At 32.9% G+C, this 72,089-nt stretch overlaps 3 protein-coding genes across 3 annotated transcripts; 1 reads left to right on the forward strand and 2 right to left on the reverse strand.

Moving 5' to 3' along the window:
* Nucleotides 1–774: 774 nt before the first annotated feature.
* On the reverse strand, nucleotides 775–1,143 carry LOC131175827 (auxin-responsive protein SAUR68-like). The gene has a single exon (XM_058140501.1). It carries the CDS (start codon nucleotides 1,141–1,143, stop codon nucleotides 775–777), a length of 369 nt encoding a protein of 122 aa, XP_057996484.1.
* A 34,976-nt stretch (nucleotides 1,144–36,119) lies between these two features.
* Nucleotides 36,120–39,514, forward strand: LOC110655174 (disease resistance protein RPM1). Its single transcript, XM_021811376.2, has one exon. The coding sequence runs from the start codon at nucleotides 36,647–36,649 to the stop codon at nucleotides 39,482–39,484; it is 2,838 nt and encodes a 945-aa protein (XP_021667068.2). The 5' UTR covers nucleotides 36,120–36,646; the 3' UTR covers nucleotides 39,485–39,514.
* A 3,019-nt stretch (nucleotides 39,515–42,533) lies between these two features.
* LOC110655177 (uncharacterized) lies at nucleotides 42,534–57,987 on the reverse strand. The gene is made up of 3 exons (XM_058140502.1): nucleotides 57,853–57,987; nucleotides 44,241–44,759; nucleotides 42,534–43,052 (listed from the first exon to the last, which is right to left on the reverse strand). Exons 1-3 carry the CDS (start codon nucleotides 57,985–57,987, stop codon nucleotides 42,993–42,995), a joined length of 714 nt encoding a protein of 237 aa, XP_057996485.1. The 3' UTR covers nucleotides 42,534–42,992.
* Nucleotides 57,988–72,089: the final 14,102 nt, after the last annotated feature.

Here is a 72,089-nt window from a genome sequence, read left to right on the forward strand (position 1 = left end):
AATGTGTAGAAAGAATTGAGTATGAAGGGATGTTCATTATATTCTTATTACGTTGAAAGTTGATTTAGTGTGTTGAAGTAGATATCTTAATGCAGGATTTTCTAGAGATTTTAGGGAATTAAAAACATTGTGTCTAATTCATTGTTAGCACTAATTAGTGTAGTTTCAATACATATATACTTACATTCATAGCATTAACATTTTTAACCACAGAGGCACTAATTAATATAGTTTCATTACAAATATACTTGCATTCATAGCATTAACATTTTTAACCATAGAGACATTATGTATACACTAGTCGAGTAATGATTATTGAATAAACCTTTCTCTAACTCCTTACCTAAACCTTTCACGATGAGTGATACTATATACTTCAATGAGACAGAGTCACATGACTGTTTCATTGACTCAATATCATCTAGTTAACCATGATTATTGCCTCAAGGGTGGCATCAGAGTTGCTCTTTTCTGCCTAGCACACACAATGGCCTCTACAAGCACACATCTGAAACGTTGCATCAGTGTAAAGATTAAAGCGCAAAAGTATAGAAAGACTTAATAATATGCTTCCAAAGAATTAATGAGACAGAGCATTCAATTGTCCCATACAAGATTTTCTGGCACATTGTTAAAGAATTATCAAATACACATTAAATTGCCAAATGAATAAAACGTGAAATAAAGGTAAAAATTAATGGCCACAGATGAGTAATTGTTGACTATTTGAGTGTTCTAGACGAAAAGAAAAATATGAAAAGCAACAACTGATCCCTAAAGAGTTAAGCAAATCTTCTCTAGCTCCTTTGCTAGAGCTGCCTTGATGATTGAGACTATATATTCCATTATGATTGAATCACATGGCATTGTGATTGGACCTTCACTTTGTAGTCCATACTCTTCTTCTGACATTTTGAAAAGCCCTTGGAAAATATCACTATAAAGATATGTTGAGGGTATTGCAAAATGTTTCTGATCACTAGAGTAGACAACAAAATGGCCTTTACTTGGCACAGATGATGCCTTGGAACTGGATACACTCCCATCACCATTGATTCTTGGAAATGAAAGTCTTTTCCTCCCTTTGGTAGCTATGCTTTGCCACCTCCTTGCCACTTCGATGAATCTTTTGGTGTTGATCATGATTATTATGTTTAATCTACAGCAAGAAAAGGATTTTAGAGAAATGGCTAGTCGAGTACTGTAAAGTAATGGAAATAGGTTACTCTTATATATATATATATATATATATATATATATATACATATGCACATGTGTTGGATTTTTCTATGTAAAAGCAAGAGATTAGCTATTTGCTAAATATGCTTTAATAGCTCTTATCAATTTTGTTAGTAGGGTATAGATCCCAAATTTTTCTATGTAAAAGCAAGAGATTAGCTATTTGCTAAATATGCTTTAATAGCTCTTATCAATTTTGTTAGTAGGGTATAGATCCCAAAGTCACTATGCAGTGTCAATAACAAATTGGCATACAATTAGGTACAGGTATAGAGTTTATTGGTGTAATTATATATTGCAATAGATCTCATTTGAATAAAAAGATGCTATAGAAGAGACAGTTACAAAACAAACAGTATCACATTTTCCATGTCATTTATGAGGACAATGCTTTCGATGAAAACTACGTGGGAAAATTACCAAAGGGGTGATATTGAAAAATTAAATTACAAAAAGGAGGTGGGATATAAACTGTTTATCTAAAGGGGGTGAAAACTAATGAGTTGGCAGAGAGAGAGAGGGAAACTCAAGTATGACTAGTGTCTGAGGGTCAAAATAAAATAAAATTAATTTATGTGGACTGAAATGAAAACAATAATGTTGAAAATAGGAAAAAAAATAAATAAATGCATGTGGCAGTAAGGTGTTACCATAAGTAGCAACCAACTTGACATCTGATACATTCACTTTATCATCTGGCGTGAAGCTGATAAAGTAAAAATCAAAAAAAAAATTACTCGTCTAGCTTGAGCTGATAAAGTGAAAATAGAAAAAAATAATAATTAAAAAAGTTACATGGCAACTAGGCGCTACTATAGGTAGCGACCAAGCTCTTGACAACCTTGTCTCATGTAAAATTTCATGAATCAAAACAGGAAAAATAAAAAATAAAAAGCCTACACCAAGGCACTAGTAATGGTAGCGACCAAGGCTGACAGACAAACCTCGTCTGTCAGACAAACCTCGTCTGTCAGCCTTGGTCCTTACCATTAGTAGCGCCTTGCTGCAGGTTTTAAGTTTTTTTTTTTTTTCCACTCATGAAATTTAATGCAAAATGAGGCTATCAGGTGCTTGGTCGCTACCTATAGCAGCGCCTAGCTGCCAGGTAACTTTTTTAATTATTTTTTTTTTCTGTTTTCACCTTATTAGGTCATGCCAGATGAGTATTTTTTTTTTTTTTTACTTTATCAGCTTCACGCCAGACTATAAAGTGGAATGTGTCATATGTCAAGTCGATCGCTACTTATGGTAGCACCTTGCTGCCACTTTTATTTTTTTTCTTGTTTTCAATATTATTTTTTTCATTTTAGTCCACATAAATTAATTTCATTTCATTTTGACCCCCTATACGCTAGTCATAATTGAGTCTCTCTCTCTCTCTCTCTCTCTCTGCTAGCTCATTAATTTTCACCCTCTTTTGGTAAATAGTTTATATCTCACCCCCTTTAGATAATTTAATTTTTCAATGTCACCCCCTTGGTAATTTGCCCAAACTACATAAACAAAGCAACTACTAAAATAATAATAGTAAATTTGGAATCTAGCTAACTCAATGAAATGATTGTTGAAATAGTGCAGAAACTAATAAGAGCACATTGTAATGATAAGCATTACGAAATTTGCCCACTTTTCCCACAAATAGAGTTCACTATATCTGCATATTCACCATCATTTCTTGCCTGGATCCTGGAATTACACTGTTACATTCCCCTTTTCATGACACTCATTTGCAAATTTCTTATGTTCTTTTATCATTACCTACCATACGAAGAGGGTATGCAGTATATTTAGTTTCAAAGTGCGTCATGAAGCTTTCATTGTGTTGTTATTTTCAATGTAGAAGGATGTGAGTGTTAGTTTAGAGGAATTACTTAGGTTGTTGGCATAGTTATTTACTTTACTTGGCAGCTTCTATGCCGCTAAACCAATAAAGTGGCATTGCTATATCATTTTGAAAGACGAAGCTTTTGATGAAAACTAATTTGGCCAAAACAGAATGCATGAGATCTTTAAATATTTATATGTTCTAAGAAAAATAATATTAGAATTAGTGTTTATTATGTATACAATAAGTTTCCACGTCATTTCTTTGCTTGCTTGGCTCGATATTGGAATTAAACAATCTCATGCAACCCTTAACCCCATATTGTCAGTGTTAAGTTAAGTTGAAAAATTTAGGATATCGAAAAATTTTTAAATAAAATCGATGTATGTATAAACAATATTATGATATTTGACTACGGTAAATCTTATGTGAGCGGGTCTCATTATAATGAATGATCATATCGTATATCTGTTATACATATAATAATTACACCAAATAAATTATTATTAGGAAAAGATTAATAGTCAAAATGTCACTCACACACATAGGGGTGACCACGGTCCGGTTTTAAATCAGAACCGAACCGGAACAGGTTTGGTCAAAACCGATCAAAACCGAAACCAGTTTCGAACCGGACCGAAATCGTCATTCTGCGGTTTGGTTCAGGTTCATATTTTTTAAAAACCGTGAACCGGCGGTTCCGAACCAGATTGAACCGACGATTTCAAACCGGATTAAATCGGCAATTTAAATATAAAAAAATTCAATAAATATATTACCTCACTCTTAATTCATTTATATTTAATTCTCTGCACAATTATTCTCTGTATTTTCTTCAATTCTTAATACTTTTTTGAATTTTTCTCAAATTCTCTAAATAATTATTTTCTACACTCATTTTAATTTCCAATACTCTCTCAATTTTCCTACTTTATTATTTTATATACTTACTGAAATTTTCAATACTATCTCAATTACTTTGTTAATACTTTAAATCCTCAATAAAATTTCCAATACCCCCTATTTTAATTTTTTTTCTCTTTTTTACTTTTAATTATCAATTATTATATAATTTTTTTAAAAAGGCAAGTAATAGAACTAGAAATTTTTTTTCCTTTAAATCCTAAAGGGATATTTAGGCAAAATTAAGTTCATACACTTTTTGCTAATTTCTTTAAAAAAGTTTAATTTCATCTCCAATTTTTTAATTAGGTTCAAATCTTTATTTATTAAATTTTTCTTAAAGATAAATTATTTTCTTTCTTTTTTTTTATTTTATTTTGATTGAAAGATTTCTAAGAAAAATTAAAATTTTTTACAAATATAACTTAAATTTTGAATCAATAAAATTTTTCTCTAATTTTTTTTGTCTAAGCTACCCTTAAACCATCCCTAAACCACTTCCAAACCGTCCTCCAAATTATCTTGAACCATTCTTTTTCGAACCGCCCTTCAAACCATTTTAAATCGGGACTCAAACCGGAACCGACGATTTAGGAATCGTCTTCCAAACCGTCCCCTGGCTATTTAGTTCAGGTTCATGATTTCATTCAACCTAAACCGGCGGTTCAGGAACCGTAACCAGCGGTTCCTGAACCGTGGCCACCCCCACACACATATATATATTCCATTAATAAATGTCATTTTAGCAACAATCATAACAAATCTCATATATAAATATGGTGGATCATGAGTTACTTCGTGTATAAATTTTATGAATAATTTAATTTTAAATAATAGATTTTTTGTATTTTTATTTAAAATAAATAACTTTATTCAATTTAAATAGTTTTAAAATGTGTATAAAAAATAATAACTTTTAATTTTGCATTGTATATTTCCAATATAATATTTAAAAATCAATATATAATTTATCATACAAATAATATTAAGAAAATGAAGATTAATAAGTATATTTTTTTATTTTTTAAAAATAAATATTTTAATTCTTTAAATAAAATTAAGAATGATTTTATTTCTCATTTGACTGATTATGGTTCTTGAATTTTGTATGGAGTCATTTAATAAATTAGTCAAATTCAAATGCAAATTAAAACCCATTTAATAAAAAACTCGGTGAGCTTAAACAAATTAAAGTACAACTCAACTCAGCTTATTTGTAGTGCTAAGCATATTCAATCATTTTAATTTTTGCTATTTTTGAAAATGAATCGATCATTGAATTAATTAATTTGTTGCTTAGTTTATTAATTAGATTGATCTAATTATTTTGATTAATAAAAAAAAATTTAATAATTTTTATGCTAAAAATTTTTAAAATTTAAAATAAAGTAAACTGAATTGAATCAATTTTTGGTTCCATCATAAATTTAATTAATTAGATTAATAAATTCAGTTTTGTCTAGTTTTATGCAATAAATCCAGTGACTAAAAGAAATTTAATTTTACTAGGCCTTTTTTTAATCAAAATTTTTTAATTTAATCAATTTGATTCTCTGTGAAAATATATAAATTCACTAACACTCCTCTAACCTTCCATGTCTACCACTTCTACCTCCGACAGTCTTTCTTTGATAACCGACTTGAGTTCCAATCCTCCACCTCCCCGGCCTCAATCAACCAAAACGCACCCCATGACCACCAGATCCCAAAATGGGAACCTCAAACCTAAGCTGTACAATGCTGCCCACTCCTCTAACCTCGTCCTGACTTGCTATAAAGAGTCCACAATGGCGAGCAGAGACAGAACAAGAGTTCAGTGCTCTCATGGCCACTAGAGCATGGGAACCTGTTCCACCTCAAGTAGCACAAAATACCATTAGCTGCAAGTGGGTATCTCGTGTGAAATACAGTCAAGACGGGTCTGTTGAACGATACAAAGCCCAACTTATGGCAAATGGCTACCACCAATGTAACACCCCTCACCCGACTACAGTGTAGCCGAGCAAGGCGTGCTACACGGCGTGCCGGAGCACCTGATCTTTTCTGATTTCATTACAGTTCTTAATTTACTTGTTCGAAAACTTTATTTAAGGTTTAGGCTATTTTTACTTTTATCAAAATCTAACTAATTTGGAAATTTCAAAAATTTTAACGATAATCCCAAGAACGCGTCGACTGTAATTTGGACTAACAGTTCTTCTGAACCTGCCAAAAACAATTTCAATATGTACTCAATTTCTCAAACTTAATAGTCTCAAAAATTTTCGAACATAATGTATCTCAATACAGTATCCAGATTTCTCAGAAATCTCATCAGATTTTCAACATCTCAATATTCACAAGTACAATCTCATTGTAACTCAAATTCAATTCACATATTAAAATACTTACTTTGAGTAGCTTCCATAATTCATAGGTTAATTACATGAGTTTATTTTGTACAAGATATACAAATAATTTACAATGTGCTAGGAATGAACAATATACATAACATGCATAAAATGAGCCCTATCTACATGCATTGCTGAGGAGGTGACAATCTTGAACTCTTCTGACACTTCTGCAGATCTGGACTCCAAAAATCTCAGTTGACAGTCTACTGGTTTTACCTTCAGTACCTGCGCGAGGAAGCAATTCCATCGCGTTAAGCATTTCTGCTTAGTGGTGCAATAGTATAACAAGAAATAATATATATACAAATAAAGAAAGAAATAAATCATAATTCGGATACTTGAGAATCAATTTAATTTGGTATGTTATTTCTAGTATCAACGATCTTATATACTAGTTTGTTCCTCTTTGGAAGTGCTTAGTTTATAACTTTTCAGTAATACTACCAGTATACAAATTATTCTAACTGTATTGTATTTCAAGTCTCTACGATTCTGCAATTTATATTTTTGTTATGTTGCTTTTGCTAATTTCTTTTACTCATTCATTCAATACTTAATTTAATTGTACTGAAATTTCATTATACTTAACTTAACTTAGCTTCCTGAATTGAATAATGTTTTAAATGATTGCCCATATAGCATATACACCGACTGATCGATAAACGGATATACTAGCACTGGGTATCTAATACCTCGGGCCGTCACACCATCGGTCACAAAGTATCTCCCGCTGTGCAAACAGTGTGGCTAAAAAGCCATATAATCAATCAGGCATTAAGCCGAGTATAATAATACAAACTGTATAGCCATAGGCTATTAAAATCATAGTATGGCATAATAAGCCATAAAACACAGTATGACGTAAAGTCATTTACAGAACAGCTGTTAGAATCCTATTGGCATGCCAACCTATCCAAACTAGTCAACTAGGCAAATTAGGGCATAGTACAAGATTAAATATTTATTTTTAGGGTTTACTGGTCATTATACAATTCACTGGTCAATGAAAATGTTGACCTTTTCATGCATCATGCATAAGTTGATTCTAGTATCAACATGTCACAATCCGTATTTCAATATGCTGCCAGTATAGTGCAATTTACCATTTTTACAAGTTGGCATTCATTGCCAAATTGCTTCAAGCATCATTGTATGTAATGTCAAATTCTCAATTTTAGTGTGCTAGATTGGTCTAGCTTAAAGTCCTATTTCTCTTGGTTTTTAGCTGCTGATCAAAGAAGCAAAATTGTAGCTCTATGTTTTATTGCACGCGGGGCAAAATTTTAAGTCATTATGAGTTGTATAGACCAAGATATGATCAATTTACTAAAGCTGGACATATTGCACCTTTGGTGCAAAATTTGGTCAATTTCTCAATTTTTGTGTGCTAGATTTGTCTAGCTTAAAGTCCTATTTCCCTTGGTACTGTTCCCTTCAATTCATTTCATTAGTCAACCTATAAAGTTGACCCTTGATGCACTCTACGTGAGTCAATTCTAATGTTACCAATATGTCACATTTTATAACCCTTTAGTGTTGGTATATGTTACCAATTTCATTTCCAAGTGTATTGCATTTTATTGCAATTTACTGGATTTCAGTGTACTATTTTGACCTAGCCGGACGACCTACTTCCCTCAGTTTTTGGATTTTGGTCCAAACTACAAACTTGTAGGTCTATGTCTTATTGCATGCGAGGCAAAATTTCAGGTCATTCTGAGTTGTGTAGACCAAGATATGGTCAATTTACTAAAGCTGGACAGAATGTATCAAAATTGGTCACTATAGGTCATTTTAGGTCATTTTAGGTTCGGCCAGTTTTTGGACCCGAACTTGTGCAAGCTTTTTGACTTGATTATGGTCTTTTCTTGGCTTGGGTGTCTTCATAAGACTTGTAGATATAGGTCTTAACTATTCATGGTCAAAATTTCAGGTCAATTGGACCTGTTTGGAGTGAGTTATGGCCTAAACACTAACTGCTGCCCAAATGGTCAGTTTTCAGGCCTTAAATGCACTAATCCGAATTTGGTCACTTTTTAAGGTCAGTTTCTAGGCAGAATTTTGGTAACATTTCTACATGAAAGTTGGCCTATTTGGTGTCTAGTTTCACCCCATATTGGCCTCATACCAATTGGGTTTATAGTTTGGCATTTATGGCCTCATTTAGGTGCTGCCTTCAATACACAACCTGCACAAAGCACGTACACTCCCAATTTGATGTTCCTTCTCCTCCTCATTACTACAATATTCAATCAGCAACACTTCCCTACATATATTGTACACCATTCCAGCAACAATTCTGGGCAGAATATTCGAGTGCTCAATGAACACAATTCATCATTAAGTTCAACATTCACTCCCACCAAAATTCAACATACTTCAATGTCGATATTACACATACACTTCAACATAATCATACTTCAATGTCACTTACACTTGCTGCCCACAATTTAACATTAGCATATATTATTAATAACTACATGTTCACACACAAATTCAAGCTATTAGGGGCTGTCAAATATGGCAGTTTGCTCAAGGCATCAAAGTTCCATTTCACACCCTTAATTCAAACACTACATGCATATACTTAGATACAAACTTACTACAACTTTCATTTGAATTAATCAACCTTTATTTCCATTCATTAGAAGTAAAAACAACTCAAGCTCAACAAAGGTTCATGGCTGCCCAAAAATGAAGCAACAACACAAATCTCCAATAATTGTTTCAAACCATAATTTAAATTTCTCAATTTCAAATAATTCAAGTCCTATCACTTCCCATACATATACCCATATCAAACATCATCTTTAAACTCATCTACATCATTTAAAAACATCAAAATCCCATGAATTTCTTGGCTGCCGAAATGAACTGCTCACAAAATATACATTAATTTATTCAATTTCTTCACAAATCAACTCACCCAAAGCTCAAAACAAGATCTAATGAAAGAAAATGGGGAGATTAAGCACTAACCTTAATTCAAGAACTTCCCAAGCTTGTGAAACTTCAAAAGTTTCCTTTCTTTTTGCTACCTATAGTTTTCCCATGATGTGAGGACCAATTTTAATGAAGGGAGTCTTGAGTTTTAAGTTGAAAATGATAAGTTTGGTGAGCTTGCATGGAACTCATCCATGGAGGAAAGGAAGAGCTCCATTTCGGCATTTTAGAGAATTGGAGAAGATGAAGTGAGTTAGTGGATTGTTCCTTGTCATCTTATGTGTTTTATATGCCCACTAACTTAGGTTTATTATTATTATAATTCAAAGTTTCAATCTTTGCAAATTCATCCCCCACTTTTCCTTTAATTGCATTTCATATTTAATTTCATTTTTCATTAAATTTTCAAAATATAATACCACTTATTTTTCATGGACATTTAAGTCAAAAGTCAACTCTAGGTGTCAATTGACCAAAATGCCCCTCTTCGGGTCAACTTCGGACTTTTTCGGTAACACCGATTTACTCCTTATACCGTCGATTTCTTTAATTTTTATTTTTCGTTTATACTAACTTTCTAATTTTTCTTTGACATTTTCAATGTCAATCACACCTCAGTAAACCTTTAATTATGTCCCGAAAATATTTCTCGGGGTTCCCTGCGTCCAGGGTTAGTCAACTATCCTCGCCGTAACTTCCCGGTGCGGTCACCCATCGCTACAGGTTTGGCTTGTTTAACTTAGTCACATTTTCTCTCTTTCATTTTTGTTTGATTTTTCTTGTATTTTTTTTTATTTATTTCATCATTATATGTCTGTTCACTATCACCGAAGTGTAGTTCCAGACATCCTGACTTGCCTAGACTGTTATTTGACTACTGGAGCAATTGAACGCACAGAACACGTATAGGGAGGATGTTACAACCAACGCCCTGGGAATGATATTATTGAAACATTCTCTGCAGTTGTGAAACCCGCCACCATTCGACTCATTCTCTCCATTGCATTGTTTACAGGGTGGCACATTAAGCAATTTGACGTTTCAAATGCTTTTGTACATGGTGATATTGACAATCCTGTTCACATGATGCAGCCCCAAGCTTCGTTGATCCGGAAAAATCAACATTTGTGCACAAGCTTCATCGTTCTTTGTATGGCTTATGCCAAGCACAATGACAGTGGTACAAGTGCCTTGCTTTAGCTCTCATTAAGAATGGTTTCAAACCTTCAAGTGCCGATTCTTCCCTATTCTCCTTCAACAATGGAACTTGTCAAGCTTTTTGCTTAGTTTACATAGATGATATTCTACTCATAGGTAGCTCATCTACTTATTTACATCTCATCTCATGCTTAAAGATCTTGGGAACTTGGATTATTTTCTTGGGATAGAGACCATCCATACACCATTGGGCTTACTCTTGACATAATCTATATGGGTGATTTTTTACAAAAAGCTAATATGGCCAACTGTACTGGTATTTCTTCACCAGCATCACCCTCAGAAAAACTAAATTTACATGTTGAATAGCCAGCTAAAGACCCATCCTTGTATAGAACTGTTGTTGGAGGTATGCAATACTTGGCATTTACCCGACCAGATATTTTGCAGTTTACAAAGTATCTTAATTTGTTCATCAACCTACTAAAGTTCACTGGTCCACTATCAAAAAAATTTATGCTATTTAAAGGCCACTCAAATGCATGGGTTACTACTTAAGTTAGTATTGTAAGCCTTACATTTTTATCTTGATGCTGATTGGGTGTCTAGTGTAGATGATCGAAAATCCACTACTGTTTTTGCAATTTATTTGGGTTCAAATCTAGTTTCTTGATCCTGCAAAAAGCAAACTACAAATGCTGGGTCTTCTACTGAGGCCGAATATGGGGCCTTAGGTGCTGCAACAATGGAAGTTACCTAGATCCAGTCTCTTTTACGTGACATCTCCTATCCTGTGTCCACAATTCCTACAATTTGGTGCGACAACATTGGAGCTGCCTACTTATCTGCCAATTCAGTCTTCCATGCTCGTATTTGAAGTCGATTACCATTTTGTTAGGGATAAAGTTGCTAAACAAAAAATTCAAGTAAAATTCATTTCATCGAAAGGCCAAGTTACTGGCATTCTAACCAAGCCACTGCACTGAGATAGGTATGCACTTCTTTGTGACAAACTCACAATTCAACCATCTCTTGGCTAGCATTTCGGGGGCATGATAAGGATTATCCATCCTTCCTTGTATTTATCCTTTTATGTATATCTACTCTTTGTATTGTATATCTACTGTAACCATCTTATATGATCATTATCTATACAACACTATATATTTTAGTAATGATAATCTCTCAAGTATGTTAGCTTGGTTTATCACAATCAATAACTATCAAGAGAACTTACACTATTTAAGGGTCACTCAAATGCATGAGTTACTACTTAAGAAGTCAGTATCGTTAGCCTTACATGTTTATGTTGATGCTGATTGGGCGTCTAATGTAGATGATCGAAAATCCACTACTGGTTTTGCAATTTATTTGGGTTCAAATCTAGTGTCTTGGTCCTCGAAGAAGCATATTATAGTTGCTTGGTCTTCTACTGAGGCCGAATATAGGGCCTTAGGTGCTGCAACAATGGAACTTACCAAGATCCAATCTCTATCACGTGACATCTCCGACCCCATATCCACAATTCCTACAATTTGGTGCGACAACATTGGAGATACCTACTTATCTGCCAATTTGGTCTTCCATGCTCGTATTTGAAGTGGACTACCATTTTGTTTGGGATAAAGTTGCTAAACGACAAATTCAAGTAAAATTGATTTCATCGAAAGATCAAGTTGCTGACATCCTAACCAAGTCACTAAACCGAGATAGACATGCACTTCTTCGTGACAAACAATTCAACCATCTCCTGGCTAGAGTTCCGGGGGCGTGATAAGGATTAAGTATTCTTCCTTGTCTTTATCTTTTTGTGTATACCTACTCTTTGTATTGTATATCTAGTGTAACCATCTTATATTATCATTATCTGTACAACACTATACATTTTAGTAATGATAATCTCTCAAGAATGTTAGCTTGGTTTATCACAATCAATAAAGTTAATTGATTTACGAAATAAAACTATTTTCTCTTATGCTATATATGATCTTATTATTAGAATCTTAATTAATTATTACATGAAAAATAAATTTATTTGTTAATAAAATTATTAATTTTAAATTAATGAAGAAGATAAAAATAAAGATTATTATATCTCTAATATGTCGATGATAGAATATTTACATTGCGGTATAAATAGTAGAAATTTTAAATGTTTTATTTATTTACATTTATTTTTTAATTATATATATATATATATATAGACCCACACACACCACTTTTTTGATGTCCTTACTGACTGGACATTCAATTGATATTTTAGCTTTATCAAATATGATAGTATAAATTATATTATCTCCGGCAACGATATTATAATTAAGCATGTACCTGTATTGAAAAATTAAATTTAAAATACATTAAATAAAATTATTAAGATAAAAAAAAATTAATAAATGAGTATAATAGCATATAATATAAGCTAATTTAATAACTAAAAAGGGGGAAAAACCAATGATTTTATTTTCTTTAGCATAATTGTTTATATCACCAAAAGTCTTGAAATTGTATCTTAATATTTTCTTGAGGTATTTGTACAATATACTATTTAACAACACTAAATTAAGTGAAAGACAATTCAAACTTTTCATGAATGTTGAAATAAGTAGGATTAATAGTTGCTTGTCAATTACAGCAAAACGGCACACCAGAAATAACAATTAAGAATAATGGGAGAACTAATAAAAGGTAAAATGTGCGGCTAAAATAACCATGCAAGTATGCAACTTATCAAAAGCAATTAAGTCATAACGTTCAATAAAGCTACGTAAAAGTGAATTATAATATAACTAATGAAGAATTATATCATATGAATGAATGGAAAATGGAAAAAAAAAACTAAAAAAATTTCATGCAAAACTTAGAATACATGCTAACAAGGTCATAGAGATGTTAGGATGCATAATTTGATTAGAGAAGAAACAAGACCTAATGATAAAAATGAGAGGATTTGGGACATTGGCCACCACTATTGCCAAATTTAAAGTAATGTTAAAAATTGCAATGTGAATATTTCTACATAAATAGTCATGTGATAACCATCGACTATGAGAAACCACAAACTCCAAGCTTGAAATTACAATATATGTATATATATAAAAAAGAGGAAAAAGGATTCACCTTTTCACAAATACTCTTTATGCTAGTTTAATTTCACTACGTAACATACTTATATAAGATACCTATCTCATTATCCCATGTCAATTTTATTTTATCTAAAAAAAATCCCAAATAATTGATATAATAATTTAAATAAAATAAAATTAATTTCAAGTAATTTAAATTTTTTATTTCACTAAATCTAATCCGTATACATATGAATATTATGTGAAATAAAAATCAAGATCATATAAGACTATGAAAAATTACTATTACATAAATTATTATTAATTCATAATTTCAATTGTTGGTCGAAATTTTGAGTTAGACGATTTTTTAGCCCATATAAGACTTGAAAAATTACTATTAAGTGAAACAAAAATTAAGTCTATATATCAAAGTTTAATATTAATATTTTAAATAAGCAATATATAAATTAAAAAAATATATATTTATGATGCCATGTCAATAAAATTGACAGGATTAAAACTTCGAACTAAATAATAAATGGATTAATATATATATATATATATACTTATAAAATTGAATTAGAAATTTAGTAAAAAAAAGAATTCTTTTTTCTTGTTTCTAGGATTTTATAGCTTTTTTTTTTGACATCATAAATAAATACTATAAAGAGAATCCTATCCATTTTAGAATTAATTTTAATTTTTAATAGTCAATTAAATTTAGTCCTTTATTGATATAACACTAAATTACTATAGGTATTCTTAGAAATCCAAATGTCTCCCTCTTTCATGTGTGTGTATGTGTGCGTATACATACACTATTGATTAATTGACGTATTACTTTGAATAGAAAAGCATCTACATATTAATTAATTGATCTCTCTTGTAATTATATTTTTTATATTTAATTTATTAAATAAAATTTCACCCAATTTAGGATTTGTACGTTGTCTAATCCAGTTATATACCTTTTTTTTTTGTAACTTTCATTTTAGCGGAGCTATTTTTTTGTTAATTGTTAGTCCAATCTAATCATATTTAGATTATAATTTATTAATATATAATTTTATTATGTATAATATAAAATTAATTATGTGGTTTTTAGTGTTTTAGTTAACTCTAAATTGAATTAATAATTAAGTCTAAATTAAAATAGAATTCTAAAATAGTGTTCTCCTAGAATACTTAGTAGACTTTATTTTGAATTTTTAAACTAAATATTAGTATAGATATCTTGTATGAATAAAAAATCGTGAATGTAGCTAAAATGTAGATCACTATTGTTGTGCAATTTCCAAAATTTATATGGTATTTTTAATAATTAATATTATGTGTACGTATTTTTGAAATAGGATGCATAATAAATTTTAATTTATATCAATTAATATTTTGTTATGAATAATATAAAGGTATTTTAATTGGATTATAAGTTTGCTCCTCATTCATACTTTTATATACATTATAGATATAGATAGATCATAGATAAATAGATTGTAAATTATTATAGATGTAGATTATATACTAGTTGTATTTTTTTATTTTTTTTCTTATTAATTTTTTATTTTAGTTATTTACTTTTTATAAAATTTTATATTTAATTGAAATTAAGTATAAGTAATACTAAGCATTTCAAATTTCTATAAACTCTAAAATTAAAAATTTTTATTCCATACAAACAATAAAACTAATTTAAATAATAAAAATATAATTATAATTAATTTGAAAAATGAAAGGCATATTTGGCAAAACTAATATAGCCTGCCCACCCTTCCCACATTTATATATAGTATGAAGAGTTTCTACTTGTCTTCTTTTAGAGAATTTTGAGTTTTTTTTTTATGAATTTTTAGAGATTATTATGAATAATTTATATTAAAATTTTTTTGATATAATAATATTACAATATATATTTAAGTGCAAGAAATGAATTGCAATACAACATGGAAGAGGAGAAGGGACACGATTTTAGTTTATATCAAAGCAGGTGTATTACAAGAATAAAAAAAAATAATAATAATAAAATAGAATATGAAACTTAAAATATGCGATAAAAATACAAAATAAGAAGAATGTATTTTTTGAACATTTCAAAATAAAGAGAAGACATAGTAAAATATCTTATAAATGTATTATATTTTTAATTTAACAAAATTGTCCATATCTTTTATGTCTAATATAAGTATATGATCAATTATAATAATATATAATTATTAAAATACAAGATAAATTTAATTTTATATTAAAATAAATTAATTTATAAGTATATATTCAATTATAATAATATATAATTATTAAAATATAAGATAAATTTAATTTTATATTAAAATAAATTAATTTATAAGTATATATTCAATTATAATAATATATAATTATTAAAATATAAGATAAATTTATTTTTATATTAAAATAAATTAATTTATAAGTATATATTCAATTATAATAATATATAATTATTAAAATATAAGATAAATTTAATTTTATATTAAAATAAATTAATTTTATATTAAAATATAAACTAAATAATTTAACAATTGTAATTATTCGGGTGTAACGCGGAATTCGACTGGTTATATATACACACCAGTGGGGTAATAATTATTGAGTACAACTTTCTCTAACTCCTTACCTAAAACTTTCAGGATGAGTGATACTGTCTAGTAAAACAGAATCAAATGACTGTTTCAACTTCAGGGACAAATTTTCTACGAAAACTATAAGCATCAAATAATAATATAACCAAATCAAAATGTATGAGATTTGGAAAACATTTTGCATCCTATTCAGAGTAAGTTTCCTGTAATGTCTTACCTCTTCTTGCCTTTGAAATGGAATTGAAATAGTCTCAGTCTCATACTAAATTTTGAGGATGTTGTCCCCACAACTCATCAGCTTATGTAATCTGCATATCTATTTCACTAAAATGACTCAATATCATCTAGATCTAGTTAACCACGACCATTGCCTCAAGGGTAGCATCAGAGTTACTCTTTTCTGCCTAGCACACACTATGGCCTCTACTAGCATACATCTGAAACGTTGCATCGGTGCAAAGATTGAAGTGCAAAGTATAGAAAGACTTAATATGCTTCCAAAGAAATGACGAGACAGAGCATTCAATGTCCAATACAAGATTTTCTGGCACATTGTTAAAGAATTATCAAATACACATTATATTGCCAAATGAATAATTTATGAAATAAAGATAAAAATTAATGGCCACAGATGAGTAATTGTTGACTATTTGAGTGTCCTTGATGAAAAGAAAAATATGATGAGCGCCAACTGATCACTAAAGAGTTAAGCAAAGCTTTCTCTAGCTCTTTTGCTAGACCTATCTTGATGATTGAGACTATATATTCCATTATGATTGAATCGCATGGCATTGTGATAGGATCTTCACTTTGTAGTCCAAAATATCACTGTAAAGATATGTTAAAGTTATTGCAAAACGCTTCTGATCGCTAGAGTAGACAACAAAATGGCCTTTACTGGATACAATTCTATCACCATTGGTTCTTGGAAAGTCTTTTCCTCCCTTGGCAGCTATGCTTTGCCACCTCCTTGCCATTTTGATGAATCTTTTGGCGCTGATCATGATTATTAGGTTTAATCTACAACAAGAAAAGGATTTCAGAGAAGTGGTTAGTTAAGTACTGCAAAGTAACACTTATATATCCACATGTGCTGGAATTTTCTATGTAAGATCAAGAGATTAGCTATTTGATAAAGATGCTTTTATAGTTCTTATCAATATTGTTAGCAGGGCATAGATCCCAAAGTCACTATGAATGTCAATAACAAACTAGCATACAGTTAGGCTAACGTATAAAGTTTGTTGGTGTAATTATATATATTGCAATAGATCTTCACTTGAATAAAAAGATGCCGTGGAAGAAACAATTACATAACCAACAGTATCACATTTCCATGTCATTTATGAGGATAATGCTTTCGATGAAAACTATGTAAACAAAGCAACTACAATGCTTTCAATGAAAATGACTGCTGAAATAGTACAGAAACTAATAAGAGCACATTGTAATGATGAGCATTGCGAAATTTGCCCACTTTTCCCACAAATAGAGTTCACTATATCTGCATGTTCACTATCATTTCTTGCTTGGATCCTGGAGTTACACTGTTACATTCCCCTTTTCATGACACTCATGCGCAAATTTCTTATGTTCTTTTATCATTACCTACTATATGAAGAGGATATCCAGCATATTTAGTTTCAGAGTGTGTCATGTAGCTTTCCTTGTGTTGTTATTTTCAATATAGAAGGATGTGAGTGTTAGTTTAGAGGAGTTACTTAGGTTGTTCGCATAGTTATTTATGTTATTTGGCAGTTTCTGTGTTGCTAAACCAACAAAATGGCATTGCTATATCATTTTGGAAGACAAAGCTTTTGATGAAAGCTAGTATGGCCAAAACAAAATGCATGAGATCTTGAAATATGTATGTTCTATGAAGAATAATATTAGAATAAGTGTTCATTATGTATACAATAAGTTTCCACGTCATTTCTTTGCTTTGCTTGGCTTGATATTGGAATTAGGAAAATTCTTGCCTAGACCAGATCTATCATAGACCCAAGATGCAAACATGTGAGACCCATTTATTTAATAGATGAATCTCACTATACATCTTGTATCCTGGGTCTATGGTAGACCGAGTCTAGGTAAAAAAAAAATCCATTGAAAGGAAAAATTCTTACTAGACCAGGTCCATCATGGACCAAGACACAAACATGTGGGACTCATTTATTTAATAGGTGGGTCTCACCATACATCTTATGTCTTGAGTTCATGATGGACCAAATATAGGTAACAAAAATCCATTGGAAGGAAAATTCTTGCCTAGACTGGGTCCATGGTGGACCCAAGACACAAACTTGTGGGATCCACTCATTTAATAAGTGAGTCCTACCATACATCTTGTGTCTTGAGTTCATGATGGACCAAACCTAAGTAAGAGAAATACATTAGAAGGAAAATTATTGCTTATACCAGGTCTATCATGGACTCAAGACACACACATGTAAGACCCACTTATTTAATAAATTGATCCCACTATACATCTTGCGCCTTGGGTTCATATTGGACCAGATCTAGGTAAGAAAAATTCATCCTTAAGAAAATTTCACCCTTAACCACATATTGTCAGTGTTATATTAAGTTGAAAAATTTAGGATGTGGAAAAATTTTAAAAAACAATATTGTATGTATAAAGATTGCATTATGATCAATATTATGACCATTGATTATGGTAAATCTTATGTGAGTGAGTCCCATTATAATCAATGATCATATAGTATATCCGTTATACATACACTTTAGGAAGGGATTATTAGTCAAAATGTCACTTAGTATATATACACTCGTTCCATCAATAAATGTCATTTTAGCCAAAATCACAGCAAATCCCATGTATAAATATGGTGAATCGTGAATTACTTTGTGTATAAATTTTATAAATAATTTAATTTTGAATAATAGATTTTTTTAATATTTATTTAAAATCAATAACATTATCCAATTAAAATAGTTTTAAAATGTGTATAAAAATAATAACTATTAATTTTGCAATGTATACTTATAATATAATATCTAAAAATAACATATATAATATATCATACAAATAATATTAAGAAAATGAAGATTAATAAGTATATTTTTTATTTTTGAAAATTAATATTTTAATTCTTTAAATAAAAATAAGAATGATTTTATATCTAATTTAAATTTAGTAAGAATTTTGTATGGAGTCATTTAATAAATTAGTCAAACTCAAATGTAAATTAAAACTCACTTAATCTAAAAACTCTGTGAGCTTAAGCAAATTAAAGTACAACTCAACTCAGCTTATTTGTAGGGCTAAACATATTCAATAATTTTAATTTTTACTATTTTTGAAATTGAATCAATCATTGATTTGATTAATTTCTTGCTTAGTTTATTAATTAGATTGCTCTAATTATTTTTATTAATAAAAAATTTAAATAATTTTTATGCTAAAAATTTTTAAAATTTAAAATAAACTGAACCAAAATTGAATCAGTTGTTTCCATCCTAATTTTAATTAGTTAGATTAATAAATCAGTTCTGTCTAATTTAATGTAATAAATTTAGTGATTAAAAGAAATTAAATTTTATTATGCCTTTTTATTTTAATCTAAATTTTTTAATTTCATTAATTTGATTTTCTGTGAAAATATATAAAATCACTAACATGATGTGCGAATTATAATAAAAATTTATATTTTGTCAATGCATTTCATATTTATTGTTAAAAAATATTTTTATAAATTAAAAAAACTTTGTTTAACCAAAGAAATTTTAGTTAAAAATAACCTAATTATTAAAACCAAAATTAATATTAAAATTTAAAATTAAATTAATAAATTAAAAATGCATCACACCTAAACTTACCAATTAGACCGGCAATAAAACTTGAAATATGTATCCTAAAGGCAAAAAGATCCTTAAACTATGAGCCAATAGTTATATAATTTTTTAAAATGATTTAAGGTTTAAATAAGCTCTTCAATTTTTAAAAAAGAATAAATAAGTCTTTAAAATTTTAAAAATAGATCAAATAAGTTATTTTACTATTTTGGTGATAAATAAACCCTCTAACTTTTAAAAATATATAAAAAAATATTGAATTATAAATTATCTCTAATATAAATTCAGCCAAGACCGTGTACAAAAATTTTCTATTGAATGAGATCCTCATTAGCAATCCTGATTATAATCTAACTTGCAACATCCCAGTAAATATCTATTGCATCCTAAAGTAAATTAATAAGTTATTTTTTACTTAATGATTCAACAAGATTCTTCATGGATTCATCATTTTCATCATAGTTTTTGTATAGAAGTTTGTTGAACCATTCAGTAAAGAATAATTTATTAATCTGTTTTAGGATGAAGTAGATATCCACTGAAATGTTGTAAATTAGATACGTAGAATTACTAAGAAGGATATTAAGATCTTTGTACAAAGTTTTAGCTGAATTTATATTAGAAACAAATTATATTTTAATCTTTTTTTCATTTATTTTTAAAATTAAAGGGTTTAATTATCTCTAAAGGTTTATTTAATCTATTTTAATAATTTAAAAGATCTTATTTGATTTTTTTTTAAAAGTGAAGGGTTTAATTGGACCCCAAAACACTTCAAGGATTTATGTAACTATTTGGTATAACTTAAAGAGTCTACATAGATCTTTTGCCTATCCTAAAACGGAATTATTTAATAAATTAGTCAAATTGAAATGTAAATTAAAATTCATTTAATAAAAGCTTGGTGAGCTTAAACAAATTAAAGTACAACTCAGATTATTTGTAGTACTAAACATATTCAATAGTTTTAATTTACTATTTTTGAAAATGAATCGATCATTGAATTAATTAATTTGTTGCTTAGTTTATTAATTAGATTGGTCTAATTATTTTGATTAATAAAAAAATTTTAATAATTTTTATGCTAAAAATTTTTTAAATTAAAAAAAAAAAACAAATTGAATCTGTTGGTTCCATCCTAAATTTTAATTAGATTAATAAATTCAGTTTTGTCTAGTTTTATGTTATAAATCTAGTGATTAAAAGAAATTAAATTTCACTAGGCCGTTTTATTTTTAATTAAAATTTTTTTAACTGATGTGCGAATTATAATAAAAATTTATATTTTATCGATGCACTTCATATTTATTTTTTAAAAAATATTTTTATAAATTAAAAAACTTTTTTAACCGAAACAATTTTAGTTGAAAATAACCTAATTATTAAAACCAAAATTAATATTAAAATTTAAAATTAAATTAATAAACTAAAAATGCATCGCACCTAAACTTACCAATTAGACTGACACTAAAATTTGAAATATATATCCTAAAGTCAAGAGGCTTGTTTTTGTCTTTAAAGTATGGGATAATAGTTATACAAGCCTTTAAAGTGATTTAGGGTCTAAACAAGCTCTTCAATATTTAAGAAAATATTAAATAATTCCTTCAAATTTTAAAAATAAATCAAATAAGCCCTTTTACTATTTTGGAGATAAATAAACATTTTAACTTTTAAAATATATAAAAAAAATACTGAATTATACTTTGCCTCTAATATAAATTTAGTCAAGGCTGTGCACGAAGATCTTCTAGTTAATAGGGTGCTCACCAGCAATCATGCATATGATCTAATTTGTAACATCCTAGTAAATATCTGCTGCATTCTGAAACAAATTAATAAATTATTTTTTGTCAAATAATTAAAGAAAGTTCTTTATGGGTTCATCATCTCCATCATATAGTTTCTGTATAAAAGTTTCTTAAACCATCCGGTGAAAAATAACTTCTCAATATATTCTATGATACAGCAGATATCCATTAGAATGTTACAAATAAAATACATAGAATTGTTAATAAAAGTCTCATACACTAGAAGATTTCTATGTATAGCCTTGGTTAGATTTATATTAAAGGTAAATTATATTTCAGTCTTTTTTCATCTAATTTAAAAAGTTAAAAGGTTTATTTATCTCTAAGAACTTATTTGATCTATTTTGAAAATTTTAAAATTTTAAAATTTGAAAGGCTTTATTTGATTTTTTTTTTTTTTAAATTGAAGGGCTTAATTGGATTCTAAAACACTTCAAGGACTTATGTCACTGTTTGACATAACTTAAAAGGCCTAAATAGGTCTTTTGCCTATCCTAAAAGAGAGTTAAACTGATCAATCTCAATATTTTATTTCATGCAAATCCTTCTTGCCTCTACTTTCATTACAAAATTAAGTTAACATTATCTAGATTAGGGTTGTGCAATTTTAGGGTCAAAACCGAAAAACCTAACCAAAACAAAGTAATTCTGTTTAATTGGTTTGATTTTTTGATTTAATCGATGTGATTCGGTTTGAAATTAGATATTTTCGATTTGGTTTGATTTTTTTTTATGAAAAATCGAAGAAAACTGAACTGACCAAAACCCTTATGCTACGTTTTTTAGCGTGCCCATATTTAACATGTACACAATATCACTATCCCTTTCTCTTCTTTCCTCAAATGAAAGCCATCTTCACTCCATGGTTCTTGTTCTTCTCAACATCTCCTTCTCATACTCTTCTTCTTCTTCTCTCTTCTTCTTCTTGAAATTTTCTTCACTCGCGTACCAAGTTAGATCCATAGATTCTTTTTGCATAGATTTGCCCAATACTCTGCTCCTCATCAACAAATCCATCATCCGCCAAGTTCTCAACGTGGCCACCCAAGTTTTCGCCTCCTGACTACTCTTGCTCCTGTTGAAAGAATGATTCAAAATGTTGATGGCTGATTTTTCGGAGCATGTGTTTTTTGATTTTTTTTTTTTGTATTTTGTTAGGGGGTCTTAGAATGATTTTTTATCTGTTAGTCAACAAGTTAGTGGTCAGATATAGTTGGCACTAAATTAGGTCATGGGTTTATGTTCCTATTTTTTAGTTTTTTCTGTTGCTCTCTTGAGATTATTTAAAGTCCTGTACTGTGTTTCTTTTTTAAAACAGAAAATAAAAAATCAGCACTACACAAGTCTTTTGCTCATCTTTCAATATTTTATTTTTATTTCTTTCTTTACCAACAGTTGTGGTATCAGAGCTAAACAAAGAAAGAAAGCCCCAAAAGTGACCAGGTTTCGGTCCTCTCTTTTTCTCAAGCACAGGAAAGAGAAAAGTAAAAAAAAAAGGGGGATTTGAGTGGTGAGAGACACGAACCAGCAGATAGGTGAAGAAAACCCAAAATTTAGAGGAAGCCATGGCAAGCAACGGAACCAACTCAGCAGCACAGCCCCTAATTCCAATCTTCAAAGGTGAAAAATATCATCTTTGGAGTCTCAAAATGAAGACATTGTTCAAGTCTCAAGAGTTATGGGACTTGGTGGAGAACGGGTATGAAGAACCGAATCTAGCACCTGTTGAACCTGACCAGCGATTGAGAGAAAATAGCAGCAAGGATGCAAAGGCCTTACTGCTCATCCAATTTGCATTGGAGGATGAAATATTTCCTCGAATTTCAGTAGCTTCTACCTCCAAACAGGCATGGGAGATTTTGAAACAAGAATATTTGGGTGACAAGAAGGTAATTACTGTAAAATTACAAACTCTTCGTCGTGATTTTGAGACTTTAATTATGAAAAAAAAAAAGAATCTGTGCAAGAATTCTTATCTAGGGTGTCTGGGATTGTCAATCAAATGAAGTCTTATGGTGAAAATTTAAGTAATGAAATTGTTGTGAGTAAGGTGTTAAAGAGTCTGAGCTCAAAATTTGATTTTATTGTTGCTGCAATTGAAGAGACTAAGGACCTGTCCACTTATACTTTTGATGAAATGATGAGTTCTTTGTTAGCACATGAAGCTAGACTTGGCAGGTCCCATGAAAAGTCTGAGGAAAAGGCCTTTCAGGTGAAGGGGGAGTCTTCTAAGGGAAAAATAGAAAACTCAGCAGTTCGTGGTAGAGGCAGAAATGGATTTCGTGGATGAGGTTGTGGTAGCAGCAGAGGTAGAGGCCAATTTAGAGAACCATGCCAATACAAAAACTCAATTCGATGCAGGTATTGCAACAAACCGGGCCACAAAGAAGCTAATTGTTGGACCAAACAGAGAGAAGAACAAAAGCAAGCAAATTTTACAGAGAAAATTGAAGAGGAGAGCAGGTTGTTCATGGCTCATTCACCAATTCATAATGATGCCAACAGTAAAGATGTATGGTTTTTAGACAGTGGATGCTCCAACCACATGTCTGGAACCAAATCATTGTTCAAAGAGCTTGATGAGTCACAAAAGGGTGAGGTTCGACTTGGAGATGACAAGCAGATGAAAGTTGAAGGAAAAGGTACAATTGCCATTAAATCTGTGCAAGGTGATGTTAAACTCCTCTGTGATGTACAATTTGTGCCTAGTTTAGCTCATAACTTATTGAGTGTTGGACAATTGATAACTAGTGAATATTCTATTGTATTTGATGGTGATTCATGTATTATTCATGACAAAAAATCTGGTCAGACCATAGCAACTGTCCATATGACACAAAATAGGATGTTTCCTCTTGATGTTTCAAATGTAATGGGTAATGCCTTAGTTGTTAAGAGAGATAATGAGGCTAATTTGTGGCATTTACGTTATGGGCATTTGCATTTGAATGTTTTGAAACTTCTGAGTCAGAAAGAAATGGTTGTTGGCTTGCCAAAAATTGGTGAACTTATTTTCTATGAAGGATGTGTTTATGGAAAGCAGAATAGGAGGTCATTTCCTATTGGAAAATCATGGAGGTCATCTGATTGTCTTGAACTTGTGCATGCTGATTTGTGTGGGCCTATGAAAACAGAGTCACTTGGTGGAAGTCGCTATTTTCTATTGTTTACAGATGATTACAGTCGAATGAGCTGGGTTTATTTCTTGAAATTCAAATCTAAAACTTTTGAGAATTTCAAGAAATTTAAGGCATTGGTGGAAAAGCAAAGTGGGAGAAGCATAAAAGCACTTCGAACTGATCGTGGCGGTGAATTCTTATCTAATGATTTCACTATTTTTTGTGATGAAAATGGCATTTGCAGGGAACTAACAGCACCATACACACCAGAACAGAATGGTGTCGCAGAGCGAAAAAATCGAACGGTGGTAGAATGGCCAAAAGCTTGTTGAAAGCAAAAGAACTTCCAGACCAGTTTTGGGGAGAAGCAGTTGCAATAGCAGTATATCTCCTAAACATCTCATCAACAAAGGCAGTTCTGAATCAAACACCTTGTGAAGCTTGGATGGGTAAGAAGCCTCAGGTAAGCCACTTAAAAGTCTTCGGTTGTGTAGCATATGCTTTCGTTAATTTTCGTTCTAAGCTTGATGAAAAATCTGAGAAATGCATTTTCATTGGCTATAATCCTCATTCCAAAGCATATCGTCTATATAATCCTATAAGTGGCAAAGTGATAATTAGTAGGGATGTAGTGTTTAATGAGGAAGTAGTTTTGAAGTGGAATTCTGACAAAGAAGGCATAAAAAATCAAAGTGCTAGGAGATTTTGAAGTAGAACAACCAGCAAGTTCAGCCCCTTCATCACCCACAAGTTTAGCTCCTTCCTCACCCGGTGATAACAACGCTACAAATTCTACTAGTTCAGATTCTCTAGCATCTAGTCCCTCCACCAACAGCAGTGAAACATCACCAAGAAAATTCAGATCTCTTAGAGAAATTTATGAGTCATGTGATTTTGCCTTTTTAGTCACTAACCCTACTTCTTTTGAAGAAGCTGCTGAACAACCTACCTGGCAGATTGCTATGACAGAGGAGATGCAAGCCATTGAAAAAAATTCAACATGGGAGCTGGTTGATATTCTAAAAGGAAAGAATGTTGTAGGGCTGAAGTAGGTTTTCCGAACAAAGTATAATGCTGACGGAAGCATCCAAAAGCACAAAGCTCGGCTTGTGGCGAAAGGATACTCACAACAACAAGGCATAGATTTTGAAGAAATTTTTTCTCCTGTTGCTCGTTTTGAAACTGTGAGAATTATTTTGGCATTGGCTGCTCAATTGCAATTACCAGTGTATCAATTTGATGTGAAGTCCGCTTTTTTGAATGGTGAGTTAGAAGAGGAAGTGTATGTTTCACAACCTCCAGGCTTTGTTATCAGTGGTAATGAAGACAAAGTTTACAGGTTAAGAAAAGCTCTCTACGGATTAAAACAAGCTCCTCGGGCCTGGTATAGCAAGATTAATTCATTTTTCCATGATAAGGGATTCATTAGAAGTGAAAATGAACCCACTCTTTACTTAAAGAAGCAAGGTAATGGAGATTTTTTGGTGGTTTGCCTTTATGTGGATGATATGATTTATATGGGGTCCTCAAAGTCCTTAATTGATGATTTTAAGTGTTGTATGTAGAGAAATTTTGAGATGACAGATTTGGGCATGTTGCAGTATTTTTTGGGACTAGAGGTCATGCAAAGTGATGATGGATGTTTTGTATGCCAAAAGAAATATGCTGCAGATCTTTTGAAGAAATTTAATATAGCAAATTGTGAAGTGGCAGCCACACCAATGAACATCAATGAAAAACTACAACGTGAAGATCGGACCGAGAAAGCAAATCAAACGCTGTTCTGAAGCTTAGTTGGTGGTTTAGACTACTTGACACACACTAGACCTGACATTGCTTTCTCAGTGAGTGTTGTGTCCAGATTTGTGCATAGCCCTACGAAACAACACTTTGGAGCAGCAAAAAGAATTCTTCGTTATGTTGCAGGAACTCTGAATTATGGTATTTGGTATTGTAAAGTGCCAAATTTCAGATTAATTGGTTTCACTGGCAGCGACTGGGCAGGATGTTTGGATGATCGGAAAAGCACTTCTGGCAACATTTTCAGCTTTGTTTCTGGAGCAGTAACATGGAGTTTAAAGAAGCAAGAAACAGTAGCTCTGTCATCATCTGAAGCAGAGTATGCAGCAGCAACTTCAGCAGCACGACAAGCTTTATGGCTCAGAAAACTTCTTGAAGATTTCAGTCTTGAGCAAAAGGAAGCTACTGAAATATTCTATGATAATCAGTCCACTATTGCAATGGCAAAGAATCCTGCTTTTCATGGCAGAACTAAGCATATTGATGTACATCATCACTTCATTCGAAAGCTGGTAACTGATGGTAAAATAGTGCTGAAATTTCGTAGTACTAATGAGCAAACAGCTGATGTTTTTACAAAATTACTTTCCCAAGCCAAGCATCAGTTCTTCAAATCACAGTTGGGAGTATGTGATTTCGAATCAAGGGGGAGTGTTGAAAGAATGATTTAAAATGTTGATGGCTGATTTTTCGGAGCATGTGTTTTTTTATTTATTTAATTTTTTTTTGTTAGGGAGTCTTAGAATGATTTTTTATCTGTTAGTCAACAAGTTAGTGGTCAGATATAGTTGGCACTAAATCAGGTCATGGGTTTATGTTCCTATTTTTTAGTTTTTTCTGTTGCTCTCTTGAAATTATTTAAAGTCCTGTACTGTGTTTCTTTTTTAAAACAGAAAATAAAAAATCAGCACTACAAGTCTTTTGCTCATCTTTCAATATTTTATTTTTATTTCTTTCTTTACCAACGGTTCCTGCATGTTTCCCTACTAGCTACTCTTTGTTGTTAAGTGCTCTTGTGTACACAGTCTAGTCAAGAGCTTTTGAGAAAACTACATAGCTCTAAAAATTTTAGTTTTATCTATTAAAAGTCTTTCGTTGATTGTGGATTTGTAGTTAAGATGCTACCATATCTCTTCATGGGTAATTTGTAATTGATTTTGATTGTGGATTTATTGTTCTAATTGAACTGATTTCTTCATGGGTAAATAGGCATTTTGACCATCCTAAAAGAGAGTTAAACTGATCAATCTCAATATTTTTTTTTTTTCATTCAAATCCCTCTTGCCTTTACTTTCTTTACAAAATTAAGTTAACATTATATAGATTTTATTCTTATTATTGACAAATAATCGTTTAACCTATATTTGCTTGTAATATTTTTCTGGTCATTTATATCTACTCTAGGAAAGTTCTCCATGTATTTTTCTATGATCAAGAAAAGTAAAATTAGATAACATTTTAAGTGTGATTATTATTATGGATATGTGGAGTTCCTGGAATGAAATCTTTGGATATATTGGTATTCTTGAAAATTACCCTATTCAAATATGAACCTGGTTAATGTTTTTAATACTAGAATCAGTCTCAAACTCAATCACCTTATTTGGAATGTAAAATTTTATAATAACTCAGTTCAATTAATTTCATTTTTGTCAATTTCATGTTTGAAAATGAAAGAATTCAATTCTTTTTAGCTTAAAAAACTATATTTAAAAAAAAAAGGATAAATCAAGTATGATTTGTGAGAATTCAATTGAATTATTTTCTTATAAATGATTTATTTATAGTTATTAAACCCAGACTGAACCGACCGGTTGAGCTACTGAACTGGTCCGGATTTGTAATTAAACTAGACAAAAAAGCGACCTGGTTAACCCGGCGATAGTAGATTTATGAGATATTCAAAAAACACATTAGAGTTAGAGTTTAAGAGTTTTGAGTTATTGTATCTTGCTTTTTTTCATCATAGTGAAACTTTTTTTGTCGTCGTGTCCGTTGACATAGACTTTACGGTCAAACCACTAAACTTCTTTATTATTTTTCTTCTCTTTTCTATACTGTATGATTGTGTGTATGCCTTATATTTGCATGAATGTTATAACAGATCAAAAACTAGATTTTAGCATAATATCAAGGCATCATATATATAAATGAAGGACAATGGCTAAAAGAGATATATAAACAAATCCATCCACAACTTAGAAGTGTTATCTGTAAAGCAGAAAACTACGCAAAAGAATAATGGCAGAGGGTGCAGTAACCTCTCTGCTTGAAAAATTAGTTCTCTTTTTTGAAAATGAAATGCAGCTCTTCAGTGGAGGGTCGACAAGAGGAAATTTCTTATCTACGTGTATAAACACCCAACCAATAGAAAATTATCTATATGTATTTTTAAGTGGGATCTACTATGATTTTAATCAAAATGATAACTGTTAATTGATTGGGTATATACACCAAGGTGTAGGTAAAATTTATTAAAAAAAAAAAAGATATCGTGTATATGAGAGCAAAGTTGGAGCAGATAAGAGCCTTCCTAAGGTTTGCAGATTCACTGGAAGAGAGTGATGAGGAAGTAAGAGTGTGAGTATTTGAATTTGGTTATTACTTAAATTTTTATAGTTTTTTTTTTTCTTTAATTGGTTTTTTGTATTGAGTCATTATTAATATTTTTTTTACTAATTTTGATATAATATTCCAACAACCTTAGTGCCTTATTTAAATAATCTATATGATTGACATTCACTTAAAAGGACAATCATTTAAATGATTGAAATTCACTTAAAAGGACTATAATTTAAATTAAATCATGGGTTTACATAAAAATCTAAATCAATTTTACTAAAAATTTATCAAACAGTATGTATATATCAAAATTATTATGTTATAAAATCTATTAAGTATATCTATTTTGAAAAAATTATTAGTTATAATTAAAAATTACAAAAAAAAATTATCATAATGGAGTGTTTTCTACAAAATATTAATTCTACTTTAACAGCTATTATAAAAAAAAAATAATAATAATTTTTATCTATTAAAAAAAATTTATTCTTCATATACATATCATTTTAAATTTTATTTATATTTTATTTTATTTTTACTAATGTTTAAAGGAAAGATTTTTTTTATTAAAAAACTTATATACCTACAACTAATTTATCATATATAAATATTTTAAATAATCGTAAATTTCATGAATGCTTATCACTTTACATATATAATATTAACAATAAAATATTAAAATTTTATCATGGAGTTTGCATTTGCAATTAAACCCTAAAGTTTACATAATTAGGGTGAGTATTATTCAGTTTGAATCGAATAAATTGAGCCGACCCGTCCTAATTCAATAATTCGATTTAATTTTTATAGTATTTCGGTTTGATTCGATTTTAAATTTTAAAAATTTTAATTATTTTGATTTAATTCGATTTTAGATTCAAAATGTTTCAGAAAACCAAACTGAACTGAACAGTGAAACACCATCGTTTTAAACGTTAACCATTCACCCCTAATGCTAATTCTAAATACCTAATCCTACTGCTACATAAGGAACACGCCGTTCTCTGCCTTTGTTTCCTCTTCCTACGAATCCCACTTCTCTTTGCGTTCGTAGGGCCTTGTTTCCGCTTTCCATTTTCCATTTCTCAGTCTTTCAATTGCTAACTCTATCACAATTCACAGAGCCTTAGATTTAACCATTTTTCTCCAATCTCCATTGCGCAGCCCCACAATTCACAAAGCCTCGAAGGTCATAGCCCTCACGTGGATCTTCCCCATTTATCTAATCTACATCGCGTATCTTTCATGCAAGGCAATCTCCGTCAGCCTTCTTAGTTCCCATGAATCCCTCGCTGCTCACTTAGCCACTGTTGCCATCTGTGGTGGTTGCGGTGGTGCCTATGTGCCGAAGTCTTTGATTCTCTCGATTGTGGGCTTTTCTACTCTTGGTTGAATAGTGTTCTCTACTCTTGGTTGATTAGTGTTCTGCTATTGTTGGGTTTGGGTGAGTATGTTCACAGTATATTCTACTTTTCAATTTAATTTTACAGTGTATATTCTAATATATTAAGTAAATGTTGAAATGTTGATTGGTTGAGATTGAGTATTTAAATTTGAGTGATGAATTAAACTCTCCTCTTTATAAGTTTAGATAGATACTGTGATTGTGTATGTTCAAACCGAAGAAAACTGAATCAAACTGAATTAGTAGGATTATTCAATTCCGTTCTCTTATTTATTCGGTTTGGTTTGATTTTTTAAATTAAAAAATTCAGTTAATTCGGTTTTATCAGTTCAGTTTGGTTCAATTCAGTTTAAATTGAATGTTTACCTCTTGTGCATAATTGCCAATTAAATTCTAATATTTTATTAATATCTTCAATTAACCCGACTATCAATTAACTATTAGTATACATTAACAAATCAGAAATTATAAGTCAAATTTTGCTTTGTAAATACAATTACCTTACCCATTCTAATCAACTTTTCAAGCTAACATTAACAAAACTTGTTCACTGTTACTATATATATATATATGCATAGTAACATAATACAACTTTAGAAACAAAGCAAAATAAAACAAAATCAAATTATTCCTCATCTGCATAGCCAACTCTTTTTTCAAATAAATTATTTTATCCTTTAATTTTTTTTTGTTTTTGTCAATACTTCAACTCTGTTATGTAAATTATTAATTAGTGTATTATTTTAATTATAAGTTTCATTGAGCTGCATCCATTTCTCAGTGATTTTATTATTAGTCTTCTTTAACTCAATAAATTTATCCTTATTAAGAGCATTTCTTTGCCAAAACAAATGTATAAGTAACTCATTCTCCTAGCCATTGCAAGGTGGATCAAACCACTAAAAGAAAGAATAGTAAGTCCCCTAAATCAATTGTTCATTAATATCAGCTATCAACAAATTTATAAAATATAGTTCCTAATCAAAATAGTCAAAATAAAATCCATTAAAATTATCTTCAAGTGCCATATTCTAACAGTTTATTAACGGTTGAGTCAATTTAAGACAGTAATTAAATGTAAGGGTTTAATTGACAAATTTAGGGTTTCTAATGCGGCTTCTCCAGTAATTTAAGCCAGCTGACATAAAATTCCTGTTAAGTATACTAATGGTTTATTGATGGTCGAGTCAATTTGAGATATCAATCAAATATGAGGGTTTAATTGATAATTATGCAATCTTCAGCATTTAATTGTAAAAATTGACAAATTTCATAGGTTTTTTTTAACAATTAACTTAATGTGTTAAGATGATAGGTCTATGCCCTCTTGTATGTTCCTAACATATGCATTGCAAGCACGCTTCATGTATGGTACATGGATTTCGATTTTTATTAAAAAATTTATCTAACCAATTTAATTCTTTTTTGTCTATTAAGGGTTTCGATTTTAATTTTTGAAAAATTTTAGTTTTTTGCTTTGATTCAATTAATTTAGTAAAAAAAAAAATTAACCAAACTGGTATATCATATTGCGTCATTTTATTATGGTACATAAATAAAAGTTATCCTTTAGTCATCTCATTTTTTCTTGAGAGGCAACATCCCTATCTTGCTTTCGTTATCGCCCTGGCATCCCCCTTTCGAACTTCTTCTTAGAGACTCCTTATGCTGACGACCCATCCAAGAAATTAATGAAATTGATGGCAACTCCTCAATGCTCAGTCGATGCCAATGACCCATTTAAGATTTAGCCCTTCATGACTTCACCTTCCCTTTTTAACCCTCATCCCTCGGTGGCGTAGTGGTTAAATTAATTATTTTCATTTTCTAGAAATAGACTAATGAGAACCCAAATGGATTTGCCAAGGAACCACCAAAATATTTGAATCAATTCTCTAGAATCCTCATAATCAAATTCTTCCACTTGAAATCACTTAACCTAAAATCGACTTTATGGTAGAGAACCAAATGAATAATTCAAATAAAAAAATTAAAGGATTCAAGACCCAATACCAACATGTGGTAGCTAACCATGAATATCAGGGTATTAATTCTTGTAAGTTAATTAGACTTATCAAGAAAAAAAGTTCAATGAAGAAGAAGAGAGGAGAAAACTCTCTCAATAATGAATTGATTAATATCTCAAAGTTGTATTTACAGCTCTAAAATAATCTATATATATGTGTCTCTTAATACAAAGCCAAAATGAACTAAAACCTTAGGAATGTTAAAAGTCACATACATAATAGCACAAAAAATTAACCAAACAGCAAGTCTCATGACCTTTGGTGAGCTTCCCATTGCTTGTGGTGCGCCTGATCACTTCTCATGGCCATGTGTGCATCCAACAGTATTCATCCCGCACCCTCTCATGCGCTTCATAGGTCTTCTTGGTGTATCTCATGGTTAGCCATGCACCTAATGGCAATCCCAAGGCTAGCCATGTGCCTCATGGCCCCCCAAACCTTCCCAAATGTAAGCCATGCACCCAAGATGAATCCCACAAGTGCTTATGCGCCTTCTAGACCTCTTCTCATGGCTGAATGTAAGCTTCTCATGGCTAGGTATGAGATATTATTTTCCCTTTATAAATGAAGATGTTTTGGCTCTAACTCATGGCTGGAGGTAAGATTCTCATAGCTAGATGTGAGATGTTCTATCCCCTTTAGCAAAAGAAGATATTTGGGCTCTTTATTACCATTTGTTGGAGAAATTATTAGCATTGAACACCACTAACTCCATTCATGCACATGTGCACTAAAATGACCCATTTAAGCTCATTGAGCATGCCAAACTTGTGAATTCTAACCTTGCACACTTGAACTAGGATAACCCATTTAAGCTTCTTGAGCATGCCAAGTTTGTCAATCTCGTGTCTCTTGTCAACATGTGCTTGAATGAACCCTTGAAGAAATTCTTTGAAACTTGGTGCTCTCATGATCACATCATAGACTGAGTTATTATGATTTTGGTAATTTTGTTGTTTGTTTGGTTGCTTGTGATTTTGTTGTTTAGCTAATGGAATTTGCGATTTTTTTTTGGAACAACATAGTTTTGTTTGTTGGGATATTCTGTTCAAAATTGATGAACTGAACCAAACCAAACAAAATAAATTCAACTCGATTTGATTCTTCTATTATTTCAGTTTGATTTGGTTTGCATTTTATAAGAGTTCAATATTTTAGTTTTTATGATTTAATTCAATTCAAAACCGAAGCAAATGATTGCACACCATGCCTTCATTTAATTATAAATTCCTCATTCTTTCTCTATATATACAATTTTAATTATTTTAGAATAGAATGAACACATTTTCGTTAATCCATGAACATGATCAATATAGACATGTAGACTCATAGAGCCATACATCTCGATTGGAAAAGAATCAATAGAAAAAGAAAGAATTGGAATTGATTACTATTTTTCTCGTGGATTTGTCAGTCTAAGCAGGAGATAATATACTCTGATATTATTGATTATTTTGTGATTTAAATAACCATTCCATCTTAATTGAAAACATAAATACCACTTTAGGAAGAAATCAAGTTCTACTCTACTGGTTAAATGTGTATCACTAACCTAATGCAGAGTCAAGTTTGAGTTCCCCCTCCCCAATCCCTACTTTAAAAAAAAAAAAAAAAAAAAAAAAAAAAAAAAAAAAAAAGAGTAGAATGAATTTTATCCTATATTTTAACCTTGTTGAATTGTAATTGCTTATATATATATATATATACATATATATATATAGATCATCAAGTTTGTAAAATATTATATACATGGCTATTGAAGCAACTGATAAATCAGTTGTAGTTGTTTCCAGGAAAAGGGTACGCAATATATATTACTTTTGGTTCATAGTGGGATGAGATTAAGACACAAATGATGTTTCAGTTAATTAGTGTGTACACAATATATATATATGGAAATTTCCAAAACTCCATCAAAAAGGACAACTTTACAAGTCTTTTTTTGGGCATTAAATCCTAACCTTGACTAAGTAACAAACAGCAGGATAGCTGATGCCATCATTTTTGAATTCCTTCTCATAACCTCTCTTTACTTATCAATCTAGCTTTGTTTTGTTGCCAGATATTAAATTAACCAAAGTAGAAGAAAAAAGTTCAGTCTATGCTGGAAATTCCAATTTCCTTCTAGCCCAAGTAAAGGATCAAAAACTAGATTTTGCAGAATATCAAGCTGCAAACATCAGCCATGACATTCTGGCATCATATTATAAATAAAGGACAATGGCTAAAAGACATATATAAACAAATCCATCCACAACTTAAAAGTGTTACCTGTAAGCAGAAAGCACTGCAAAATGTAATAATAAATTTGATTTAAAATGCAAAAAAACACTTTGAACTCTACAAACTGAAGCAAAATATTAAATTTGCATCGTGAAGATTGAAACTCACATACTTTTATTAATTTTTAATATTAGCATTAATATAGTTATTCTATGATTTAAAATAATTATAATTTTTAATGAAATTTTAATATAATAATAAATTTTAATTATTATTAAATTTTTTAATTATAATTATATTAATAAATAAAATAAGATAAAATAATTATATTTTAAAATTAAAATTTTTTAGAAAATTATTTATAAAACAATAAAAATACATATGCGTGCAACCAGATTAATTAATTTAATGATGATATGTTTTACTTTATTAAAAACAAATTAACTATAACCAACAATGTTGGGTGCCGTGCTTCTAAAAAAATTTTAGTTTAATTTTTAAAAGTGTATTGTTAGAACAAACTATTATAAACTCTAAAAAAATTAATTTTTTATAAACTATAAAACAGATATTAAAGATATCTTAATGTAAAAAAAAAAAAAATTATAGAATCTTTCATTTGAAAATTTAGTTAGTCTCTACTCATTGATTTTGCCAATGAATTAATCACTATTGTCTTTTTTTTTTTTTTTTTGGACAGTTCGGCTTTTCAATTATGCCAAGGAGCAATGGCTTTTCAATTTCTATATTTGTGTGTCTCACGCGCACAGGTCACTGAAATTCCACCTTGCTAATGTAAAAGGAAAATTTTCCCACTATTCTTTTTCTATAATTGACTTGAATTTGATATTCAAATTAACAACTCCAATATCACCAATTAGTGGTTCCAGAACCACTAATAAAGTAAAAAAAACTTGCAGAAAATCTTACTCCACAAACGGCAGATTTTTTCAAAGAAACTATTTTCTTATTCAATCTTTGGCATGTTGATTGGGTTTCTTCGGAGCATTTTCTTCAGTTTGGGTCTTTTGTATTTGAAACTTGTATGGTTTTTTTTTTTATTTTTTTTTTTTTATTGAATTTGCTGATTATTATCATCCAAATAATTTCTGAAGCTGTTCAATTTTATATATTTTAGTTAATAATTTACATAATATATATATTTTGTATAATTTATATTTTAAAATTTTAATAATTTTATTATATATATATTAATTTGTAAGCCAAATTAAACACCAATATACTTAATAGATATGTTTGACCAACTTATAAATCAAACTAATCTCTTTGACATTAAAATCTTGAGGGATAGTTAACAAAGCTTAATAAATGGAAATTGAGTAACATCATTTTACTTTATTTAAGTTTTTTACCAAACTCTTGTTACATTATTAATTATTTTTTACCCTTAATAATTATTCCTTTAAAATTTATGGAGTAACATTTAACTTTTATTTTTTTAATTTTTCGGTGGACAACTCTTAATTTTTTAATTTTGTACCAAACATTATCTTAGTAGGATCAGATTAAGACATGAATGATGTTTCAGTTAATTAGTTTGCTGGTGCTGGAATTTCCTAGTAGTTTTCTAGCCCAAGCAAAGGATCAAAAACTAAAGTTTAGCGGAATATCAACCTGCAACATCAACCATGACATATGGCACCTTATATATAAATGAGGGACAACGACTAAAGAGATGTATAAACAAATCCATCCCACAACTTAGAAGGGGTTACCTGTGAAGCAGAAAGCTCTGCAAAAGAACAATGGCAGAGGGCGCAGTAACTATTCTGCTTGAAAAATTTGTTCCCCTTTTCGAAAATGAAGTACAGCTCTTGAGCGGGGGTCGAGAAGATATAGTGTTCGTGAGAGCAGAGTTGGAGCGGATAAGAGCCTTCCTAAAGGTTGCAGATTCACTGGAAGAGAGTGATGAGGAAGTAAAAGTGTGGGTTAAACAAATCAGAGATGTTGCTCATGACACTGAAGACGTTTTAGATGAGTACAGAATTCTACAAACACATGATCATGGCAATGGGCTCTTTGGTTTTCTACATAAGATGTCTTGTTGCATTAAGAACATGAAGGCTCATTATCGAATAGCATCAGAAATACGAGAGATCAAATCAAGAATCAAAAATATTTCTGCTGGACATCGAATACTCCACCAGAAGTTCTGTGTAGCCGGACAAGGTGCAAACTCCACCTGTGCAGGCAACGAATGGCAAGACCAGAGAGGGGATGCCCTTCTTCTAGACAGAACTGATCTAGTGGGCATTGATAAGCCCACAAAGAAGCTGGTTGGTTGGCTGGTTAATGAAGGTACAGGGCGTGAAGTAGTTTCACTTGCAGGGATGGGAGGATTGGGGAAAACCACCTTGGCGAAACAAGTCTATGATGATTCAGAAGTAAAGAAACATTTCAGCATGCATGCCTGGATAACAGTGTCTAGATCTTACAAGATGGAAGAACTCCTTAAAGACATTGTTCAACAACTCTTCAGTGCAGATAGGAAGCCAGTTCCCAGAGAAGCAGACAACATGAACAGCAATCAGCTGAAAACAATAATTAAGGAGCTGCTTCAGAACAGAAGGTACCTAATTGTTTTGGATGATGTATGGCATATAAATGAGTGGGATGCCGTCAAATATGCCTTGCCCACCAACAACTGTGGCAGCCGAGTCATTCTCACTACACGCAATGCTGATCTTGCCTTCACCTCACGCATAGAATATGAAGGTAAGGTCTATTACTTGGAGCCATTGCCTCCAGAAGAGTCTTGGACTCTTTTCTGCAGGAAGACATTCCAAGGGAACTTATGTCCTCATCATTTGGAGGATATTTGCAAAAGCATACTCAGAAAATGTGAGGGACTTCCCCTTGCAATTGTGGCAGTTAGTGGAATTCTTGCTACCAAAGACATGCGAAGGATAGATGAATGGGAAATGGTTCGACATAGCCTTGGTGCTGAAATTGAAGGCAATGATAAACTTAAGAATTTAAAGAAGGTACTTTCACTCAGTTTCAATGATCTGCCATACTATCTCAAGTCTTGTTTCTTATACTTGAGCATCTTTCCTGAGGATCATCCAATTGAGCATATGAGACTCATTAGATTGTGGGTTGCAGAAGGATTTGTGGAAGCAAAATATGGAAAAGAATTAGAAGATGTTGCAGGGGACTATCTCAATGAACTCTTAAATAGAAGCCTGCTACAAGTAGCAGAAACAACCAGCGATGGACGGATCAAAACATGTCAAACTCATGATCTTCTACGAGAGATTGTCATCTCAAAGTCAAGAGAGCAAAATTTTGCAGTTATAGCCAAGGAACATAACGTTACATGGCCAGATAGACTTCGGCGTCTATCAATTCACAACACATTACAAAATGTGCAACAGAACAGGTGTGTTTCTCAGTTACGTTCATTATTCATGTTTGGCATAGCAGAGAAGTCACCCATAACTGGCCTGTTTCCCAGTGGCTTTAGGTTGCTTAATGTGTTAGATTTGCAAGGTTCAAATCTAAACAAGTTCCCAATTCAGGTTATCAACCTATACTACCTAAAGTATCTAAGCTTGAAAAGTACAAAGGTAGCTACAATTCCATCCTATATAGGGAAGCTTCAACACCTAGAGACCTTAGATCTGAAACACGCCCATGTCACTGAATTGCCTGTGGAGATCCTGAAGCTACGAAAACTTCGCCATCTTCTTGTGTATCGTTATGAGTACGAGTCTTATGCACATTTCCACTCCAAGCATGGATTCAAGGCTCTGGAAAAAATAGGTGTTTTGCGGTCACTGCAGAAGCTATGCTTAATAGAAGCAAACCTAGGAAATGGCAATATAATGAAGGAACTCAGGAAGCTAACCCAACTGAGAAGGTTAGGTGTAGTAAAGTTGAGAAAGGAAGACGGGAAGACTCTGTGCTCATCTATTGAAAATCTCAGCAACCTTCGTGCATTATCCCTACTTTCTGTGGAAGACGAGATACTTGATCTTCAGCACCTATTTTCTCCTCCACAATTACTTCAGCGGCTTTACTTGACAGGACGTTTAGAGACACTACCACACTGGATACCTAATCTTGCAAGCCTGGTTAGACTGCATTTGAAATGGAGCCGCTTGCAGGATGATCCACTTGAATCTCTTCAAATTCTTCCAAATCTTGTACATCTTGAATTACTCCAAATGTATGAAGGAGACACACTGTGTTTCAAGGCTGGTGGGTTTAAGAAGCTGAAGCTCTTAGGCATTGATAAATTCGATGAACTAAAATGCATACAAGTGGAGGCAGGATCAATGCCCATAGTGGAGAAGTTGTGCATTCAGCGCTGTAAGTTTTTGCATAAGGTACCCTTGGGCATTGAATATCTGACAAAGCTCAAAGTGCTTGAATTCTTTGATATGCCTCATGAATTAATCAAGACACTTCATTCTGATGAAAAAGAGGGAGATTATTGGAGAGTTGCACACATCCCAGAAGTGTATTCTACCTACTGGAGAGATGGGGGATGGGAAGTCTATTCTTTGGAAAGTTTCAATGATGCTTACAGGCCAAGTCCTGTCACAAGGAACCAGGAGCTTTATACTCGCTGGAAATAGCATTTTTCTTGCATGTTGGTTTCATTATCTGTGGATAAAATTTGTAAATAAGATTGGTAAATTTATATGATTGTAAATAGCTAGTGTTTTAATGCTAAGCTTCATTATAGATGATCAAGAAAATGATGTTTGGTGTTGTATAAATAGGACTATGGTAGCCCAAACAGTATGTCTAGTAGTCTCCAATGACAACATACTAAAGACATGAACTTCATCAAATATGACATGCAGTAGTAGAATACATTGTTATACGCAACTAAATTCAATCAAGCTAGAATGAATGACCCCTTTTTATTTTTTATTTCCCTCTAAAGAAGAAAAATCAAAGACATAACAAAAATCACAGCAACCAGAGCAAACTCCAATACAGCGGAAAACTTGTATTATATTTGGCAGCTGAGAGGAAAAGGGAAATTGGAAGAAAATACAGGAGAAGAAAACGGATGATTGAGAGAGAGGAAGAAAAGAGAACAACAAAGAGGAATTTAGTTCTATGATTGCTTAGTAATATTCAATGCAACTTGGATAACAGTAACTAACAACTCCTGCCTAAATTCTATTGAATGCTTCTGAGATTGATCGATGCACAAATAATCTGCATTAGTGAAGAATTGGCTCCATGCAACACATACAAAATGTGAATTTTGTCGTAGCCTATCAAAATTCCGAATTAATCCAGAGAGAAATGTTATAGCAATGGTCAGCACCACAGAACATCTATGTACAAACACCTGTGCATTTACGGCTGTTCTTATGCAGCTAATACCATGCACATACTAAAATCTAGAGTTCAAATGAACTTTCCTATAAGGGTATTTTATGGTTTCATATCTCCTAAATAAGTAAAAACCCTTTTCTTAAGTATTCTAGCTAAGTCAATAATTTCTGATTCCGCAAACCAAACCACGGAACATGCAATATTGCGTCGCTTTTCTATGTACAAATCTTAGCCTATCCCTGTGCTGTCCTCATCTAGTTATATTTTCTGTTCATCATCTTCAAATCCCTTACCTTCATCTTCAAATGGAATGCATGTTGATTCCTCATAGAGTTAGAGATCCATGGCCTGAGATCTTCAATGCATGACATTTTCAATCTTAGACTTAGTTTTCTAGTCACTATCACACTACCTTGAACCTCGTCTCCAATGTGTGCCTTACCGCCGTGTGAGGCAGTTTTCCAGCCAATCCCAACTTCTATGTTGATTGTGCCATCGTCATCAGTCCCTGCTGTGAGCCTCTCCACCGTAGCTTCAACCTTCAACCACGGGGTGCCTCACTACCGTAGCTTCAACCTTCAAGCCTTCAATCTCAGACTCTGTTCAAGGTCTCTCTCTGTTGGAATTTTGTTGAAATTTTGAGATTTTTTTTTTAATATTTTCCTAAAATCTGTAATTTATTGAATTTGTTGCCATGGGATATTTTGATTAAATTTATTAATTGAATGATGAGTCGATAAATGGGTGCTAGGAATTTGGGAGAATGGTAAACAGCATCTTTATTTTTTTATTATTATTATTGTTATTATTTTTTTGCAACTAGCAAGATATAAAATTCATTGAGATAAAGCAAATAATACAAGGTTGCTTTGCTCCAAAGTATGAAAGGCAAAACAATCATCATGGAGCATTTTTTGAGCAAGAATATTCACCGCTCTATTACAAGATTTAGGGACATAATTGAAATTAATAACATTAATTTGACTTGCAAATCTAGAAACATCAGAAAATATCCCAAAAAGATCTCTAGGGACCACTCCCTTGCACATCACCTTCAATGCATATGGATTGAAAGGCTCAATTTGCTACTATTAAAACAGCTTCCCGACAAGCTCATAATTTCAAAGCTAACGAATCAGATATGCCATGAATCCGTTTGCAATACCAACCAACCGGATAACCAGCAGAATTACGGGAAATAGTTGCAACTGCTCCCCTTTGCTGTTGAGTATGAACAGCAGCATCAAAATTGATTTTCAGCATAGATGAATGAGAAGGAATCCAAGCACTAGGTCTGATGAGGATATCATGTTGGATCTTGAAGTACCACAATTCAAAGGAGCCATAACAAGGTCAAGAGCCAAAGCTTTGTGTGCACTAATCATTGAGCAGGAAGCCCTAACACAATCGACCAACACTACGGGGAGTCAATTGGAGTGCTTCGCAATATTGCAACTACATATTCAAGGAGATCCTACCTTGACCAAATTGGGGGGAAGCTATTTGGAAGCTTGCTGACTTAGCATGCCACATGGCATGCCATGTGGATGGTGATGTGGCAACTTGGATTAGGTGGCAGCATATGTGGATAATGTATTGGCATGCTCACTTACCACTTTGGTTCAAGTTATTGTCCATTGTACAAGTGATGAGTGGGGAATGTCTTTGTCCAACTTTTTGCATTTTTAGTAAAAGCTAAAGCTCCAAATCTGGCTACAAGACAATGGCAGACTTTGGGAGAAGAAATGACAGACATTGGGGCAAGAAATCTGATTTTGGAGGCCTTCCTTTTATAATTAAGTCATTCAAACATTTAAGGAAAGATGTTATGTATTAACCAGCCAAGCATGGACCATTAGGCATTTGCCATGCTTGGCCAAACAGCTATATAAACACCATCTTCATTTTGTCATTTTTCAGATCAGATTTTGTCTTTTGGAACTCCATTAGAGAGAGTTTGTAAGAGCTTAAGCTCAAATACTCTTAAGTGAGATTATGTTATTTGCTAAGTTCCACCTAGAACTTAGATTTATTACAAGTTTGTCACTTGTAATATCTTAGGCTTATATTTGAGAAACTCCAGCACAAGTTGCTTTTGTGTTTCAAGTGTCATTGACATATTGTAACCTATCCTTTCTATTTTCTAATGTTAATGAAAGTTTTCTTCATTCAAAGGGTTGTCTATTTTATTGGAAGTTGAGTTGTTTGTGAATGATTTGTTATGCTTGAGCTTGGTTCAGTGGACGATCCATCCTCCATGGCCGAATCAGATTGTGTTCTCCTTGAAGGATTCAGCCAAGGCATGTATCAAGGTCAAGGAGAAGCCAAAGATGGAGGAAAACCTGTTTGCTTATTACAATCAAGAAATTCTTGAAAAGCATTGGTAGTCTTGGATATAACCTCTTGAAAAGGCCAATCCACATTTTCAAAAAACAAAGCATTGCGACTCTTCCAAATGTACCACAACAAATACACAAGTAGTTAAACTCGATAATTATGATACTCATGTTGCTGGATCGCATCATAAAGTTCCATCCACAAAGATGAGAGATTGGTATTATGCAACAAAAGAGAATGTACCCGCCAAGGAGAGTGTAACCAAACTGCCGCTGATTTAGGACATTGGAAGAATAGATGAGAAAGAGTTGCAATGGCTCCACAAGCTTTACACTCCTGACTGATCTCTAGAATCTTGCGATGTAATAAATCCCCACAAGGAAGTCTCCTTGGACTAACTTCCATAAAAAAAATAGAGAGATCGTTAGGAAGATTAATGTTCCACAATTTTCTTCAAAAGGAATCAGTAGTTAGGAGAGCTTGATTAGTTGGGTCTGATGTGGAACCTGTAGGCTGTAAAGAATGAGAAGTATGAGCAACTTGATATCCTGATTTGACATTGTAATTATGATTCCTATTGTAATGCCAAATTAATTGATCTTCCCCTTTAAATAAGGCAATAGGGATAGAGAGGATATTTGCCAATTCATTAGGTTGGAAATTCTTCTTCAGAGCTTGAACATTCCAAGAGCATTGTGTAGGGTGCATCAAATCCGAAACCCAATTGATTAAAGGGTTAATAGGGAATTTAATTTGTGTTTATGAAGGGAAAGATTTTGGAATCCAACACTCATGCTTACATAGCACAGATTTACCATCATCAATTCCCCATCTAGTGCCCCTTTTGAAGGATGTCTCTACCCCACATAATAGTTTGCCAGTCAAAGATCAATTAGCACCCAAAGTAGCATCCATGAAGGAAGTAAATTTAATTGAGAATTGCAGAGTGTGAGCATTATACAAAACCAACGGTTTTGAATTGATCCAGACAGAATTGATTTGATTCGGCTCCATTCTATTCGGTTCTTCTCTCAATTTAGTTTAGTTAGCATTTTACATGAATTTTATTTTTTAGCTTTTTGATTTCAATTCAGTTTAGAAATGAACCTACTGATTGCTCACCCCTATTAAAACAGAAGCCTACACACAAGGGAAATCAATGTGTCTAGAATACCGGCTTTTATATAATGTTGGAAAAAAGAATATGCAAGAAAATGAAAGTAAAAAAAAAGGAAGAGCAAAAGAGAAGCCACAAAAAAAACTTAACCTATTTAAATTTTAATTAAAATAAACTTATATTGTACCTTTTCTAGCATTCAGGAATTGACATATTATATAGTTTAATGCACCAAGTAGTAAATGTATTTATTATAGAAATAAATACAGATGAATACAAAACTACAAATGTTTACAGTCACAACATGGTTACAAATGATATATCAAATTGCTGCTTATCAGAAAATTGAACCAAAAACAGAAAATTTATGATTTAAGGGGCTGAATGGACTCTTAACAGAATTTATTGCTTAATGTCAATGTCAGAGCTGGTTGTAAATTTTAATGTCTACATTTGGTATGGCAATGGTCAGTTAGCAGACATGCATGGTAATGTGTGAATTAGCAAACCAGATTGAGTTAAACAGGGAAATTGAACCCGAGATATAAAAGAACGAAATACTAATGAAATTTAACAAATCAAACCTCATTCTCTTCAAGAAAAAAATCTGATGCCAACGATAGTTCAATTTCTCTCCACAACATTTCAATTTCAGAGTTTTCTTCATTAAAGAAAGCTATGGCCTTACATCTTAGAGAAGACGAAAGATTTTCTTCTCTGCCGCTTGCGCCCTTCACTAGCTTTATGGTTTTGAAACCAGTAAAATACGTTCTTGCTCTCCATCTTTCCAGAGGAACTAAGCTCAGAAGAGATCTTCTGGATCTTATCAGTGCTCGGCGTTCGGAGTCCGGACCTGACAAGTCAGTCAGAACACTGTCGATGAAGGTAGAGTTGATAAAAGGAGATGGCGAGGGGACTGAGAGAGGGCGAGGGGACTGAGAGGGAGAGAGAGAGAGAGAGAGACGGTGAGATGTAAGCTGTATTTGGGTTAGGTTCACAGTGAATGGAGGATAGGAATGAATGGCTTGTGCTAAACAGTGACGTTTTGGGCTATATGCGAGAAGTATGGACGAACAAGCTACAGGACGTGTGATGCTGCGTGACTTATTTTATTTTATTTTTATTATATATTAATATGATTAACAAATAAAAAAATATTTACAGTAAAAACAAATTCAATTATGTTATGCCTACAAATCATAAACGAAACTATAACATATTAATGATGATTAAAAACATTCAATCAATTCAATTAAATAGAATTTTAATCATTCATTACATTATATATAATATTTATTATTCAATATAATTTGGTAATAAAAATTATTTAAATACATAATCTAATTACAAAAGATTAACCACTCTAAATTGTATTATAAAAATATCTATAGATATTTTTTATATAATAATAACAATAATAATAATAATAATAATAATAATAATAATATTATTATTATTATTATTATTATTATTATTATTATAAAAGAATGAAAATATCAATTAAAATCTTATTATTTTTAAGTAGTTTTTATAAAAAAAAATAATAAAAAAATGTAAAAAATATTATTAAAATGGATCAATTATTTTTTTGTTATTATACTTCTCTTGTAATAGAATGAAAATATGATATTTCATTAATATAATGTTAGTGTATAAAGTAAAATTCGTTTTATCACAAAATAAAGGCAGCTTAAATTTTGTTTAATAGAGATAATAATAATTTATGTAAAATTAATAACTAAATAATTGAAAAATCCAAAAACAATTAAAATATAATTAACAACAAAAATAAATTAGTAAATAATAATTTGAATTCATATATAAACACCTAAATAGTTTAAAAAATTAAAATGAATAAATAGAAATTTAAAAATTCAATTAATAAAATAAAACTAAATAAAAAAATTGAAAAGGAATTAAGCATTCATTATAGTTCATAAGATTAAACTAATTGAAAAAAAAAAGGTAATATGGCACAAGATTTCAAGACATATCATTTAAAAATTAAAAAGAAAGTCTATATTTTTAGTAATAAAATAAAAAATAAAAAATAAATACACCGGAAATGAGAAACCCAAAGGCATAAGGTAATCACAACAATGTTATTGGGATAGTGAATTACGCTTTATTACAAATAAAGTTATTTCAATAAAAATAATAATAGTTAAATAGTTTTAAAGCAATTGAAATTAAATTAAAATTAAATATATTAAATTTAATTCAATTATTTTTATTTAATATATTTAAGATTATATATATATATATATATATATATATATATATATATATATATATATATATATATTTTATGAATGTTTAAATAATAATTTCAAATAAACTATATTATCTAATATTCTTTCATTATATGTATTGTAAAAATATGTGATAATTTCTCATGAGATGATGGATCTATTGAGTACAACCCACATTCATGGAGAAAATGCCTTAATGCTGGAAACTATAATGCTTGATCCCCACGCTGCATCTACTACTTCCTCAACTTCTTGAATATCTGAACAGTGACTATCATACCAAAAGAACTTCTTAGCTTTGTGGATAGATAGATTCAAAGTGATAAGCAGGGGACGATGGTCAGAGCCAATGTCCTAGAGGTGATGAACTATAATGGAAAAGTCATTGTGCATTGTTGAGACTTATATCCAGCCTTTCTTATATATTAAGTCCCCTATGGCATCTATTGTTCCCATTTCACTTGCTAGTTTAGGATGCCATAATGTGTATTCTTACTATTGTTCTCCCTAACCTTACTTCATGTATGGTATTCTATCTTTATTAGTAAGCCAATGGAAATTGACCCTATTGCCACCTTGGAATTAGGAAGTAGGCTTCTCCCAACCCAAATCTTATTCTTTGGGGTTCCAAACTCAACCATCATCCTTTGATAGTGTAATGCCCTCACTTTATGTAGTCCGTACATTCGACTATTCCAGTGATCTAATGTCGGTCCGGACAAGTCAGGATGTCTGGAACTACACTTCAGTGATAATAAACAGGCATAAAATGATGAAATAAATAAAAGAAAATACAAGAAAAAAATTAAGGAAAAATAAAAGAGAGGAAATGAAACTAGGTTAAATGAGCCGGCACCGAAGCGATGGGTGACCGCACCGGGAAGTTACGGCGCAGGCAATAGCCGATCCCAGGACTGCGGAGAACCCTCGGAATTAAAATTCGAGACATAATTAAAGGCCTATAGAGGTGTAATTGATATTAGAAATGTCAAAGAAAAATTAATGAATTAGCACAAAGAAAAATGAAAAACCAAGAAATCGACAAAAATCAGTGTTACCGAAAAATCGAAAATATAACCCGAAGAGGGGCATTTTGGTCAATTGACACCTAGAGTTGGCTTTTGACCTAAATGTCCATTAAAAATAAATGGTACTAAATTTTGAAAATGTCATGAAAATTAAAATTGTGGTACATAATATAAATGATGGAAGTTTGAGGCATAAAAATGAAAATTTAGAAAGTTAGAATAATTAAACGTTAAAAGCATGTAAGTGCTCCACTAAGGTAGATTTAGGACCACTATATAAGCTAAATGGACAGCTAAACTTCATCTTCAACCTTCAGAAATCACACCAGCTGAAACCCTCCCAAAGAAAGCTCCCATGGCCGCCCAAATGCATGTCACACTCCACCCATTTTCAAGCTGAATTTTTTTACTTGTCTTAATTAAAGTTGATCACTACATCACAAGGAAGAGATTGATGGTAATTTGAAGAGGAATAATTGAGGTTTGATCAAGCTCCATAACAAGGTAAGTGCTAGTTTCTTAAAATTTCTTAAGTAAAAGTTGTGTTAAGCTTAAGACAAGTTAAATGGTTAAGAAATTGTGAGGAAATGTTTGAGTTTTGCTACACCATGATTTCGGCAGCCATGAAACTTGGTTTACTTGAGTTTGTTTCTTACCTCAAATAGATGGGAATTAAGGTTGATTAACTCAAATTGAAGTGTAGCAAGTTAATGCCCATGTATATATATGTTAGTGCTTGAAATTAGGAGTTTAAAAAGGGAATTGAATACCTTAGTAAACTGCCATGGTTGGTAGCTTGTAAACCCTTGAATTTGTATTTGAATTGATGAAAATTATTCATGAAATATGTTAGAGTTGAATTGGGGGCAGTATGTGTGTATTTGTTATGGAAGTGTATGTGACAATTTGGTGAGTATGTATATTGAATTTGGGTTGGCTTACATGTTGAATATTAATGAAGTATTGTGTGCCTTGAAATCTTGAGTATTCTGACCAATTTACATTACTAGAACTGTGTTGAATAAATATAGAAGTGCCAAGAATGAATATTGAAGTATTGGAAGGAGGAGGATTGCCAAATTGGGAGTGTAAATTCTCTTATGCAGGTTGTGATTATTGGCAGTGTATAAATTAGGTTATAAGTGTAAAGTTGTGACTCCAATTGGTATGAGGCCAATTAGAGGTGAAACTAGACATAAAATAGGCCAACTTTCATGTAGAAGTATTGCTCAAATTCTGCCTAGAAGTGATCTAAAAGAATGACCTAACCCGGAATTGAAACTTTGAGAACCCAGAAATTGACCATATGAACAGTAGTTATTAAAATGATCATAACTCACTCAAAACTGGTCCAAATGACCTGAAATTTATACCGTTGGAAAGCTTAGACATAGGGCTACAACTTTGGTGAAGACCACCAAGCCCATAAATGCCAGTTACCAAGTCAAAATGATTGCCAAAATTGGGTTACAAAAACTGGCCGAATTGACTTTGACCTAAAAGTGACCCAGAATTGTCAAATAAGTGCAACTTGACCAGCATTAGTAAAATGACCATAACTTGGACCAAAAAACTCCAAATGACCTGAAATCAGTGCCAAAAATTCATATAAGACATACACCTACAAAATTGGTAATTGGACCAAAACCCAGAAACCAAGAGAAATAGGTCAATTAATTTGATCAAGTTGATGTATAAAATCTAGAATTGGTACAATTGACCATTAAGTCCAGAAAATTCAAATAGGCATATCTCCCACAAGAAATCTCCTAATGTAATGAGCCATACCAATCTGGAAAGCTAAGAAAGAGATCTAAAACTTTGTTTTAGATAACTTCCTCAAATTATAAATGTATAAGGTCAAAGTTTAAGGTCAAAGCCATTAATCCAATTAAGGACCATGCCAATATAAGACCTTTGAGTCCAAGTCAACAATTTGGCTATAAATAATTCTATAAGACTTGACAAATTATAAGTAAAATTTTTGATTGACCTTAAGACATAGGGCAACAATACTTATGAAGAATGCTAGACCTCAATGTGATTACAAATAGTCCAAATAAATTAGTAAAGTCAGAACCGAAAATTCCTAATAAGGAAGTCAAAATTTAACTTTGACCTAGTTATGGTTAAATAACCATAACTTAAGTTATACAACTCCAAATGGAGTGATTCAAAAATGAAATTAAAGAAGAAACAATTTAATAAAGAGAAATCTGTTAAATTTACACTGTAGCTTGGTCCAATAGACAGTAAACATTGGCCATGAAATCTGAATAATTACAATAAAATGCAATAAGCTTTGAAATGAAATTGGCAACATATGTCAACATGTGAGGAATGAAAAATGGAACATATTAGTGACATTAAAACTAATTCACCTAGTGTGCATTAAAAGTCAACATTATAGGTTGACTAATGAAAGGAATAGTATTAATAAAATTTAATTATTGAACCTTATTATTAGAAACAATTTAAATGAGTACTGAAACACTTTAAATTGTGTGTTTCAGTTAGGAAAGACACTGGAAAGGGAAAAGACCCACTGAGTCAAGGCCAAGAGTTGACTCATCAAAGGTTTGTGCACAACTAGTTTTTAATTGATTTTGTTCTGAATATTTCATATGATTAAATGACGTTATTTTCTTTATGTATTATATTTATCAAGTATTGGATTAATTCAATGATTATTAAAATTGTTATAGTATGTATGAATTTAGCTTTGTGAAATGGTATTTCAACAAATATTAAGCATTGTTGTGTATTGAATAAATTATGTTTTGGAAAATTGTGATAGAATATATTTTGAATTGTGATGGGCACTTTGCATGGAAAAATACAAATTTATGTTTTGAATTGTGATGAGCATAAAAATTATTGGATATTGGAATTGACTTTGAATCGAATTCTGTTGTGATTTATGCTCACAAAAAGGACAAAGAGATTTATGATATTGTTTTATATCTCACTATAGATGCTTGACTAGGTTATTACCCGTCTCTCTCATTTGTTGAGGAGACAATGGAGTTAGCTTTGTTTTGATTACCATGGTACGTGCACAGGCTTAGATTCTTCTCTTATTAGAGGTTAGATCTAAGTTTTTCATGGTCCTTTCGGAAGTTTCATTATTATGATATGTACTGTGCACGATGATTCGACCTCCCCGACCATAGGGAGTTAGAATCACCCTGAAGATGGCCCTTGCGGATTAGTCTTGTATAGTTAGTGAAATAAAGAATGGTTTTTGAATAGTAAAGAATTTCGATTTCAAATGAGATTTATGCATAATTGATTTTATTGGAATCAATCTTTACTTCCATAAATTGCTGGAATTACCTTAAATGTTTAGTTGTGATTTGATAAATTGAATTTCTCGCTCAAAGTCATTTTAACCAATGATTTATATTATTAGCAACGAAGATTTTGACTTTTGGAATTTTATTGAATTTCGAGACTTTTAAATTAACTGTTATAATTTTGTCAATGTATATTGTACTATGTTTTAAATTATAGTTGAGCACCACTGAATTCATCACTCAGCGATAGCTTTGCATGCTTTCGCAGGTGAAAAGAGCATAGAGCAGTTGAGTAAGCTTCCTTAAACACACATTCAGATCAGTTCCAGGCATATCATAGGTATACCCATGTACATAGGTTTGATGTATGCATATAATAATATGTATGTAAATTATTTAAGCAGTTGTATAAAAACTCTTGTAAAATATTTTGGTATGTAATTAAATGCAAATTATTGTAACGTAAATTTGAGATTTCATTTACCTGTATAGTTTTGTAATATTAATTTTTCAGTCTTGTAATCTGTCACACCTTACCCCTCTGTAAGGCATAACATGATCCCGTAGAATACTTAATGAACTACCGAACTTCACCTACCGATAAGTCATTAAGCACCCTACAAGGGATTTTAAAATAAATTTCTTACTTTTGGTAAGTGGTGAGTATTCCTAATAAGTATTTAAAACATGTACTTAAGTGGAAGGCTAGTTGGAAATTTTGGTCCATTTTATTTTTCCACAAATTTTATAAAAATTTTGACAGAGTTCTGTCTGTATTTTGAGAAACCAGTTCTTCAAATACCTGTAAAAAGCACTTCTAAAAATTTTTCTCAACAACTGCTTCAATTTCATACTCAATCCCAATCAATTTCTCAACACATTTATCAACTTTCAAATTTCAAATCCACTATCCAATGATCATCAAAATACTAGCAATCCATTTCATTCAAATTAAATAAAATAGATCCATTCATATTTCATTAGAAACAAAACAATTTAGATACATCATTACAAAATTTACATTAAGAGAATTTTAAACTACAATATATATTACAACTTTATACAACTTTTATACAAACTGCTCAAGACCCATTTTTACATATCCATACATTTATGTGCAATATATACATCAAAAGAAGTATTTACAGTTAGGGTATAAATTATACCCGAAGACTTCAAGCTGATAGCTCTTCACACCTCAGTAGCTCAGTCTGCTGCTCCTCTAGTCTCTGTATCAGCGACAGCAATAGAAACTGTCGCTGAGTACTAGGACTCAGTGGTGCACAACATACTAAAATAATCTTTATGCATAACATAATCACATTTATTCAAAAATTTGACTAAACATGAGCATTAAACAAAAAACATGAATTATGAGGTTTTAATGCAAATCAGGTTCATTTCGAAGTATCAAAACACATTTCATAAAACCCACAGTTAGATCACGCCATTCGAAACAAATAGAATCTCAATAGCCAGAGGCTAAAGAGAAATCACATCAAATATATGGATATCCATTCACATCCTCTTCTACTGGCACACCTCAACACTTCTCCAGAGAAGGAATCAAAATTCGAAACTAATTACCCCCACTAGTCGTGCTAGTGAGGTGTTCAAATATATGGTCATGATACTGTGGTTTCAAAACTTATCTTAACAATTTGCTAAACATTGTCATTTCAAATATACATAATAAATTTCAACAATTTAGATCAAACATCATAAGAATGCCATAATCCAATATTTCACATTATTCAAAACAGTATGCAAAAGATGATTATTAAAAAGTATACGTTGTGCACAAACCTCAAACGAGTCGCCTATTGGCCTTGACTCGACTCCTCGGGTTCTGTCCCGGTATTCTTTTCCACTGAAACACGTAATTTTACAATGTTTCAATACTAGAACTTAAAATAAATCTAAAATAAACTTAGCTTCACATTTACCTAGCTCTAACGTGTTAAATTCGACGTTCTCGAAATTTTGTATTTCGGGTTACTATTCACTACACTATTCAAGTCAAATTATTGACTTTCTAAGGCTTAATAGGTATGGGAACTCCAACTTCACCCACATACCACATTTTGGTCACCAAACTTGTTGGTTTTGGTCATTTTCTCAAAGCTTAGGTCTTTTAGGCAAAATTGCCAATTTTTGGTTTTGGAGTCCTAAGTTGCACTGTTTCATTGGTCCTTTTACTGTTGGAATTTGACAAACCTTCCTTCATAGAAAATGTTCCTTATTGTCTTAAGTGTATTCTCATTTTTGAATCACCCCAATTGGAGTTTTGTAGCTCAAGTTATAGCTAAAATACAATTACTGTTCACGTGCACTGTTCATGCTGAAATTTTGGTTATGGGAGATTTTTGATCCAACTTCATTCAGTAATTTGATCAAGTTAAGTCCATAATTTGATCTAATTTCCTTCATACGAAATGTTCTACTATGTCTTAGGTTTCCATCGGTTCAAGAATCGCCTAAATTGGAGTTTTCTAGAGAGAGTTATAGCCATTGGAACTTTACTGTTCAAATGGAAATCTGCAGTTTTGCAGGTTCAGTAACTCAACTTTGCTCAATAATTTGATTAGGTTAATGGCATAATTTGGGTTAGTGTTCTACATGAAAGTTTTAGATCTATATCTTATCTAATTACTGGTAAAATTTCAGGTCATTTTGACTTACCTAGCTCGAGTTATGACCAAATGAACACAACTTTGATCAATTTATTCACTAAGTTTTGGTCACTTTTTGGGCATGGTTCCTAAATGAAATTTGTGTCATTTTATGTCTATTTTCATCCCCAATTGGTGGCATATCATTTGGACTTATAAAATTTCCATTTTGGTCCTTCAAAGTTGGCTTGGTCATGCTGCCAGCAGCATGACCATTCAACCTACGAATTTGACTTCCATTCTAATAATTCCCACACATCTCCTTTGGTCATTATTGACCATTTTTCACTTCACAATAGGTCAAAGTCATCATTTATGCATTTCTCCAAAATTTGCCTTAAAACCCTAGGCCTCCAAACCCTAATCTCACTTAATTGTTACAATTAATCACATTTATGCATTTCCATCTTACTACCATACTCATGCAAGTTTACTAACACCTTTAATTCATTTAAAATACATCCACTCTCATACATCCATGGCTGGCCGAAAATTCAAAAATGGTCCTTCCCCCATTTTTTCATTTTACTTCATTAATTCTAAGCTCATTTCAACCATCACATATGCATTTAAAATGGAAAAATGACAAGTTAACATACTAACCTAAACTTAAACACCAAATCTTCAATTGTTCTCTTTCTTTCTTCTTTCTTTCTTGTTCTTAAGTTGAGATTGCAAGGTCTAGTGAGGTTTTTAGGGGAGTTATAGACTAAGTGGAGAAATTAAAGCTTGAGTGCAAGCTTTAATGGAGAAGTTCCCATGGAGGGTTCATGAAGAAGGTGGGGCGGCAACTAAGTGGAGAAATTTTTTTTCTTTTCTTTTCTTTAATCTTTATCCCTTTTAGAAGACCAAAAATCCTAATTACTAAATAAATTAATTAATTTCTTTATGACATCATGCATGAGGTAATGCATGATGTCATCACCTTTAACTTTTCCATCTTCTTCTTCTTTCTTTTTTTTTTATTTATTTTTCTATTAGTTCTTTAATTTAATTCTCAATTCCGAAATTTTCTTTTCTCCGATTTTATTTGTGATTAGGTCAGAGTCGCTCTCTGGTCAATTGACCAAATTGCCCTTCGCCGGTTCATCCCGGTTTGCAATTAATTCCATATTTCTTCCGGCTCCCTGACCTAATTATTTGACTGGCTTAACAGTTCTTTTTCATGATTTTCTCTTTTCCACTGTGTTTATAATGGTCCTAAGGACCGCAGCGTCATATTTTACGGTTCGAAATTTGAGTTTAAAACGACTTCGCAGTCGTTCCCGAGGAAATCACCCATCGCTGTGACTCTCGGCTAGTTTAACTTCTTCTATTCTGTTTTTCTTGTTTATACTTAACTAACTGGACCTTTACTAATTATTTGTGTTTATGGCTTCTCTAGTTGTCTTAAGTATGGTTCTAATCCCCTTAATTGTCCGGACCGACACCGGTCACCGGAACAGTGAAATCTACCAGGTTATGCAATGGGGGTGTTACAATTCTCCCCCCCTTAAATAAATTTCGTCTCGAAATTTTTACCTGGTATCAATCTCTGAACAGCTGTGGGTGTTGTCTCCTCATGTCCTCCTCTTGTTCCCAAGTAGCTTCTTGGCCCGAATGATGGTTATACAGCACTTTTACCAACGGTATCTGCTTGTTTCATAGCGGCTTCACCTCATAAGCCAGAATCTTTATGGGTTCTTCTTCATATGTGAGGTCTGGATTCACTTCTATTTCTTCTACTGGTAGTACATGAGATGGGTCTGATCGATACCTCCTCAACATAGACACATGGAAGACATTATTTATCTTCTCCAACTCTGGAGGTAGTGCCAACCGATATGCCAAAGGACCCACTCTCTCTAGAACCTCATATGGCCCAATGAAACGAGGACTCAGTTTCTCCTTTCTGCCGAATCTCATAATTCTCTTCCAAGGAGAAACTTTGAGGAAAACTTTCTCACCCACTGCATACTCAATATCCCTTCTCTTCAGATCAATGTAGGACTTCTGACGGTCTAATGCAGCTTTAAGTCGATCTCTGATCACCCTGATTTTCTCTTCAGTGTTGAACAATTTCGGGTTCGATCATCTTTCTTTCACCCACATCATCCCAACACAATGGGGTTCTACATTTCCTGCCATACAAAGCTTCATATGGAGGCATCCCAATGCTTGATTGGTAGCTGTTGTTGTAAGCAAACTCAATCAAAGGCAAGTGTGTATCCCAACTACCCTCAAACTCAATCACACAAGCCCGTAGCATGTCCTCCAAGATCTGAATTACCCTCTCGGGTCGCCATCCGTCTGCGTGGGTGGAATGCGATCGAAGTTCAATCTAGTTCCTAGGGCTCTCTGAAGACTACCCCAGAATCTAGAAGTGAACCTAGGATCTCTGTCTGACACGATGGATACTGGCACTCCATGCAGTCTCACAATCTCATCGATGTATAACTTGGCCAATCTTTCTAAACTGTAGTCCATCCGAACTGACAGAAAATGAGCAGATTTAATCAGTCTGTCAATAATGACCCAAACTGCATCATGACTCTTCTGTGTCCTCGGAAGTCCCATCACAAAATCCATCATTATTCTCTCCCATTTCCATTCTGGTACTGGTAGTGGATGTAACAACCCAGCGGGTACTTGATGCTCTGCCTTTACTTGCTGACAAGTTAGGCATTTAGAAATAAACTCTGCTACATCTCTTTTCATACCCATCCACCAGTAATGCTCCTTTAGCCCTCTATACATTTTTGTGCCACCAGAGTGCATGGCAAAAGGAGACTCGTGTGCTTCCTTCAAAATGATCTTCCTTAATTCAACATCATTAGGAATACATATTCTGCCCTGGTGTAGCAGTAGACCATCATCTCTAACTGAGAATTCTAGTTTCTTGCCCTGTCGGACTTCTTCCATCAACTTCTGATACTTCTGATCATTCTGAGTAGCCATTCTAATCTGATCAATCAACACTGGCTATACATGCCATGCAACTGCTATCTGCCCATCATCATTAATCTCTAAACTGGCATGTAATGATCTCAACTCATGTACCAAAGACAAAGGAGTAACCCGTAGACTTGCCATAGTCTTGCGACTTAAGGCATCAGCCACAACATTAACTTTCCCTGGCTGATAGTCTATCAGACAATCATAGTCTTTTATTAACTCTAACCATCTCCTCTGTCTCAAATTCAACTCTTTCTGGGTGCCCAAATACTTTAAACTCTTATGATCTGTTAGATGTAACACTTTTCCCCATACAAATAGTGCCTCCAGATCTTAAGAGCAAACACAATAGCTGCGGGCTCCAAATCATGTGTCGGATAATTCCTCTCATGCGGTTTCAGCTGGCGTGATGCATAGGCAATGACATTTCGATCTTGCATCAACACACAACCTAACCCATTATGAGAAGCATCGCTGTAAACTGTATATTCTTTACCCGAGGTAGGTAAAGTCAGGACTGGAGCTTCAGTCAAACATTTCTTCAATTCATCAAAACTCAGTTGGCATTTATCCGTCCACTGAAATTTGACATCTTTTCTAAGCAGCTTGGTCAATGGAGATGCCAACATGGAGAATCCCTTCACAAATCTACGGTAGTATCCAACTAAACCCAGAAAACTGCGAATTTCTGTGACATTCCTGGGTGGCCTCCAATTAAGGACAGCTTCAATCTTACTTGGATCAACCTTGATGCCCTCTTCTGATACTACATGCCCCAAGAAAGATATTTCTTTCAGCCAAAATTCACACTTTGACAATTTGGCATATAGTTGTTTCTCTCTCAAAGTCTGCAGTACAATCCGCAGATGTCTATCATGCTCTTCTGCATTCCTCGAATAGACCAATATATCATCTATGAATACCACAACAAACTGGTCGAGGTATGGTCTGAAGATAGTGTTCATCGATCCATAAAAGCAAATGAGCATTAGTTAACCCGAATGGCATGACCAAGAACTCATAATGGCCATAGCGGGTTCTAAAGGCGCTTTAGAATACTCGCTCTTGTACTTTCACCGATAATAACTCGATCTCGTGTCAATTTTGAGAACACACCGCACCCTCAACCGATCAAACAAGTCATCAATGCGGGCAATGGATATCTATTCTTTATTGTCACCTTATTCAATCGCCGATAATCAATGCATAACCGAGAGTGCCATCCTTCTTCTTTACAAACAATACCGGCGCTCCCAAGGTGACACACTAGGGCGGATGAAGCCCTTGTCAAGCTTCTGCAATCGCACTTTCAACTCTTTCAATTCTGCAGGTGCCATTCTATATGGCGTTATGGAGATTGGGTCCACACCAGGCATAACATTAATCTCAAACTGCACCTCTCTTTCTGGAGGTAATCCTGGCAATTCATCAGGAAACACATCCGGAAAGTCACATACAGTAGGGATGTCCCTTAGTGCTGGACTCCCCACTTGGGTGTCTTATCACATGTGCCAAGTATGCTTCACACCCCTTTTTAATCATCCTTCTAGCTAGTGCAGCTGAAATAATGTTTGATGTCAGTAAATGCCTCTCCCCATGTATTACCACATCACCGAACAAAGGGAGACCAAAAGTGACTGTCTTCAGTCTACAGTCAATCATGGCGTGATGCCTGGCTAACCAATCCATGCCCAAGATGATATCATACTCTCTGAAGGGCATTTCAATCAAGTCTGACAGGAAAACATGTCCTTGGATCACCAAAGGACAGTCTCTATAGATTCTGTTGACTCGGACCTCTTGTCCTAACGGACTAGTTACTAGCACTTCGAAACCCATTTGCACGCATGGAACAGCAAGTGAACTAACTATGCTAGCACTAACATATGAATGGGTTGAACCTGGATCAAACAACACAAATACATCTTGACCAGAGATAGAGAATGTACCGGCTACCACATCGGAAGTCTCAGCCTCTTCTCGCTGTCTCATTGTGTAGACTCGGGTCAAGCACTTCCTCAGCCTTGATTGACCAATCTGTGCTCGATCGCTCAAGCGGTGCCTCTACCTCTGCCTCTTCCTCCGCCAAATGATCTGAACCTCGGGAGCAGGACTGCAATAGATCCTCGGCGAGTAGGAGCTGGACCATATCTCGGAACACTAGTACAGTCTTTAGCTATATGGCCCTTGCCTCCACAGTTAAAGCAGGCTCCAGTGGCCCAATAACACTCCCCCCCATGAATCTTGCCACAAGTCTCACAGGGGCGGGCAGAATGTGAACCCTCGCTGATCGCCGACTGCACCTAGGGGGTCTCGCCCGAAAATCTGCCTCTACCAAATCTTCCACCTCGACCCCTGCTGGGTCCACTAAACTTCTTTCTCTTTCCAGAGGTAGCACCAGAACTTGGCTCTATTGACTTTTCCCCTTTATCTTTTTCTGATTTCTCAGCTCTCTCAGATTTTTCTTTTACTGGGGTTGCTTCTGATTCAATTCTCTCCAGTTCAAGTGCTTGAGACATAAGCTCTGAGAAGTTGTTGTGTCTGAATCCCACAACTTGCATCCTTATGCTGGGCTTCAAACCAGTCTCAATTCTCTTGCATCTTGCCTTGCTGGTAGAGAGGAGACTCCCTGCATAGTGACTTAAGCGGAAGAACTCCCTCTCATACTCTGCCACTGTTCTGTTGCCTTGTTTCAAACTCAAAAATTCTTGCAATTTCTGATCAACATATGCATCTGGGATGTATTGCCTCGAACTCTCTCGATGAAGTCATCCTGTGTCAAGACCGTGGTTCAACCAAGGCCGTGGGGATGGTCTTCCACCAGTCATACGCATCCCCTTGCAGTAGCGACACAGAGTATTCAAACTTTAGCTCATCTGGGCAGTGCAGTTTCTTAAACACTCTGTCCATTCTTTCAAGCCATTGCTCTGCCTCTAAAGGGTCCACTGTACCCTTAAATTCTGCAGCCCCATACTTTAGTAATTTATCATACTGTCTGGCTAGAGGCAGTGGTTGTGCCACAGGTGGTTGGGGTGGAGCTTGAACAGGCATACCCCTAGCCATGTGTTGAAACATTGCCGCCATCTGCTGTGCGAACTATGCAGGAAACTGCGGCATTTGTGGTGCTGGTGCTGCCGACCCACAGACATTCTGCAAAGCTGGGCCTTCCCCTTGTGCCTCAGCTTCAACAGACTGCTCAACTGAGCGATCCCCTTCTTCCATTTCAGTCTGACGTTAGGGTATCTCCTGAACAAGTAACACATGGAGATTTCCCTCCGTTAGTTCATATTCATGATGTAATGCACTGTATGTAACAATTATGGACATTGAGCAGTTGTACTTAACAAAGAAAATACACAAATTCTCAAGTTAAAACATACTTCAAAAATTTGCTCTGATACCACTAAAACATGTCACACCTTACCCCTCTGTAAGGCATAACATGATCCCGTAGAATACTTAATGAACTACCGAACTTCACCTACCGATAAGTCTTTAAGCACCCTACAAGGGATTTTAAAACAAATTTCTTACTTTTGGTAAGTGGTGAGTATTCCTAATAAGTATTTAAAACATGTACTTAAGTGGAAGGCTAGTTGGAAATTTTGGTCCATTTTATTTTTTCGCAAATTTTATAAAAATTTTGACAGAGTTCTGTCTGTATTTTGAGAAACCAGTTCTTCAAATACCTGTAAAAAGCACTTCTAAAAATTTTTCTCAACAGCTGCTTCAATTTCATACTCAATCCCAATCAATTTCTCAACACATTTATCAACTTTCAAATTTCAAATCCACTATCCAATGATCATCAAAATACTAGCAATCCATTTGATTCTAATTAAATAAAATAGTTCCATTCATATTTCATTAGAAACAAAACAATTTAGATACATCATTACAAAATTTACATTAAGAGAATTTTATACTACAATATATATTACAACTTTATATAACTTTTATACAAACTGCTCAAGACCCATTTTTACATGTCCATACATTTATGTGCAATATATACATCAAAAGAAGTATTTATAGTTAGGGTATAAATTATACCCGAAGACTTCAAGCTGATAGCTCTTCACACCTTAGCAGCTCAGTTTGCTGCTCCTCTAGTCTCTGTATCTGCGACAGCAATAGAAGCTATCGCTGAGTACTAGGACTCAGTGGTGCACAACATACTAAAATAATCTTTATGCAGAACATAATCACATTTATTCAAAAATTTGACTAAACATGAGCATTAAACACAAAACATGAATTATGAGGTTTTAATGCAAACCAAGTTCATTTCGAAGTATCAAAACACATTTCATAAAACCCACAGTTAGATCACGCCATTCGAAACAAATAGAATCTCAATAGCCAGAGGCTAAAGAGAAATCACATCACAAGGCTAGCTAGCTCAAATATATGGATATCCATTCACATCCTCTTCTACTGGCACACCTCAACACTTCTCCAGAGAAGGAATCAAAATTCGAAACTAATTACCCCCACTAGTCGTGCTAGTGAGGTGTTCAAATATATGGTCATGATACTGTGGTTTCAAAACTTATCTTAACAATTTGCTAAACATTGTCATTTCAAATATACATAATAAATTTCAACAATTTAGATCAAACATCATAAGAATGCCATAATCCAATATTTCACATTATTCAAAACAGTATGCAAAAGATGATTATTAAAAAGTATACGTTGTGCACAAACCTCAAACGAGTCGCCTATTGGCCTTGACTCGACTCCTCGGGTTCTGTCCCGGTATTCTTTTCCACTGAAACATGCAATTTTACAATGTTTCAGTACTAGAACTTAAAATAAATCCAAAATAAACTTAGCTTCACATTTACCTAGCTCTAACGTGTTAAATTTGACGTTCTCGAAATTTTGTGTTTCGGGTTACTATTCACTACACTATTCAAATCAAATTATTGACTTTCTAAGGATTAATAGGTATGGGAACTCCAACTTCACCCACATACCACATTTTGGTCACCAAACTTATTGGTTTTGGTCATTTTCTCAAAGCTTAGGTCTTTTAGGCAAAATTGCCAATTTTCGGTTTTGGAGTCCTAAGTTGCACTGTTTCATTGGTCCTTTTACTGTTGGAATTTGGCAAACCTTCCTTCATAGAAAATGTTCCTTATTGTCTTAAGTGTATTCTCATTTTTGAATCACCCCAATTGAAGTTTTGTAGCTCAAGTTATAGCCAAAATATAATTACTGTTCACGTGCACTGTTCATGCTGAGATTTTGGTTCTGGCAGATTTTTTATCCAACTTCGTTCAGTAATTTGATCAAGTTAAGTCCATAATTTGATCTAATTTCCTTCATACGAAATGTTCTACTATGTCTTAGGTTTCCATCGGTTCAAGAATCGCCTAAATCAGAGTTTTCTAGAGAGAGTTATAGCCATTGGAACTTTACTGTGCAAATGGAAATCTGCAGTTTTGCAGGTTCAGTAACTCAACTTTGCTCAATAATTTGATTAGGTTAATGGCATAATTTGGGTTAGCATTCTTCATGAAAGTTTTAGATTTATATCTTATCTAATTATTGGTAAAATTTCAGGTCATTTTGACTTACCTAGCTCGAGTTATGACCAAATGAACAGTTTGGTCAGTTTGTGCAGTGGCAGCCTGCACTTATCCAACTTTGGTTAATTTATTCACTAAGTTTTGGTCACTTTTTGGGCATGGTTCCTAAATGAAATTTGTGTCATTTTATGTCTATTTTCATCCCCAATTGGTGGCATATCATTTGGACTTGTAAAATTTCCGTTTTGGTCCTTCAAAGTTGGCTTGGTCATGCTGCCAGCAGCATGACCATTCAACCTACGAATTTGACTTCCATTCTAATAATTCCCACACATCTCCTTTGGTCATTATTGACCATTTTTCACTTCACAATAGGTCAAAGTCATCATTTATGCATTTCTCCAAAATTTGCCTCAAAACCCTAGGCCTCCAAACCCTAATCTCACTTAATTGTTACAATTAATCACATTTATGCATTTCCATCTTACTACCATACTCATGCAAGTTTACTAACACCTTTAATTCATTTAAAATACATCCACTCTCATACATCCATGGCTGGCCGAAAATTCAAAAATGGTCCTCCCCCCATATTTTCATTTTACTTCATTAATTCTAAGCTCATTTCAACCATCACATATGCATTTAAAATGGGAAAATGACAAGTTAACATACTAACCTCAACTTAAACACCAAATCTTCAATTGTTCTCTTTCTTTCTTCTTTCTTTCTTGTTCTTAAGTTGAGATTGCAAGGTCTAGTGAGGTTTTTAGGGGAGTTATAGACTAAGTGGAGAAATTAAAGCTTGAGTGAAAGCTTTAATGGAGAAGTTCCCATGGAGGGTTCATGGAGAAGGTGGGGCAGCAACTTGGGAAGAAGAAGGGCTTTCTAAATTTTTTTTTTCTTTTCTTTTCTTTAATCTTTATCCCTTTTAGAAGACCAAAAATACTAATTACTAAATAAATTAATTAATTTCTTTATGACATCATGCATGAGGTAATGCATGATGTCATCACCTTTGACTTTTCCATCTTCTTCTTCTTTCTTTTTTTTTTTATTTATTTTTCTATTAGTTCTTTAATTTAATTCTCGATTCCGAAATTTTCTTTTCTCCGATTTTATTTGACAGTTAGGTCAGGAGTCAGCTCTCGGGGTCAATTGACCAAATTGCCCTTCGCCGGTTCATCCCGGTTTGCAATTAATTCTATATTTCTTCCGGCTCCCTGACCTAATTATTTGACTGGGTTAACAGTTCTTTTTTGTGATTTTCTCTTTTCCACTGTGTTTATAATGGTCCTAAGGACCACAGCTCACATTTTACGGTTCAAAATTTGAGTTTAAAACGACTTCGCAGTCGTTCCCGAGGAAATCACCCATCGCTGTGACGCTCAGCTAGTTTAACTTCTTTTGTTCTATTTTTCTTGTTTATACTTAACTAACTGGACCTTACTAATTATTTGTGTTTATGGCTTCTCTAGTTGTCTTAAGTATGGTTCTAATCCCCTTAATTGTCCGGACTGACACCGGTCACCGGAACAGTGAAATCTACCAGGTTATGCAATGGGGGTGTTACATAATCAATGAAATGTTTCCTTTATGATGAGGTTGGTTTGAAAATGAATTGATTTGATTATTGAGATTTGAATTGTGAGATGAAATAAAGTTTATTGGAGTTATATTTGAGAAATCATATTGGGAGTGTTTTCCTTTTCAGGTTTGAAGAACTGTTTTCTCAAAATACAGTCGACACTCTGTCGAATTTTTAAAAAATTTTTATAACACCAGATTTTAATCAATGATTTGATTCATGATCAAAATTTCACTTAAAGGCTTTTTAAGAAATGTTCAATGTTCCCACCACTATTTAATTTCACAAAAATTGATTTAAAATCCCTTGTAGTATATTTAATAGGTTATCGGTAGGCGAAGTACGGTAATTCATTAGGTGTACTATGGGATCATGTTACATCTTACGAAGGAGTAGGGTGTGACAGATAGTACTGTAAGCACATTTTAAACTCTAAGGTGCAATTCTTAAGTATATCTCTCCTACTTACTAAGAGCTAATATCTTTACACCCTTAACACGTTTGTCCTACTAGTGTCCTTATTACATACCCTTTCTAGCTCTACCCTGTCATAAGCCTTTTAGGTCTATTCTCTCATTTCTCCTTGCTTCCTTGCCTAGAGTAAGGCTTTAGCCATGTCTCTCACTATCTCTGTACTTTTCTTTAACTTGATAATCACTCTAGGTGACTACACCCTTTCATTGTCCTTTTCAAATCATGTACATCACTCATTTATTCTTAGTATTGGTCCTTAGACCATTTTGTTTTGCACTACCTTTGGTGCACATACCCTTCACCTTACTAAACCTAAGTCTACTGCCCTAACCTTTATCTCTAGGTCATTCCTTCTGTCCTCTGGTGCCTATGGACTAGATATCATTATCTTATCACTATTATCCTTTTCCTTAGCTTAGTCAGTATACTCATTCTATACAATAGGAGGCTAAGGAAAATTTTAGTAGTATAATCTATAGCAATACTTTAATGTTGTGTATTATTAACATAATTCCCAACAAATAATTTTTAATGTTTCTTTTTAACTTAAAATGTTTAAGGTTAATTGAACAACTGTTTAGCTTTTTGTTGGAAGTTCTATTCTTAAAGAATTGAGAACATGAGTGATGGAACTGTCTGGTACAAATGCTATGAATATTAGTTCACAGTCAAAGATACTATGTCGGACATATTTTATCCAGTTAGACCGTCACCTCCATTTGTTTCCATAGGTTAGTATAAGAAGCTAATAAAAATAGAATAGTGAGTCTCATGCCATCTAACATTAGGATGTCAGGACAAATAGAGTCGGCACTTATAAGATAAGTTGGCCAAGCCAGTGATGCATAAATGACATATACATAGAGTTTATTCTTGTCAATATATTGTCATGTAGATGATAATAGTGCACATGATCCCTTGACCTAAGATGACACGATTGTCTCGTATATAGGTGGTTTGAGTTTGATACCGCTTACATACTTATACTATGTATAGGTATACGGGCATGTATTGGCTCCCACTAGTTGTATATGAAGACAAGTGTTCAGTCAAAAGGGAATTCATTACCTTGAGTAAATAAGGATAAAGTCTTACACTATCTAAATTGTTCTTGATAAAGAAAGTTCCTAACTAGGACATTTTGACTTAGTAAAAAAAGAGTTTTTAATGGTAAGTCTTATTAATCAAGAATTAGAATTTAGATGAGGACATATGATCCAAAGCAATTAGGGTTTGGCATATACCATGACCATAGTTAGGATCGAAACTTTGTAACCAAGGGACTTTAGTGCATGGTGTATATGATCAATGTTCAAAGGAATGGGATGAATTTCATTAATCACTGATTGAGTTGTCATGGTACGCTATGCTTGTTGTTAACCAAGATTTGTGAGAACTAAGAGTGGAAGGGGAATTTCACTATAGGCATGGAAAAGGCTTTAATGATATTCAAGAGTTAATATCATACTCTCATTAACAGTTAGTTATGAACCTAGAAAGTCACACACAATAGAACTTATGTGATCAAGATAATATTAATTTGATTAATACATAGTTTAATTGATTAGTTAAGTTAATGGATTAGTTTGCAATAAGATTGTAAAGTCCCTAGCATGACTTAAAACTAAATTCAAAGAATTGGATAATAAGAAGAAAAATAGTTTATATTTAATTGTTGAATATAAGCTTATAATTAAAGGAGTTTATTATGATATAATTTGTATTAGATATAAATTATAATGTAGGAAGAATTAATTTTGCTAATATAGCTTATGAAGCCCTAATAGAAATGTGGTTTAGTGGCTTGGTGGTGATGTGGCATAAGATGCCAAGTGGCACCATGTGATGGTGGCAACTCAACAATTTGATTAGATGAGGAGAAGACACATGTAAATGTTGTCTCCTTGAGTGGAAAACAACTAATCTCCATTAACTCTAGTTTAGGGATAAAAAATCTCTAAACTTGAGAGATACCACTAATTTTAGGGATATGGGAATCCCTAAAGTCTCACTTTAGGGATATGGAAATCCCTAAAGTATATAAGTTAACCCACATGGTAAATGGAGAGATAGAATTCATTTTCTTCTTATTCTTCTTCTTCTTCTTCTTCACGTTTTCTCTCAAGCCAAGTTCTTCTCCCCTTTTTTTCGTTCAATCTCAAGGGCATTAGAAGTTGTTACATTGAGATTTAAAGGTAGAGAAATTGTTTCTCTACTTACCCATACAAATACCTAAAGGTTAAACTTCTCTTCCTTATTGTTTTGGTGGCCAACCAAGAGAGACACACAAAGGGAGATCTTGAGTTCAAGAGTTAGGTAATCAAGATCACATGGTTCGTGTGGATGGACTAGAAGATCTAGAATTAGAGATCTATCTTCCCAGAGGAATAATTTGATTCTGTGCCCCATTAGGTAAGATATCTCTAAACCCATGGTTAGGTTTTTGGGTTGTTCTTAATCTTAAGCTTTCTAATGGCAAAATAGGCTTAAAGGCCAATTGGGTTTACAAGTGTTGTAACCATATGTTGGGCATGTTAATTATTAACATAAAAAGTGAAAAATTGATTACATGTGATGCACGAGACTTAGGTTGATTAAAATTAAAATTGCCTACCCCTCCCTTCTGCTCCTTCAGAGGAACCAAGGATCAATGATCATGTTTTCCTCACTTACTACTCCTTTCTCCCTACTTAAGTGGCAAACTACCCCTTATCATTTAAGGGAAGGGCACTGTTAGAGTTTCTCTATCTACTCTACCCCTTATATTCAAGGTTTAAATTACTAGGTGTCCAAGGTTCTCTCATAGAGCTTTAAGGCTCTATATCTATTAAGGCATCTACCTCTTTGTAGTATTTACCATAAGGTACCAAACCTTTCACCACATGCCAAGGCTGTACATTCATCAAGGCATTCAACCTATTGGAACATTTGTCCTAGGGTATTAAAGCCCTTTACTACTGAATAGTTCTACCCTTATCATAATCTTTCACTACTTTCTACACTTGCCCTAGAGTTCTCACCCTTACCTGGGTATCTAAAGCACTTACTCTCTAAACATTTGGGCACTCTACCAAGGAATATCATTTCTTAGGTTATGAAAATTGTTCATAACTACTATCTTACTTATGGAGAACAGAGCCACACTTTACAACTTTGTACTTACCCTGACCTTTTGTTACCTTTTATCCTCATCTTAGAACTTGTATCCTCATAGGGTATTTAAGGTGCTTACTTTCTAGTCATATTGTACCCTTACAGGGGACTTCACTTTATAGGTTATGAATCTTAGCCATAACCTCTTATCTCTCTAAAAGAACAGGATCATACTTTACATAACATCAATATTCAGTGGGTACTAAGGTCATCATACTTTTGTCTCATTTACAACCTCGCTTTATAAGTTATGAACTCTATTCATAACTTTCTACCATTTTCTTAAAGAGTAGAGCATACTCTACATAATATTAGCACATAGGGGAGCACTATTCTTTTATTAACCGTAGGCAAGATAATTGCCATTGTGTTAGATTTATCTAAGGTCCCATTTTTAAGACCAATTATCCCTTTTTATAGGGACTATACTGTACACTTTACTCTTTACCTTCCATTATTCTTAAGCTTTTGCCCCAAGGATTAGAACCCTCAATAGGAGTTTGACGTCTTTATAAGAGCATACTTTTGCTTCAAACATCACTATAATGTGATAGGGGCCAAATCATACATGCATCCTCTCTAGATGCTAGTTCATGGTACATAACTCTGCTCAACTATTTTATATTTGTACTGTAATCTGCAGCTTACAATACTAACACTTAGAGGAATGAGTAAGGTACTATGCTATCATCTACTCACTATAGAATTTAATTTTTAACTTTTCTTTACCTTTATTTAGAACATAAGCTCTAATAGGGCTCAGTCATCTCTAATAGGCAGTTATGCCTTACTCTGGGCACTTATACTATTTGTTGCTCATTCATTCCACTTGTGCCTATCATTGTGTAAGCATATCATTATACATTATTAATCTTACTAACACCTTAAACTTTTGTTTTATACCACATCATCTCCATTAGTGTTTAGCCTTGAACTTGGTTTCATATTCATTCTTATTTTCATTCACATTCACATTCATTTTCATTATAAAGGCTAGCCATAAACATCATTTCCATTTCATTGCATTGCATTTCATTTCATAATTGCCACTAAGCTCACTATATGTGGCTTTCATTACATTTCTAGACCTTTTTCCTTATTTCACATTTTGCTTTATCATTTTTCTTCATTCTTGTCTTGGAATTTAGATTTTAACACTAACATGGGATCTCCTCTAAGGTCATTCAGTCCTGATCCCATAGCTAAGGCTAAGTGAATTAATAGACTTTGACACGACTCAGGGCACACCTATTGATTAACTAGACCTTACACTTGCTAGAAGGGAACAAGTTATCAAAATTGTGGTTAAGCCAACAAAATGATACCAAAATTAGTAGATGTGTATACAAAATTACTGTGCTTTCCATTTTTGAAAAAATAAGTTTTATTTTCATACCTTTACCCTCTCTCACTCAACTCTTCTTTAGTAGTAGCTAGGTCAGATCATTTAATCTAAGGCTTTGATACCAAATTTGTAATAGCCCAATTTTCAACTATTATTGGCTTTAGGGTTCTAGAAAGCATAAGGCTATAAGAAAGAACTCGTAGAAAACCTTACTTATATCAAAATCTCATTTAAAACTCATATAATTTACATAATTATTTTATTAATTATGAAATACAATTACATTTTCTTTTTTATTACAAAATTTTAAGTGGCAAGCATATAGCACATTAACAAAATTACATCTCTTTACAAAAAGAAGTTCCATGAAATGACCTTTTACCTTTAAATAAAATTGAAGCAATAGCCTCTAGAACTCGGTTAATCAAAATCTACTGGTTGTGTTTTCATTACTTATCCCTGAAAGGGAAGAAAGAGAAAGGGAGTGGGGTAGGAGTTGAGTTAGTAGACGCATGTTTAGGGAATAAAACATAATGTAAAATAGTTAATTCAAGCATATGATTATGCAGCATACACATGATGTTTCCATAACATAGACAATTCATAATAAGGTAGTCACTCTAGCAATGGTCCCCCAACTAAAGGTATTCATTTCAGTAATGGTCCCCTAACTATCATATATTTCTAATGCGCCTGACCCATTAAAGAAAGTTGATGAGGAACCGATTGCACCATTGTCGCACCAAGGTCTAATTATAAGGTCCATGGAAAAGAAACTTCAAGGCATGGTGTCCAAAAAAATTAACAAGCTCAACATGATGGAAGAGTTTAGTTCAAAAGAGGCAGCACTCAAGGACACCAATTTCATTGTGGTTGGTATGCTAGCTGAACACTTGGTGCACCATGGAGAGGAATCGGTTCAACCACTTGAGTCTATGGTTTAGGCTGCTCATTCATACACCATTTCACACTTTACATGGTCTAAATATGTGTTTAATCTGCCCCAAAGATGTCCCATTGCCGCCCAATTGTTGGAGAAGAGTTTTTCCACCTATATGTCAAATAAGGAAAAAAGCATCAACTCTATTTTTTAGATACACCAGCCATCCAACCTGACACCTATTTTGCACATTTTTCAAGGCTGAATTATGTCAATCAAGGCCTTTTTAATCCAATTATATCTGACTATACCCATATATTATTTATGTTTGAACTTATTTTCCATTTTTGCTTAAGTAAAGTGTAACATCCAAGCATGGGAAGACAAATTGATCATTACCATGCTTGCTATTTGGATTGCCTTTATTAAAAGAAGATTTCTCCTTCATTTTGCAACAAATTTGAAGATTAGAATATAATTTTCTCTCATTGGAGAGCTTTGCAAATATTGTTGCAATCTTAGTTCTTCTTAGAGCTTAATCCAACTCTTAAAAAATTTAGCCTAGTTTATTAAGTTTCATTGCATGTTCAAGGTTGTTCTTCCATCTTGGAATTTTAGCCTTGTTCTTGGCTATTCCTTTTGCTTGCTTTCAGTTCTTCTTGGCCTTCAATGAAGGGTTAAAGCTGGTTAGGTTTGATGTGTCTCGGTCTATCCTAAAGGAATCACAATATTTGGTATCAGAGCTTTGGTGCTCTCCAAAATAGGTCTATTGTGTCTCTTTTAGTGTGTTTCTTATGTTAAAATTTTTGTTTTACTAGCTTTTTCTTTCAGCTTAAAGATCCTTCTTCAAAGCTTGTGTTTTTCCTTGTGTTATTATTGAATCTATTTTGTATTGCTTTTATGCTTCCATCTTGCATTTTCCTTCTTTCAAACATGTGTCTTTGCCTCTAGAAAACTTTTTTGTTGTGAAGTGTTATGGCTGTTGTGTGGTTCTTTCTTCTACATCTTATTATTACAAGTTAAAAATTCTATTTTGGTACAAATTATTATTCTTTTGAAAGAAGTTTATGAGAGAGAGAGAGAGAGAGAGAGAGAGAGAGAGAGAACATATTCAGAAGCAAAAGAAAAAGAATCAAAAAGGAAAGAAAAAGAAAGAAAAAAAAGTAAAGGAAATTGCTTGAACATTATTGAGTTAAAACTTCTTATTTTAGAGGCTGTGTGAAAACACCTAGTACCAAACCTGCCTAGAAAGTTCTCAAATTTTAGAGGAATATTTTACATACCAAATTAGGCCTAGATATCAACTTTGGTACCCAAATTTCACCGTTTGCTAGGTGAACCCAATTTTGCATCTATTAGTCTAATTTGGAGTCCAAAACTCCAAATTGATTTCTAGAACTTCTAGACCAATTTTTCCTTATTAAAATAGTGTCATTTGGTTGCCTTTAACATAGTTTGCATATACTTGCCTCTTATTTGGTGTCTTTCAATTTTTGGCCTCTAGAGTAACATACTCCTTTATTGATACTTATTTTTGGTCCTATTTTGTGCTTGAATACATACTAAAACTTGATTAAACTTGCTACCTTTGTGAAAAGTTAACCTAGTTCTAATAAGAACTTTGAGGGTAAGAATTGAGTGGAAAAGGCTAGATTGGTGAGCACATTAAGAGGGCAAAAGCCATTGATTGAGTGGAACACTTTGAGTGTTATTAAAATTAAGTGTCAAGTGAGAAAATTGGCGAGGAGAATTCTGTTTTATACTAACCTTTTGTGGAAATATTAAGTATGTCTCAAGAAGTGAAAGGTGAGAGGAGTGAAAAAGGGGTTAAGAATCCTTTCTACCAACAAACTTTGGGTTAACATTTGGAAAGGATTTCAATAACTTTAGCCTTATTAGCAGATAGAATTGAAAGGCTTGAATAGAATAGTGGGAATGGAAGAGTTAGAAGGGTGAATGGGAATAGGAGTCATAGGCTAAATGTGGCTAAATCTAGTAAGGGTCCTAAGGCAGCACCTACACCTCTTATGGAGGATTGGGATGATGATTATAAGGAAGACCAAGAGTTTGATGATAAGCAGCAATCCTATGCCTATGATGATACATATAGGCTAAGGGGTATGAGAGGTAGAGGAGGTAGAGGAGTTAAAGGAGTTAGGAGAAATATGATGAAGGATGCAAAAGGGAGAGCTAGGATAGATAACAATGTCAATGGCATCAAAGTGAATTCCTCCATTTCAAGAAAAGGCGAATTCGGATGCTTACATAGAGTAGGAGAGAAGAGCAAAGCTAGTGTTTGATTTCCATAATTATAATGAGGAGAATAAGGTGAAGTTAGCTATTGTGGAATTCACAGATTATGCCATTGCTTAGTGGAATCAATTAATAGCCAAGAGGAGAAGAAATGGCATGAGGGGAGTAGAAACTTAAGAGAAAATGAAACAAGTGATGAGGGACAGATTTGTACCTTAGCACTACTTTAGAGAATTGCTTTAAAGATTATAAGGGTTGATGCAAGGAAATAGGAGTGTGGAAGAGTACTTTGAAGAGATGGAAATGGCTATGTTGAGAGCCAATGTTGAGGAGGATAGGGAAGCCACTATGGCCCAGTTCTTGAAGGGATTGAATGTGGATATTACTAACATAGTGGATTTGAACACTATATTGAGTTGGATGACATGCTAAACATAGCTATAAAGATTGAGAAATAATTAAAGGAGAAGAAAGCAATGAAGTTTGGAGTGGGATGAATGCAGCAACCACTTCTCCATGGAAGCTAAATTGGAGTAAAGGAGTTACTAAGGATGAGAAAGTGGTTTCTAAGGAAAAGAAAGTGGAGACTAAGGTGAGTGAGAAGCCATAAATTATTAACAAGGGTAAGGGGCCTAGCACTTATAATGGGAGAACTAGAGACATCAAGTGTTTTATGTGTTTAGGAAATGACAATTATGCATCACAATGCCCTAACAAAAGGGTCATGATAATGAAGTAGAATAGGGACATTGAGTCTGAAGATGATGATGATGTGATTGAGAGTATGCCACACTTAATGGAGGATAGTGATGTAGAGCATGCTGTGAGTGGTAATATGCTTGTGATGAGGCATGCTTTGAATGCATAAGGGAAAGAGGATAGAGGTGATGAGCTTCAATGAGAGAACATCTTTTATACTAGGTGCTTGGTGAATGAAAAAGCATGTAGTGTGATCATAGATATTGGGAGTTATGTGAATGTGGCAAACACCTTAGTTATGAAGAAGCTCAGATTGCCTACT

Source organism: Hevea brasiliensis, chromosome 18 (genome assembly GCF_030052815.1).
Source record: "Hevea brasiliensis isolate MT/VB/25A 57/8 chromosome 18, ASM3005281v1, whole genome shotgun sequence".
NCBI lineage: Eukaryota > Viridiplantae > Streptophyta > Magnoliopsida > Malpighiales > Euphorbiaceae > Hevea > Hevea brasiliensis.

Coding starts and splice junctions, on each gene's coding strand:
- LOC110655174 (XM_021811376.2), top strand. CDS start 36,647: ATGGCAGAGGGCGCAGTAACTATTCTGCTTGAAAAATTTGTTCCCCTT.
- LOC110655177 (XM_058140502.1), bottom strand. CDS start 57,987: ATGGTCCAGCTCCTACTCGCCGAGGATCTATTGCAGTCCTGCTCCCGA. Junction 44,760..57,852: donor GGTCAATCAAGGCTGAGGAA/GTGCTTGACCCG, acceptor AAATAAAATAAG/TCACGCAGCATCACACGTCC. Junction 43,053..44,240: donor TTTTTCTTGAAGAGAATGAG/GTTTGATTTGTT, acceptor CATTCTTTACAG/CCTACAGGTTCCACATCAGA.
- LOC131175827 (XM_058140501.1), bottom strand. CDS start 1,143: ATGATCAACACCAAAAGATTCATCGAAGTGGCAAGGAGGTGGCAAAGC.